The 58,048-nt window shown below is 55.8% G+C and overlaps 1 protein-coding gene across 8 annotated transcripts; it reads right to left on the bottom strand.

Annotated features, from left to right (window-relative positions):
* Positions 1-7,167: 7,167 nt before the first annotated feature.
* Positions 7,168-56,105, bottom strand: FOXP4 (forkhead box P4). Of its 8 annotated transcripts, none has more exons than XM_064476477.1 (18): positions 55,653-56,105; positions 38,265-38,511; positions 37,107-37,205; positions 27,029-27,124; positions 21,019-21,141; positions 20,411-20,497; positions 18,718-18,865; positions 18,373-18,586; positions 18,012-18,116; positions 17,148-17,235; positions 16,034-16,117; positions 15,734-15,941; positions 15,577-15,653; positions 15,010-15,111; positions 11,506-11,627; positions 10,016-10,082; positions 9,464-9,633; positions 7,168-9,028 (listed from the first exon to the last, which is right to left on the bottom strand). In XM_064476477.1, the coding sequence occupies exons 2-18, from the start codon at positions 38,493-38,495 to the stop codon at positions 8,881-8,883; spliced, it is 2,169 nt and encodes a 722-aa protein (XP_064332547.1). In that variant the 5' UTR covers positions 38,496-38,511; positions 55,653-56,105; the 3' UTR covers positions 7,168-8,880. The 8 variants fall into 8 exon arrangements, with proteins under 8 accessions (XP_064332547.1, XP_064332550.1, XP_064332549.1 ...); XM_064476480.1 differs by having other exon boundaries at positions 15,734-15,905; XM_064476479.1 differs by having other exon boundaries at positions 18,373-18,583.
* Between the last annotated feature and the right edge of the window lie 1,943 nt (positions 56,106-58,048).

The raw sequence follows: 58,048 nt of genomic DNA, 5'->3' as shown, positions 1-58,048 counted from the left end.
GTGTCTCTTCTTTTCTAGGCTGCTGCCTTCATTGTCACCGTATTAATACCACTTTTATAGGAAGATGGTTTTAATAATTAAATTCCTTGCAAGTGTCATTAGAAGGACCTTCTTTGTGTCAATGATTGGTCACAGCCAAAGGGAAAAGGGTCTGTTCTTTTGCATGTTGCTTTAGCTTGAGTATCATCTTGCTCCTTTACCCATCAGTGTTCCTTCCCCCACTGTTCCGTAAGCCCCCTGAGGGCAGGGTCTGCCCCAAGCTCTTCCTTTCAGCCTCCCCCTGGTGCCCAGCACCGGCCTGGGTAGAGAGCAGGAGCTCAGGGAATGTTTGTAGAGGGACCGTGTGTGCTCTGAGGTCCAGGAAGACCATGGGCCAGTCTGGGGTGACCCTCTGGTGTGGAAGCAAAATCAGGAAGCCCAGCTGGGCCGAGGTCAGGCCTGGGGGGAGGCGGTGGTGAAGGCGTGATGGCGAGGACCAGCGCGGACTGTGGGAGAAGCCCACACAGCCAAGTATTCTCTGGGAAGCAGGAAGAAGAGGAAGATGAGGAGGGAGGTGAGTTGGGGGAGGAGAGATGTGTGTGAACAGAGTGGCGGTTGGGTGGGGGTGGCTGGTTCAACAGGGGAGGGGTTCGGGGTGGGAGGGCCTCCAGGATCAAGGCCTCAGGGCAGCATCTCCACTCCAGGGGCTGACACCCCCCCCATTCCCTCTGCCTCCTGTTCTCCTGGGTCTGCGTGCATGTCAGAGCTGCCTTCATCTCCATTGCTGCTGAGACTGCCCTCCTCCCCGCTGTGTCATCAGGTCCAGACCCAGGCCTCTGCCCCTGGATGGGGTCCCCTCCTTCCCCACTCCCCGTGTGAGTCCCATGATTGTTTCCAGCCTCCCGCTCCCAGAGGGGGGCCGCACCCCTCCTCCTGAGCTGCTGGGGCTGGAGTCCTGGGGGAGATAATGCAGAAGGAGCTGTGAGAACCGCCTAGTCTGGTGGAGGAGGGAGGACCGCTCATACACACTCGTGGGAGCATCAGCCTGAACCTCTGTTGCCCTTTCCCTACCTCCTTAAATATATATCAAAACCCACAAAATCATTATAGCCCAGAAAACTATAGAAAACCCCTTTCTTGACACTCCGTGGCAGTGTTTCCTCTCCTGCACCTCTGGGGTCCTCTTCCTTTGTGACTAAACTCAATGAGAGAGAGATGACACACCTGCCTCTGCTTCTACTCCACACACTGACTCCTTCGTGCGTCTCTCTTCTGCTCTTACTCTCCTCGGAAACCGCTCTGTCCGAGGGTGCAGAGACCACCTATGGCCAAGCCCGTGGTGGTGATGGCGGTGGTGGGGGTCTCCCAGACCTTGTCTTCTGCGAGCCCGGTCCCTGCAGAGCCTCCCCCGCCCCCGCCTTGGCCTGAGGACTGTGCTCTCTCCCTGTTCTCCTCCTCCTTGCCCCTCAACCATCTCTGCCTTCCTTCACAGCCACGCCTCTTGCCTCATGATCAGATGTGGGCCCAGCTGGGCTTCACCAAGGTCCACCTCCCCAGCCCCCGTGCAGGGGGCCAGCTTGCTGGGCTGCTGCTCCCTGCAAGCCCAGTCTAACACCCCACCTCTTCCCTGGCCCTCTCTTAGGCCCAGATGGGCTGAAAGGATGAGATTTCCTCCTCTGGCCCAAGATACACACCTTGGAATCATTCTTCTTTTGTTTTTAAATGAAATATTCCAGCCACACCATGGTACAAGGAATCATGGAATGAACCCCTGTGTTCCCACCACCCAGCTCAAGAATTAACCCTGACTGACATACTGAAGCCCCTCAAGAACCTCCCTTCCCCAAAGAGACAGCCACCATCCTGAATGTGTTATTTATCATTCCTGCAAATTCTTTAAATGTTTGCTACATAAATGACAGCAGTCTGTGTATCTTTCTTCCATTTTTCCCCCCCTCAGAGGTACCCTGCTGACACAAGTAGCTCATGCCGATTCTCTTCTGTGCAGTCGAATGCTCCATGGTGAAAATGGACCACACTGGACGTCCCCCCTCCTGGGAAGAGACATTTCAGATACACCGGCTGAGGTCACTTGGGACCTCTTTTCTCTCATGCAGCTGCCTGTCCCATCTTCCACTCTGCTAGTCAAAAAGTCTCCCCATATCACCCGCCAGAGCAGCCTTCCTGTTTAGGACTCACATGTCACCGCAGTAGCCACCTGACCGGCCCATGTGGGCCTAACCCACTCGCCCACAGCTACTTCCTGCCCATATCTGATGTCCGTCTGTTTCTCCCTGCTCTGCACCATCTTCTGGTGCTGCCCCCAGCCCCCAACTTGGACCCGCAGCTTGCCTTCAGACCCCCCACAGTCTGGTTCCCGCCTTTCCGGGATCACCTCCCAGCACTGCAGCCTCTATGGTCTGGCTGTCCCTAGATGTCCTAACCTGTCTCACCCCTGCCTTCTCTCAGTTGTTGCCTCCCCCCAACCCCCCACCCCCACCCCCGCCTTGCCAAGATCTGCTGCTGAGTTTTATCTTTCCCCTCAAGGCTCCTCCTGTCACTCATCTGCTCCAAGAAGCCTGCTCTCAGAACACCTCTGAAGGCCACAGCCTGTGGTCATGGAACTGCTGATTTCACCCCTGCCAAGCTACTTCTGTGTTTATTTAAGTGCAAGACCGCCCCCCTCTGATGTAAACTCCTCAGGGATGTAGGGCGAGTCTGAATCTTCAGCGGCAGCACTAGCAGCGCCTACACTTCCCAGGTATCAGCAGGTGTAGGCCCGGGCACATGTTTCATAGCCACTACTCCACTTAATTCTTCCCTCAGTCTTCCAAGGAGTCAGGGATTCTCATCACCACTTTGGAGATCAGGAAACCACCCTGCAATTCACTTGCCCGAGGCCCAGCCCTGCCCAGAGGATGCAAATGTGGGTTGGCAATGACAGTGGTGGCCTGGCTGCTGTCAGGCCACTGGCCCCCTTGCCCTGGCCTCTCCCTCCTCACTCAGCTCTTTGTTTTCTGCCACATTAACCTTCCCAAAGCTCCATCTAGGCTCCTCTACAAGCCTAGAACATCTCTCCTCTTCCCTCTTCCTACTCGAGTTTCCCCTTCCCAGCTGCAGCCTCCCTTCCAGGGAGTCCTCCAGGACCACATGAGTCCCCCTGACCCCTCTGGTAATTGGCATCCAAGACTGCATTTTATTAAGAGCTATAATGTACTGTGGGCCTAGTATGCACTAGACACATTTTTATATGCTGTATTAATAATCTTTTCCACAAGCCAGTGATGATCACCCCACCCCAAGTCTATAGATGAGGAAACTGAAGCCCAGAGAGGCCAAGAAGTTTTCCCAAGGCCACAGAGCTAGCAAGTAGCAGAGGCAGGATCTGAATCCCTGCAGGGCCCAAGTATTCTCCCTTGTGGGACTCGGCATTCAGCTGGACTCCATCAGTTTTCCAGCCAGGGACGCAGCTCTCCGAGAGCAGAGTCCTGTGCTATCTGGTGTCCATCCACCCCCGTCCCTGGGCTTGACTCCCTCCTGAGCCTAGGCAGCACCTGATGTAGGCAGCCTGGTTCCAGGTCTGAGAGCAAGTGTGGCCCTGACCCGTAGCAGGGGTAGAAGCCTTCGACTCAGGGCCAGAAGCTCCAGAATGCTCGCCCCTTCTGTCCCACCCCTGTTCATTTGGCCCATCTTCCAAAGGTGGCCAGTGCCCCCTCCCCACACCCTGTCCCTGGCCCCTCCTGGGTAGCACAGAGGCCCTTTCAGCCTTGGCTGCCACCGTGACCGCCCTCTTGGGAGGGGCTATTTTTCTAAACTTTTGAACCTGAGGTGGAAGCAGACCGCAGGTGTGGAGGGGACCTGGGCCTGTGTGATGGGATGTCACAGTGACTACCGCATGGCATGTGTCCCTGCTCTGGGTGGCCACAGGGTCATTGAAGGCTTTCAAGATGGAAGGGACCTCTTGGTGTAAACATATCTGATCAGCAGCACGTGTGTGTTCCCGTGTGTCCACGCACGCACTCAGGTGTATGCGTGTGTATGTGTCTGCGTGGTCCTTGTGAATCCACCCCACCCCACCCAGGGGCCTCCTTACCTTCACTGCTCTGACTCCTTATTCCAATAGAAGCCCCTGCTTCCAGTTATTATTTTTATGGGGCATTTCAGCCTTCTTTCTCTGGTTCCCTCTGTCTTCAGTGCTTATTCCAAGGCCCTCATTCTGCCTAGACAAGAATGGCAGCTGGAAAACTCTGAAGCCAGGCCTGATTCCTGGCTCTGAGGCACTCTGTACCTCAGTTTCCCCTTTGGGAGACTCCAAGAAGGGGTGAGGGGAAAGCCAAAGTGAATAGTGTCGCTAGAAAGCTGAGACTAAGCCACCAAGCTGCCCCTTCCCTTCCCCCACTGCAAACCACTGATTCCTGATTCTTAACACTTCATCCATTAGCCTCTGACCCCTGAGTTTCTGTTTCCTCATCTGTAAAATGGGGATCATTACAGTAGCTAATGCAGAGCTGTTGTGAGAATTACATGAAGTATAAAGCTTCTAGAATAGCTTGTGTTACGTGGTAAGGGCGCACTCCACGTTAGTAATTACTATTACCATTAACAATCTTTACTGGGCCCTTTGCGGTGCCAGGGTACTAGATCCAGAGACGCCTTCTCTCTAGCTCTCTCTAATCTCTCTTGCCTTCTCCTGACTGTTCAGGGTGCCCCATAGGTCGGTCACAAGTTGGAGGGGGCTGGAAGTCCTCAAACAGCAGAAGGAACCCTTTTCCTGCCCTTGGCTAGAGACTGCTCTCTGGGACATGCGGTTGTAGAGCTGCTGTTGTCCCAGGAACCTGAGTGCCCTCTCCCCACAGTCCCACCTCCCCTCTTCCCCTGGAGGGCAAGTTTGCCCAAAGAGGAGCAAGTCCACTTTGTCTAGAGCGCCCTCTGCTGGCCATTGGCAAAGGCCTTGGGCAAGGGGGACAAGTTAAAGGTTAGGGGAAAGACCTGACCAAGAGGGGAAGGGGTCTTCTACCCAATGCAGAGCCCAGAGTGCTACCTTCTTGCCCTCAAAATGTCCAGCTTGGGGTATCCTTTTCTTTCTTTTTTCTTACTGGCTTGAGAACAGTTTCCAAAAATAGCTTCTCTTCCCCGTAAGTGCAGAAATACTCAGACCAGGACAAGTGGACAACCTGCTCCCAATAGCTGCACGTAACAGTAGGAAAGAGAAGCTAGACAACATGTAGAACTTCCTGACAGCAAAACATGATTGGGGTGGGTTGGGGGAGTTGGTTCTTATTTAGAAGAAAGGAATGATGTAATGATGGGTGTGTGTGGGGTGCTGTCCTATGTGGGATCTGTCAGATCAGTAAGGAAAGTAATTATTGCATCTATAAGCCCAATGCACTCAGAAGATGGAGCTCCGCAGCATCCTTTTGTTTCTTAAATTGTAAGACCTTCTCCTTTACCAATACCTAGGACAGATCTTTATGCCATAACCAAATGCACTGACCAGACATTTGTCACATCCCTGTGGGGAGGAATAAAAGAACTCCAGTAGAAGCAAGATAAACTGAAGTTAGACCACTGGAAGGACTGTCCTGAGTGAGGCTGGGTGTAGTCTTGTTCCTTTAGAGTCTCTAGCATGGGAAGGCTGCTCCTAGGGCCAGATGTAGAACAACTTGCATGGGTAGGGTAGGGAGCTGGGAATTTGGCAGACAACACCTCTGGATTCTCTAGAAGGTTGCTGGGTCCTGAGGGGCAGATGGGGAGGGGAAGTGGCTGCAGTGAAACTAAGGGTAATTGCTTTATTGCATTGTAGAGAATGTTGTTGTCCACACAGATGACTTGAAGCTATTTCTACTGTACAGAACCACTGCAGCCTCTCCAGAGGGTGAGGAGGAGCAGACTACAATATTAGCAGTGCTTCCTCTTTATAATAAAGTCTGGTGGGTGAGCAGGCGTGCGGAGGGCATGGACTCTGAGACCGCATGCTGAGCTCCCCTGGCCTGACCTGGCTGGGCCCCTCCTGAGATGTGCTAAGGAGGGACAGGGGCTTCACCTCAGGCTCCACACCAATGCCCAGAGGATTAGGGCGGGGAGGGGGTGGACACAGAGAGAAAGTGGAAAGGGAGAGAGAGACAGGACACAGATGACAGTTGAAAGGAGTCTGTAGGGCTCACAGGCCTGAGACCCGGAAGTCAGCGGAGGTGCCATATGAAATGCGCACTCCTGCTGCTGCTTCCCGCTCTACCTCCCCGACCCAAGCTTGGCTTTCCAAAAGTTCCAGCAGTTTGGGGGGAGGGCGACTGATTCCAGTTCTGCCACTTTCTCAACACCTTCCGCTCTTCCTCTGTACTCCCCCTAAGTACACACACTTCTATCTGGGCCCTGTCCTGGAGAAGGGTGTCTACAAGCTGACCATGGTGTTGGGAAGAGGGGACTGGTGGATACTCCGTGACAGGCACCGGCAGCAGGTATGGAGTCAAAATTTGATGAGCTGGTGTGGCAGGATGAGGGGGGGCCTTACCTTTAATAACCTGGGCCTCTTCCTCCCTCCCTTCTCTCCTCCAGCTATCTGGGGTCCCCTAGACATGGGCTAGAATAACCCCTTCTCCGACCCAAGCCCACCAGTGCTGACACTGCTCCCAGGGGTAGCCATGCATCCAACAGCCCTGCCACAACCATCTCAATGCCACTTCCACATGTGCACGCACGCGTGTGTACACACACACTCACACCTATCCAGGTAGCCCCCATGAAGACATGGGTGATGGGCCCAGAGGGCACCTGGGCAGGTGGGCAGATGTCTCCAGGGGTGGTGGCCCTGCAGCAGGAATCCTTTCCAGGCCTGGAGGAAATCTACCCCCGCTGAAATTGCCCAGCCAGGAACTTGCATTTCAAATCCATGAAGGAACTGGGGCAAGGAGTTGCGACTTTGGGAGAAAACAGAATGTTGGAGAGAACTGGTTTGAAAGAAAATACCAGAGAACGCCAAGAGTGGAAGAGGGGGGGACCAGGAGTTGCAGAGGAACCGGAAGGCTGTGGAAGGCTGTGAATGTGGAGGTGGCCAGGGCACAAGACCACTCACCACTTGCAGGACGCCCCCTATAGGGCGCCTCCTGCCAACTCCCTCCGCAGCCCAGGACAATCTTTGCGCTGTCACGCCCCTGCCCTCCCTCACCTCAGCGACACACGCAGGGCCCGGTGAGTAGAGGACGTTTAATATTTCTGTGCTGGTCAAACAGAACACAGGTGGGGAGTACATAGGGAAGGGGGCAGAGGGCCCCCTGCCTCTCGAGAGGGGTGGCTTGTGAAGGGGTGTATGCAGGGATTTCTTGGGAAATAGTCCAAGGAATCTTCTCAGCAAAGGGGCCTGGCCTGGGGTGTCATCAGCATCTAACACACCCAGTCCTTGGCCCTAAGTTGGGGTCCCCCATAGGGGGTCTGTGGAGAGTCTCACTTTTTTTCCAGCTCTTTGGCTGGAATCCACATTCCCAGTGTGATGGGGACTTGGTCCTGGAGAGGGGTCTGGAGAGTCCCCAGGGAGCAGCCCAGGGTTGGGAAGAGGGCTCCCACACCCACTGCCCAAGGGGATGAGGGCTGCCCACCTCCTCCCCTCTGCCCTCTTTCCTTCCCCCAGGCCCAGCAAGACCAGAGGGGAGGTGAGCAGAGTCCTCAGGGTGGGGTGGAGGGAGGGTGGAGAGAGAGGGTCTTGGCCACCAACAGACACTGTAAACTTTGGTTTAAAACAATAACTTAAGTGGAGGGAGGGCTTCCAGCCTGGGGCCAGGGTGGGGAGGAGCGGGAGGAGCTGGGGGTGTGGGAGGCGACAAAGGAAAAAGCCAAAGAAAAGTTTTGGTTTTTGCTTCCGGCGTAAGAAAGGTCTTTGGTCATCCGTGTAACTGGGGGACAGGGAAGGGGTGCCGAGGGTGGGGTGGGGGGAAGACGCCACGGGGGACCTGAGGGCTGGGATGGGAGAGACCTGCTGGGTCCCAGCCGCCACTGTATTCACCCCGCCAGCCCCTCAAGCCTGGTTTTAGTCCCCACTTTCTATGACGGAGGCAGGGTCCTGGCACCATCTCTGGCCCCAACTCCAGCCTCCAGGGTCACTCGGCTGCCTTCAGCAGCTCCACCTCCGTAAGTCCACCTGGCACGGGCCTCTCTTGGGAGAGGTGGGCACCGGGGCCCCTCCTACGGTTCCTGCCGTGGGGGACAGCATCCAGCAAATGGGGGTGGAGGCCCAGTTCAGCCTGGGGGGAGGGGCTGGAGCTGGACGCCTAGGTCCACGGCCTCCCCGGGGCACACGACTTGTCCCATGCCAGCTGTGGCTTTCGAATGGGCCCAGCTTCAGGGGCAGGTTTCTTTTGGAGCTGCTCTAAGACCCAGGCCAGGGCAGGGGTAGGAGTGGAGCTGGAGTTATTTTTTCACAGTATGGGCAAGAAGATGGAAGGGAGCACAAATTAGGGAAGTGGGGGTCTCTGGCCAGAAAACACTGCCAAAGCCAGGTGCAGGAGGGGGCCCTGGGTTTGAGAGGTGGCTTAGCCCCGCCTGCGGGTCTCCATGGCGCTGAGGGGCCCTGTGGGGAGAGCTGGTGGGGGAGGAGGGCCCTGCGGCTGCTGGTGGTTGCGGGAGGCAGGCGGGATTCGGATGTAGGGGAAGGTCTGAGGAGGGGTCTGGGCCCTCCGTGTCCTCTGCCGGTCCCAGACCAGGGGTTCTGTGTCCCCTCGCAGGCGGGCCCTTCTCTGCCCCCCTGAGGGTCGTAGGTCAGTCAGGTCACCTTGGGAGTTGCTGGCCCAGCACCCCCATCTGAGTCCCGGAAGTGCCTTGAGGTTCGGGCGGGGCGTGGAGTGGGGGTAGGTGGGGCCTGGGTTGGGGAGGGAGGGGTCTCACCCCTGCCCTGCCTGCCCCTAGAGGCCCTTAGGACAGTTCCTCTCCCGGCAGCTCCTCCTCCAGGTCCCTGTCTTCTGGAGGCCCTGTGGTGCTGGGGTTGGGGGGCCCCAAGAGAGGGCCTGGCCGCCTGTCTTCCTCCGCCTCGGCCGGCTCCTCTTTCACCTGCACCTGGTGGCTGTGACAGAAGGGAGGATGTGGGCACCCTGGGGCCTTCCCCTGACGCCCCCACCCCATCCAGAACCTGGGAACACGAAGCGGGGTGTCCAGAGCTTGCCTCTAAAGGGCCCCATTATCTCTGAGCCACTGGGGCCTGGCATCTCAGGTCTGGTCTCCCCAAAGGCTTTCTTCTAAGGAAGGGAGATGTGGGGATGGACAGAGAGAGGAAGGGAGACAGAGGATGGAGGAGGGAGAGGAAGGAGGGAAATAAAAAGAAGGGGGAGGAGGAGGATATGGGAGAAGGGAGAGAGGGGACCAAGGAGGAGAGAGGCCACTTGTCCTGGGAAGAGAGCTGTCCAGGAGGTGATGAGACAGGGATCCCAGCTGTGGGGGGAGAAGATTCTTCCTGATGTCTGGGGGCTCTGGGGTGGGGTGGGGCCCTGCCGCGGCTCACCTGTACTGGGGTGGGGAGAGACGAGGAGGGCTGCTGCTGCCGTTGCTGGGCAGGGGCTCCACGGGCGCGCCCACGTCGTCGTGGCTGAGGGGCAGGAGGCTGCTGGTGGAGCCGGGGTTCAGCATGCCGGGGCTGTTGAGGAGGGGGAAGCTGCTCTCGGCCAGGGCAGCCTGCAGGGCACGAAGTTGGGGCCTCAGCGGGCTCCACCCAGTCAAGTCCTGTCCCTTCCCCACCCACCGAGAGCCTCCTGCAAGCATGGGTGCTGGCGGGTCTAGAGCGTCCCTCCTAAGGCCAGAGTGTTGACCCTGACCTGCCTCCCAGCTTTCCTGGAAACCTGGCCCGACTTATTTCCTCCCCAGGAGACAGAGGACCCACAGATGGACAAGCCAGGGAAGGGGGTGTCATTGGTTACTCCAGCCTCCCTGCTCTCTGTCCCGCCTCTGCCAGGGAGGGTTGGGGAAGGTCCCTCCTCCAGGCCAGAGTGCTGAATAGAAAGTGAGGGGCGGGGGGCCGAGGGCAGCGAGTGGGCACTGGGCGGGCCAAGTCCACTACCTGATAGCTGGCGTTAAGTGCTCCATAACTGAGTCCCGAGATCATGTTCTTCACCAGCGTGGGGCTCCTGAACAGGAGAAAGGCAGTGTTTCGTTCATTCATTCGCTTACTCCTCACTCAGGCCTTGACCCTGAAGGCTGGCTCCATGCCAGGGACTGCGTGTTCATTATCTTGGGAGGCTAGAATCGGCTGTGCCCCGTCTTATCCAGTCCTCCCGCTGACCGACAGCCCCCTTCCCAGGTGAGCTGCTGAGGCTCCCAGGGGCTCAGAGCTAATGAGTGGGAACCAGATCCCTCCAGGAGTCTGTCCTCACATCAGGCTGCCAGCAATTTTTCTCTCCACTCTAGATTTCCCAATGTTTGGCAAGATCCAAGTGACAGCCTCCATAGTCCCACATCTCACCATCCACTTTCTCACCATCCTGAACTTGGGGACAGCTAATAAGCCCAGTGCTCAGCCTGTCCTCACATGCTCCAAACCAAAGGCTATTCTGCACACAAAAGCGATCAGGAGTTGGGGCAGGAAAAGCAATGTTTCAAGGCTGTCCTTCCACAGTGACTAACCCCAGTTAAGAGAGCATCTCAGAGAGGTTAAGGAACTGGCCTCAGGTCACACAGCTTGTGAGAAGTAGAGATGTCATTTGAACCCAGGTACTCTGAGTTGACAATGGGACATGAAGACACCAAGCATGTAACTGGCATGTGAGGGCATTGGGAGGGAGATGGCTTTCCTTCCCTTTCTAGGTCCTAACCCTACCCCAGCCCCCACAGCTACTGAGGGTAAGAGACACTCTTGTCTGGGGAGAAGAAACCTGTGAGGGGAGCAGGCACCCACAGATACCCATCTAACTTGCCTCAGACCTCTCTCTCCCTCCTCACAGGCCTCTGGCCCAAGATGCATAGGCAATCGAATGGCCCGTGTTGGGTGTCAGGGTGGGGAGGTGGCCAGTGCTGGAAAGGAAGTCGAAAGAGGAGGCTCCTGTTTCCACTGAAAATGACGGTAGAGGTCAGAGACCCAGCTCTGCCCGGAATCTGCTGTGTGACCACTCTCCAGCCCCTTGCCCTCTCTGGGCCTCCTCTCCCTGTAAAATGAAGAGGTGGGGCCTGGGGATTTCACAGGTTGGCTCACCCTGTGACAAGATAGGAGAGAGTGGCTCTGGGGACAACAGCCCACTCACCAGCAGCCACACTGGTGGCCATCTGTTTACACCCCATCTCTGGCCATGGCTACTCTGGGCCTCTCTTTCTGATGCCAGGTCCCCCCCAGCTCCTTCCCTCAGTCAGTGGCAAGTGCAGAACAAGACAGAAATGTCCTCTTCCTAATCATCTGTCACGTATAGATTCCATGCTCTCCTGGGCTCCTCTGCCCACTTTCTCCCTGCTCCACCCCTACAATGGGAAGGGTCTGGGGTGCAAAGGTGCCCAGGAGATGCATGGGGGGTGACCTCACCCATGCGGTCATGGGAGTGCGCCTGGTCTGGGCCCACATACCCCGTCATCTTTGGCGGCCTCCGCTTCTGGTACTCCCGCTCGTCCACTGTCCACACAGCGCCCTTGACGTTCTCCACGCGCACGAAGCACTTGTGCAGGCTGAGGTTGTGTCGCACCGCGTTCTGGGGGCGCAGTGACAAGGAGCAGGTGCTCAGAGGCAACCCCTCCCCCGTTCAGGTGAGTACAGATAGGAGGGTCCTCGTGTGCCACCTTGTCCCACCTTCCCCAGCCCGGCAACAAGCGGGGGGAGGGGACCGGCAAGAGGAGACACATGAGGGGCAGAGGGAAGGCCCCTCTCCGCCCTTGGAGCCAGAGGCTCCCAGCATCGTCACCACTCGTTATATTATGTGCTCCCTTCTCCCTGCCACATTTTGGAAAACTCTGTCTACACACTGAAAGATACCGAGTTAGCAACAGTCTGTTCTCCCATCACGGTTAATTGGACGTGTGGGGCTGTTACTCAGGGCTTCTGACTGGCACGATTGCACACTCAGGCCCTGGCACCTCAGGGAGACTGGGACACTTTATCTTGGGGGCATGCAGAGTTTCCATCAAGCCTTTAAAAGTTCTGGGAATAACTCAGGAAGCCTCACCGCAACCTTCCTTGACCCCCCTGGAGTGTGGGAGCCTTGATTCTGGGCTGTGGCTGGGAAGAGACAGCTTATTGAGAGCATGAGGTATACAGTAGAAGCCTAATACATACTTGTTAAGGTAAGTAAGCTGGGAGAAAGGAGAGCATGGGTTTAGTGGCTGTACAGCAGGAGGAGGAAGGAAAAGAGGGAAAGTCACCTTGTCAGTCCCACCTCCTCCCGGCAGGATAACTTCAGGAATTGAGGTCATCTGGTTTGTAGGACACTTGGGTGAGGGTGGGGGTGCTCGGCCCAGTTCCCCCTGGGAGCCTGGGCTGGGGCCCTAATGCACCCCCCCCCACCCGCTCCTGTCCCTGCGTTCTCCTCTCTCAGCTTCACCACGCCTCCCCACAGCTGTCCCTGTGTCCCTGTTACCTGTCCCCCCTTAGCCGCCCCCAACTCGTCTCCATCCTTGTCTCCTCTTTACATTTCTAAACGGGGAAGAAAGCAGGCTGGGCAGGCAGCCCGTGCCCCTGGAGATCCCCTCTCTCTCTCTCCCTTCCAACTCTTGCCACTTGCAACTGGCCCGATTTCATTACCAATTTTAATTTGCCTCTAATTAAATCCTGTGTATTTTTCCGACTCGCTTGCTAATCCACGAGGGAGGCGGGCGGCTGGAGTGGAATCTCTTGGAGCGATAATTACAAAGGGCCTAATCACGCCGGGGCTCCTGCCTCGGAATAAATTTGCCCGCATTACGGGGCTCCGATCCTCCGCTTTGCAAATGAGAATGACCCCAATTTCCGAGGATGGCCTCACTGGGGCTTTTTTCCCTCATTTCGAAGCCTGATTCGTGATGAGAGACTAATTCGTTACGCTGAAACATTAATGGCAATTTAAGGGGTCTGGCGGGGGCTGCGTAAACAAAAGGACGGGCCCACAACATGGGCCCTGGGAAGGGACGAACACAGGGGGAGGGCTGGCGAGGACCATCAGCTTGGCAGATGGCAGCTCTGTCCCCGGATGAACGGCAGCTGGCCTGGCCCACGCCAGCTCACGATCCTTCTGCCCTGGTCTGAAGTGGACAGCATCCCAGGGTAGGGGCCAGAGAAAGTCAAGGAGGAAGGAGGGAAGGAAGTGGAAATAGTTGAGGAGAAAGGGCAGATAAATGGGTCAGAAGTGGGAGTGGAAAGGAAACTGAGTTGGGCATAGACCGGGTGCGTTTCCCAAGTGACATGAATGGAAGCTTGGAGGCAAAAATCCTGAAGGTCAGAGTGGACCACAAGCTGAGATGGATTCTGCTGTGCCACACGGAGGGCACAGGAAGTGCCCTAAGTGGCAGAAGTAGCGGCAAAGCACAGCAAATGGGAAGGTCGTTCACTCAGCTGGCTTCTTGCTGGGACATAGACTAGGTGAGGGGAGATGGAGGTGAAGACCTGGGAGGGAGACACAGCACTCAGATGACCAAGGCTGGGCCACCAGTCAAAGGTGGTATGAAGGCCAAGGAGGCTGGGCAATGGGAGGGGTGGCTTTATGATGGTCATCAAGGGGTTTAAGAAAGTCACCTACACCAGCTCTTCCTGATCTCATGAAAGGAGAGAAGTAGAAACTGCAGAGAGTGATGCAGTTAAAAGAGAAAAGGAAAAGAGGGTAGGTGGGTAAGAAGCACTCTGTCCCTAAGGAGGAGACTGCCTTATGGAAGTGGGGCTCTATATCAACTCCCCTAAGGGCAGAGAATTAATATACAGGGTTAAAGCAAACGTTACGTGACAATCACAATGATCCTTAATGTTTGTAGAGGGCCCTAACATTTACAAAACCTGGTATCCAAACTGGCCTGCAGGTTGGAGACTGGACGAGGTGGCTCCTACTGGCTAAGAGAGAGGGCCAGACTGTAGCTGGCAGGAAATGACATCACTCATAGCCAATCAGAGCAGCTGTCACAGCCTCCCAGCCTCTTTCCCAAGCTTTGGGAATTGGGCCTGGGGATATGGAAGGTCATGGAGCACTCTTCCTGTTGTACTCAGCACACTCTGGAGGCAGAAAAGTCTGGACCCTGTGCAGACCCCCACCTTGTCCCAGGCACTGGTGGGGAGGGGGGCCCAGTGACACTGGTTGAAACCTGGTGGGACAGGGGAGGAAGGCTGCTTAACTGCAGCTTCTGTGCTGGCCAGCAGGGGGACTCAAGAGCCAGGGATCCAATTCAGGCTCTGGGATGGGGAGGCTAACCCTGGTGTCCATCTTTTCCCACAGGGTGCTGACGCTCCCTTCTCCTTCCCCTTGCCCCTTCCCAACTTAGAAATCGCCTTCCCACCCTCCTGCACAGACCCTAATATTCTCACCCATCAAACAGACGGACATATGTTGGCCATAAAAAAATAAATGGCTTAGCATCCCAGCCCACATCTCTGTGTCTCATTTTTCTAGGGTCCCTCCCTTGCCTGCTTCTGGTCCCCCAGGAAAACTTATGGCTGAAGGTGTTGAAATGACTAATTGGATGGAGACAGCTATCTTCCTGTCACTGATGGCAGGGCTGGGAAGAGTGTTTCTGTGTTCCCGGCCCCACTGTCTAGTCCAGGGTCTCGGTCCATCCATGTGTCTAGGCCTGCACACCACGCACCCACCCAGGGCTTCAGAGTGAGCACCTTTAGCCAAGGAATCCAAATCCTTGGGGTCTCCTGTGAATGTAACCCAGGCCTCCCTACCGTAGGCTCAGGCTCTACCGACTCCTAGAGGCCCTACTTCAGGGGGCTGTGGTCTTTGGGGCCCACGGGGTTATATTCCAGAGAAGTGGAGGTGGAGATAGAAACGCCATTTCTGCAGAAATGGAGATCTCTCCAAGGGGACTAACTGTCAGGCAGCCTTGGTCTCAAAGGGATGTGGAGGTGTCCAATGCTGCCTGGGGCCCTGGCGAGGAGGAAGGGGCGCATCTCACCTTCCAGGTGGCCGTGTTTCTCCGGAAATAGGCGAACATCCTGGTGAACCAGTTGTAGATCTCATTCAGGGTCAGCTGCCTGTCGGGGGTTTCCAGGATGGCCTGTGGGCAAGGAGGAAGCGTGGGGACCCTCAGTCTGGGCCTCCAAGGGTCACAGGCCTAAGGGACAAGACTGTGTGTGTGTGTGTGTGTGTGTGTGTGTGTGTGTAAGACAGAAACAGAGACAGACTACAAGTAACCATAAGTCTATCAGAAAAGAGCCTTATGGGAGTGTGTGTACATGGAAATGAGAGAATAGACGACACAGGGGGTGTAAGTAGCAAAAAATAGTGTGTGTGTGCCTCCAGAGACATGTCCCCATGACCAGCAGGCTGGCTCAGGCGAGGCCTGTCTGAGGGGCCGTCTGGCTGAGAAGGAAGGAAAGTGCAGGTGTGAGCGGGAGAGGTCAAACGTGACATGGAAAGCTATGCCCTCTGGCCCCAGGATCCTCCCCGAGGCGGGGCCCCTGAGGGAGGGGTGCAGCTGGTGTGCCACCCCCAGCCCACTCCGTCTACCTTCCACACTCACCTGGCGGATAAGGGAGGCGTAGGTGAAGGGGGGCCGGACATCAGCGTTCTTGTAGAACTCGTGATTCTGGGCCAGCTCTGCGGGAGACAGGCAGAGGATGAGGTAGCCAGAAGGGGGTACCCAGCCTAGGGAAGGGTGCCCCTCCCTGCGCCCTTACCTGAGGAGATGGGGGAGCAGAACTTGTCACTGCTCCTCCGGCGGGCAGGGCCCCCGCTGTGCAGGGAGGCAGAGCCCAGGCCAGGGGGCCGTAGGGGAGTGACAGGGGCGGCGGCCGAGGTTGGGGGGTGCACAAGACCATCTGGGAATGAGTCGGCTGCGGAGACGGTCACCTTGGAGAATGAGGAGGAGCCGGGGACTGGGTTCAGCTGTGAGCAATGGGGAGGATGCTGAGACCAGCGCCGAAGGGTGGGGGTCTGGGGGGTTGTCTGGGAAGGCCGCAGGGAGGGGAGTCACTCACTGGCTGGCTGAAGGGCTTGGGCTCGGAGGGCCGCATGTGCAGGTGGGCCATCATGGCCTGCAGCCGCTCGCTCTCCTTGGCGAGCTGTGAGGAGGCAGGAGGTGAGCAGGGGCTGTGTCTGGGGGGCATCTGGGTCCTTTTCCTTCTCCACATCTTGAGCCCTTATCCCCACCACCACTCGCCCCCGCCCCTGGGATCCTGGCTCCCTCTGTACCCTGCTCCTGGAAGGCCTCCGCTCTTGCCTGACCCTCTGGCCCTCACACCTGCAGGCCTCACTGAGGGCTGCCTGCTCCATGACACCCTCCCCACTTCTCCAGACTGGGTGTCCCCAGCCACAAGTCCAGCACACTGTCAGGGGGCCCTCTTCCCAGCAGCACACTCCTTTCCTCCCCATCAAGGGCAAAGGCTGTGGCTGAACAACACCCAAGTTCAGTGGCACTTGTGTGTGAGTGTCCTCACGCACTGAATGGAGACGCAGGAAGGGATGAACGAATCATTCACCCCTATTCATAAATTCAATAGATCTTTCACAGCTACCTTCTCATGCAGGGCGCTCTGCGAGGTACCAGAGGGAAGGGGGTAAATACTGTCTGACTGCCTGATGGACGGACTGTCCTGAGCGGCCTCCTGAGTACCGTGTGCGGTAGAGCGCAGACTCTGGAGCCAGACTGCCTAGGTTCTAATCCCAGCTCTGCTACCCACTGGCTGAGTGACCAGAGGCGAGTTACTTCACCTCTCTGTGCCTCTGTTTACTGTATCTGCAAAGTGGGCGTAATAATAGTGCCCCCAAGATCAGGTTTAGAGGATTCCTTGAGTTACAGAGGGAAAGTATGTAGTATAGCACGAAGTAAGTGCTCAATATGTCAGTTATTCATATTAGTTTTGTTGTTTTTATCAGTATGAGTCTCTTCGAGACCTCCCAGCAGAGATGCCCCCAGTCCTGGTTTCCCCCTCAGAATCCAGCTGCCCGCACCTCACAACCATGGTAATTAGGACCTAGGAAGCATAAGATGAGCCTTCCATGAGGCCCCCAAACCCCTCCTGGAAAGCCAGTGCCATGGGCGGGGCAGGGGCAGGAGCCCCCCAGGTCCCTCCCCCGCAGCTGGGGCCACACCTGGATCTCCAGCTGCTGCACCACCTGCATCTGCACGCGGCACTGGGCCGTGCTCCGGTCGTCCAGGGCGTGCTCTGTGTTGAGGTGTCTTCCAGGAGAGGAGGGGTGGAGAAGAGAAAGTTGGTTCTCCCGCTGTCACCACCCTCCCACCCCATCCTCTAATCCCGCCCACGGCCTGGAAGGCAGACAGACCAAGAGATACAAAGAAGGGAAAGGGAAGGAAAAAAAAAACACACACACACAACACGGGACAAGGGAGGAAGCTGCCTTCTCGTCAGCCTCCTTTGATGTCTTTGCTAAAATCCCAGCTACAGAGAGATCTAATTGCAGATGAACTAATTAAGTAAACCTCTGACGAAGCGTGAAAACAATTTGTTTGACCCTGATGCTGCAAGGGTCTGGGAGACAGCGGAGTTAATCAGTCAGTGACAGAGCCTGGCACGGCTGTGGCAGCTGGCCGCCTGCTGCCAGCCGCCTGTCCGCCAGGCCCGAAGGCCGTCACTAGGCCATCACTCTCCAGGCTGAATCTGGGGGAAGCTGGGGAGGGCGGTGGGGGGAGTCCTCTCCTTCTCCCCGCCCTCCCAACCTGGCTCTGGCAGCCTGGGGATGGGATGAGGAGGCTGCTGGCCCAGACACAGACTGGGGAGTGGGGAGGAATGATTAAGGAGTTGATGGGGAATGAATGGAACTAGGGGAAGAAATGGAACTAGGCCCCCCATGGGGTGAGGACAGCAGGGCAGCTGGTGGCTGATGGCCCAAGAAGGGGCAAGCTAGGTGCTAGGCTCAGGGCTGAGGGGCCCTGCAGAAAGGCTGCTGTCAGGGGAGGTGGGCTGGGAGGCAAAAAAGGGTGGGGGTGACACCTACTTGATAAACTGGCCCAGGTCTTCACACAGGGTCTCACAGCCTGGCCACTTGCACTCTCCGTGTCCGTAGAGGGGGTGGGAGCCTGGCGTCTCCTCGTGGGAGGAGCTGGGAGGGCAGGAGGGAGATGGCGGTCAGGGACCCTGAAGACCCCAGCAGCCCTGGGGCCAGGCCAGCCCCAGCTCTCCTGCTGGTGATGTTTTTGTCCCTGATACGGGTTCCCCAGAGGCTGAGCACAGTTTTGTGTGTCTTGGGAGAGGTAAACTTCCAGGTCCCTGAGCTCTGCTCCTCCCTCCCAGCCTTCAGGGTCAAGGCCAGGCCCTGGGCAGGTCTGTAGCACCTCCTCCTGGCCGGAGCCCCATACCTGTCTCTCCGAGGTGTGAGCACAGTGGGCTGTCCATTGGGCAGGGTGTGGTGGGAGAGGGGGGGTGAGACTTTGGGGGGGGCGGCAAACGAGGTAGCAGTGGTGGCCGCGCCAGTGAGGTCCAGCCCCTCCTGCTTGACGCTGTCCTCGGCGGGCTGCCCAGGGGCACCCTCGCCCTTCCACAGCTGGGGCAGGTCCGTCGGGCACACAGCTGCTGCCGGAGGGAGAGAGAGGGGAGGCTGGCCGGGCCCCAGGAACGCGTGGGGGCCCCCCACCTCACTCCTGGGAGCAGGGGCTTCCAGTGAAGGCTGTGGGACTGGGGCTGGGTGGGGGGCGGGCACTCACCTTGCGGGAGGGTCTGGAGGGGCCCGGAGGCTTGGTTGGGCTGCAGGCTGACCAGCCCCTGTCTTTGCAGGTTGAGCAGGTGCTGCTGCTGCAACTGTTGCATCTGTAGGAGCTGCTGCTGGAAGGCCAGCTGCTTGTTCCCCAGTGCCTGGTGGGGAGCCCGAGGGGGCGGGCAGAGAGGGGTGCCATCAGCCTCAGGCGTGCCATCTGGCCCCCACCCTGCGGCCACCCCCTCCCAGGGCCTGTCGGCCCCCGGAGCTGTCGTTGTGGCGTCCGCAGCTGCAGCCTCTCTGCTCCCAGCCCAGCTTCCATAGGGCTGCATGCCTCCTCGCAGTAAACACGCATGCACGCACACACGCACACACGCACGCGCGCAAACACACACAGCCAGACCCAGACACGCAGCACGACGCCCTCCCTGCTCCCGCCTCCCTCCTTCTGCTGCTTCAGCTCCCGCACCGCAGCTGTGCTCGCCTTGGGGGGGGGGGGCGGGAGGAGGCTCTCATCACAATGATGGATGAGCCTGTCAGACTCCGGGGGCCACTCTCGCCTGGCGGGCACCCTTCCCACATGCCTGGGGTGCCCCCCTTCCGCTCTGAGGAGGGGGCCTTCTCCCCTCCAGCTCCTCTCCTCTCCTGCTTCTTAGATACAGAGAATCAAGGAGTCTGATGGGACTTTAACAGATCAGCACCAGCAGGTCATCAGGACCCAGGCTAGGGAACAGTTGCCGCCCTCCACACTTCTCACTCTGCTCTAGATGGCTGTCTCCTGCTCTGGCCCCGGGTCCCCCCACCCACCCCTGCGAGTACTTCACACAGGCACTGACTGACAAGTCAGCCTGTCAGCAAGTCTTTTCTGAGCCCCAGGAGCCAAGCATGTCCTGGGGGCTTGGGAGGCAGGGATGGCTCTCCCCTGCCCTGGAGGTGGGGTCGGGGGCCTGGCTATTCAGTAAACCTGGCCTAGATGCAGAGAATACAGCAAATACAAGACCTTTGAAGGGGAGGCTGAGGGACAGAGGGAATGACTGGGCGTCAGCAGGGCAGCCTTCCGGAAAGAGGCAACTCAGAACTTGGCTGTGGTTTGGCCAGCAGGAGGGAAACGCGTGTCTGGGACCTGGGGTCGGCGGCACTGCAGGGCCTGGTATGGAAGCTCAGCAGGCACTGTGGCCCAGGTGGGGCAGTGGGTGTAGGCTGGGGAGTTCCCTGGAGAAGCAGGGCAGGATATTCTAGGGAGTGGCAGAAGTTAGGGCAGGGCTGAAGCGGGGCAGGGGGTTGCTGAGGGACTGAGGTTCTCAGGACCAGACTGGAGGGCTGAGGTGCTGGGTCACTAAGAGGCAGGAAGAGGGCAGGACAACATGGCAGCAGTCATGAGCGAGGGCCATCTGACACGCACACACACCTACACAGCCCTGCTCAGACAACACAGGGCTCAGCCCTTCTCTCCTAATGCAGTAACACAAGGCATGAAGAGAGGACTGAACACGGCCGAGGGGAGATGGAGAAATATGGGCCTCTATCTCCTCACCCCCCTGATCCCCTCCCCCAGCCTTTCCTGATTTTTCCAATATCCCGACAAGGCCATTCTCTCCTGATCACTTTGGGACTCCCAGCCTTCGACCAGGAGAGGACTGGGGCTGCAGGTGAGGGACTGGGGTCCTTTGAGGGGCACATCTGGCCCTGCCTGAGCCCCTTACCTCTTTGGGTTGCTGCTTCCCAGCCTGCTGTTGGGTGAGGAGTTGTAAGTGGAGTTGCTCTTGTTGCTTCTTGTAATATTCCTGCAGCTGGGGGTAGACAGCAGGGTGGGAGTGAGTTAGCAGAGGCCCCCAAAGCCAGGCCAGCCCTCTCATGACTGGGCTGCCACGAAACAGATGGGCCAGCAGGGAGACGTCTGCTTGCCCCAGTCTGCTCTGAGAGGGTCCCTGAGCAGAGCCTGGACGGAGAGGGAATGGAGAAGGGAGAAGGGAGCTTCATCCACAGCTCCAAGCCCTCCCTCTCCCTTGGTGGGTCAGGACAATGCCAGGATGTTCCAGTAGCCTGCTCTTCCCTATGGGTGGGGCCAGCACACTGTGAGGGAGTATGGGGGGTCAGGGGGGTCTGCTGTGGAGAGGCTGGACCTCTGACCTCTCCCCAGCTGTCCTGGAGGAACGCAGATCAGTTCGGCCTAAGCAGTCTCTCTGGTTTCTGCCGCGGCTTTGGCCCTTCGTGATGTTGGTGGTAACCAGGGTGGGAGTGGGGAGGCCAGTGCCTGGAACACCCCGCCCTCCTCTCCCTGCCTTTCCAGCTGCCCTGGGGCCAGACTCACCTGCTGGAGCATGAGCGCTTGCTGCTGCTGGAGCAAGGCCTGCAGCTGTGGGGGCGACAGGATCTGCTGCATCTGTTGAGGGGTGAGCATCTGCGGCGACATCATGGCCACCGACACGGGCACCTGTGGGATCCGGCCCCGTTAGCCCGCTCACCTCTACCCAACCCGGGGAGGGCCAGCACCCGAGGCCCCGCCCATAGCATGGTGGAGCAGCTCCGGAGTGAGCCTGCCTGTGTTCACATTCTGGCTCTGCCACCTGCCAGCTGCGTGTCTCTGGGCAAGAGACTCACCTCCCCTATTCTTGGTTTTCTTGTCTCTGAGATGGACATAGGGATAGTGCCTGCCTCTTAGGGTCATCATGATGGCTAATGAGTTAATATTTAGAACAGAGCCTGCAGACAGCAAGTGCTCCTAAGGGTTGGCTACTATAGGGTACGCTATCTTCTGTGCAGGAAAACTGACACTGGTCGGTAGAATCCATGCTTTGGAGGGTTTCTCCCTCAGTGATGGGGAAGGGCAGCACCTAGCCATTCTCGACTCCTGCTCAGTCTGTTCTAAGAAGCTGGGCCTGGCCGAGAGGGCAGTCTGCAGCCCTGGGAAGGTGTCAACATTGGGCCCACATGGAGCGAGGACCTGGACTTTGGCCCAGCTCACACACATGTCACATACTCCAGCACATCTGTCTAGGTGGCACACACAGTGGCCCAGAGTTGACATCCAGAAGCATTGTCAGTGTCATCCCATGTGGTACGAAGGTGTGATCTGGTCCAGGTGGGGCAGAAAGAACACCGTGTGGGGATGCAGAGACAGGTCGCTACTCCTAGCCCTGCACTGAACTTGCTGTGTGACCTCCAGCAAGTCACCTGCTGTCTCTGGGGTGTCAGTTTTCTCAACCATAAAACAGGGATTGGACTACAAGAGACAACTCCTTCCGGCCAGAACATGCAGGCTTCTCAAAGTAGGGCAGCTTTCTGCCCCTTGTCCTGGGTTAGGCCTCTACAAGAGGCCCAGAGAATCGAGCTACAGGCAAAAGGTTCAGAGAAAAACAGTATCATTCTTTTCCCAGTTCCCATCTCCCCTGAAACCCCCAGGCTTGTGCAGTCACAGCCAGGGAAGGCCAAGCTTCAACGCTGTCTTTTTGCCCTGTTTTAGAAGGACGGGTGTCCTGACGGGGGCAATCTTCAAGTCACACTTGCACAAGACTCTACTCTACGCTCCCGTGTCACTCCCAAGCCCAAGCCAGGTGCCCACACGGCAGGCGCTCACTAGGTGTGTGCTCCCCTGAGCTGAGTTACTTTCTCCAACAGTTCAGCCTTAGGGTGGGGAGAGAGGGGTCCTGGTAGCCCAGTCAGGGAGTGGGTATCCTGCAGACTTGTCCTGGTCAGGACGGGACAGGCCCCTTTCGCTCCTGGCCCCTTTCATCTTCCCTAGCCCCACAGTAGGGCAGGAGGGGAGGAGCTGGTTCAGTTCAGGATCCCTGGCGGGGGCAGGACTCGGCCTTAAGCCACCAGTGAGGGAAGGCCCATGCAGACAGGCAATGGGGGAAGTACAGTGGATCCAGTGACATCAGGGAAATCTCACTGCCCCCACTCCTTCTTGCCCCAGCCCTGGGCTCCCCTCCTTTTTCCGAGCCATCTCTGTGCAAACATCCCTGGAAGGGGCAACTGGCTTTTTAGCCACGGCCACACCATGTGAATAAAGGCTCTGAGGGGCCTCTAACGAGGAGCCTTAAGGGGCAGGGTTGGGATTCACACCCAGGTCTGTGTGCTTCGTGGTTCCCGGTGTTCCCATGTCCCATACGGTCTGCCCCACCCCAGAGAAGGTCCTGAGAAGGGTTAGGAGAGTGTGTGGAGATGGAACCATCCTGCGAACTGAACGGGTCAGTGAGGCTGGAGATCCCAAAAGCCAGCCCCTCTTCTTACAACTGTCTCCCAGGGAGACTCGGGGAAGCCAGGCTGCAGGGCTGTTCCGGTCCCCTCTCAGAGGGGCTTGGGGTGGGGGGCAGACAAGGGCCCAGATCCACCCTCTTTGCAGAACCAGCCCATGTCCTTTGCTGGGTGTCCCCGAGGCAGCTGGGTAGCTGCTTACCTGTCCATTTTTCCCCCCTACCCTGGGGGCAACCAACATGGTGGTGCTGAACTCAGTTCTTGCCCAATATCGACTGTTCTTTGAAATCACCAAGCCTCACTTTCTGCATCTGCTAACTGGGGGGTCTGGAACGCCTGCCCTCCCTACCTCACAGGGCTACTCAAGAGGACGTTGCTGGCGGCTGATTATGTGCCAGGCACTAGGCTAAGCCCTTTGTGCATATACTCTCCCTGAATCTTCACAGCAACCCTGGGAGGAAGGGACCATCATCGCCACCATTTTACAGATGAGAAAACTGAGGCCTGGAGGGACAGTGGGAGAAAGGGTACGTGAAAGTGGCTTGTACGCCATGAAATTCTACACAAATATAAAGAAAATTACTTTTTAAAACCTGGGTTTTCCTTTTCCCTTCTTTCCCTCCCTTCCTCCACGAGTGCACGTTCGGCATGCCAGAGCCCCAGGGGCATTACGAGGCAAGGACCACTTCAGACACAAGCTCTGGGCCTCCCATCTTCATTGCTGTGATAACAGAACTAGAGGAGACAGATCTGCCCCCAGCAGGGAAGACTGAGTCCAGACACCCCGGAGATCTTTCCAGGCACCAGGGGTGTGAGTCACTGCAAGTGGCCTGCAGGAAAGGATGTGGCATTTCCTTCCTTGGGGCTTTCCTACTTGGAGGCAGGGGAATGGAAGAGATGACCTTGGAAGGCTTCCCTGGCCCCTGCCATTCCTGCCAACTGGCCGAGCAGCTGGATGGAGAGGCGGCTGCAGAAATCTGGACACATTACCTTGTGTGTACTTGTCTTGAAGATGGCCCAGGCGGGTTGAGAAAGGTCACTGAGATGGCCGCTGCCTGCTGATCTCCCGAGCTGGCTGAGCCTGTCTCCTCCCCTCACGCCCCTTGAGTGTTCTGGGAACTGATCTGGAGCTCCCCTGGTGTCCCCACTGACCCTTCACCAGACTAGGATGTGTCAGGATGGGCACCGTCAGCTAGTCAGCTCAGCAAGGCCCGTGAGTCACCATCGGGAGGGCAGCCAGGGCAGCAAAATGCTTACAAAAGCCTGGCAGTGTGAGCCCTGGGCGGAGTGCCGACAGCAGCCTCCAGCCTCTCCCTCAGGGGCCCTGCTCAGGCCTGGAGCCCTCCACCATGAACATAGTATGCTGGACTGGGAGGAACAGGGATGGTACCTGAACTGGAGGAAGCTTATTTGGAAGCTGAGTGTTGGGATGGATGCAATTTGGTGAGAGAATCAAGGCCCTAACCTCAACCTCTTAAGTATGGGGTCTAGGGTCTTTGGGAGAGTGGGGAGAGTAGGCCAGACCTTAGTTTAGGTTAAAACTTCCTTGCAAATGACCAGAAGGTAGTCCTCGGACCTGGCTGGAGCTATAGCAAAAAAGATCGTGGTGAGACACCAAGAAGAACTTCTAGAAACAGCAAGGAAGTTGAGAAGATGAGACAAAAGCCGGGCACAGCTAAGGGGCCTGCTCTAGCCACCCTTCTGCCCAAACTCCCAGCTACCTGTGCTTCCTTCTGTGAGTGGCCTCTCCCTGCCTGGGGCCCAGGCCCTGGCACAAACCAGGCAATCTCTAGGCTGGAGCTGGAGACCTAATCTGGTTTTGGAAACTCTTCTGAAGCTGGCTGTAAGAAGAGAGGCTAGTGAACATGGCTGGGAGGTGAGTGGGCAGGAATCTTGCCTTGAGTTGGGGAGTACAGCAGTGTCCTGTGGGGACCGCTGGGAAAGGTGCTGCCATTGATCTGTACTCATTTCATTTGAGCTCCAAATCAACAAAATGCACGCTTCCTTATCCCCCACCCTCACCCCTGCCAGTCTTGAGCTCACAGGAGAGGTATTTCTAAGCCCTATACCCTACTGGGAGACAGAAACCCCACTTCTAGGAGACTGTGAACTTGAGGGTGGGGATGAGACGCAAGTAAGGTATCCAGGGTTGGAGGAGGAAAAGGATCACCAGTTGGGGTTCCAGGTTCCTGGAGGAGTTCAGACACGACCCCAAGAAGCCCCAGCTCCCTGAGCCCAGAGAACCATCAGGCTAGGTCTCTGTACTGGGGACTGCTGTTCGCTACTACGGCCGCGTCATGGCACAGGCACGAAAGTGTGAATTCTGGAGCTAGTTGTTTGGGTTTAAATCCTGGCTCTGCCCCTTGTTAGCTGTGTGACTTTGGACAAGTTTCTTAACCTCTCTGGGCCTGAGTTGCCTCATTGGCAAAATGCGGCTAATAACAGCATCTATTCCCGAGGATGGTGAGGATAAAATGAGACATTTGTAAAGTACCTAGTGCCTGCCCCATGGTAAGCACTCTGCAAACGTCAGTTGTCAGTTTCAGAAGGACTGTTTGTCGACTGATCTCTCTCATTTTGTGGGGTGGCCTCCTAAGGCAGATTCCACAGCCTCCCTCCTTCCTCAGTTATTTCAGATCCTACCCTCATATCCAGCTGCAAAGCCCCTGATGCCTGATCTCAGTCCCTCTACCACCAAGCTCCTTCCCCCATACTTGGGTCAGCAGACCCGCTCTGGGTTGGGGAACATGCCTACTGTTCCCTAGACTAGCCCTCTCTGTTCTTGGAAGTGGGTACCACCCTGGGCCAAGGGTGGGAAAAACTCCCAACAGTAGCTCAAGGATCACTTCAGACCCAGGAAGTATTTGGGGACGGGGTGGGGGTTCCTAATTCAGAGACCCAGTCCTGACACCACGTGGGTGTGAGACCCTTCTATACTCTTCCAATTCAAGAACTTTCTCTTCTTCCCATTGGTGGCTTTCTGGATTCTGCCCTCCCCTCCTCCACCCAGGCCACTCCTCCCCTTTGCCCGACTCCTCCCCTTTGAGGCCTGCCTCATTAGGCTGGAGACTTTTAAAGAAGGCCACTGCTTCTTCAACTTCTTCAAAGCACTTTCTTGCAGAACGTAGGCTTGTTTTGCATAAAACCCAGAGATGCCCTCTGAGCCTCAGAGCACTGGACTCTGTCCTAGGACAAAACTCAGACCCGGGTCCTTCTCCGGGCGCCCTGCGCCCCACCCCCGCCCCGCTCCTTACTTCCCCCAGTCCCTCAGCACCCCATCCCCCAGGCTCCAGAGCTTCGCGCCCGGATCGCGCTCACTCTTCCTCCCTTAGATAAACTTCCTTTCAAAGCCTCGCTTAATCCTCTCCCCAATTCCAAGCCTCCCTCTCCTGCTGCGGGGAGGGTGGGGGAGAGCGAGGAAGCTCGGCTGCGGGCCGAGGGGGAGGGGAGGGGCTGCCCGTGGAGTTGTGACCCACCCCGACTCAGACTGCAATTCTCCCAAGTTCTTTGTGACACAAAAGGTAAACAGAAGGCCTGGCTCGCCCCCGTCCCCCACCCTCTCCTCCCCTCCCCCAGCCAGCCAGATGGGCCTGAGCGCTGGGGGGAAGGGAGTGGGGGAAAAAAGGGCAGATTGTGCAAAGGAAAACAAAAGAGACAGAGAGACATCAAGAGACAGGAAACGCGGGGAGACATACTTGGTGGGTGAGAGACGAAGAGGCGGGGATGTGGTGGCCTCAGCAAGGGAGAGAGCCTGGGAGGGGAGCAGAGAGGGACGGGCCTAGTGACCCACAGGGACTGAGAAACTGACAACTCAGAAGTGCCCGGGAGAGACCCTGAGGGCAGAGCCAGAGAAGAGGAAGCCGGCAGAGAAATGAGGGACTAAGGGCTGAGTCAGACTCAAACTCTGAGCAACAGACGCTGAGGCTCAGCGGAGAAAGGCCCAGCGGTCAGGTGCAGGCAGAGGCGGTGTTTCCCCACCACGTCCCACTGGAAAGCTGCTCCCTCCCTGGCACTGGGGATGGGCCAGAGCAATTCTCCAGCCTGTCCTTCCCCTCCCTCAGTGCCAAGCCCACCCTCCCGCCCCGGCCCCAGCCCCAGCCCAGCCCCAGGGGCGTCCTCCTCACCTGCACAGCAGAGGCCGACTGCTTGCTCTCATTATTCCCTGGGGAGCTCAGGCCCGAGGCTTGCTGCAGCAGGAACTGCCGGGCCACCTGGAGAGCCTGCAAGACAGGGGGAGTCAGTGCACCCAAAAAGGGGAGGTCAGGGTCGAAGGAAGGTCTTGGGGGTGAGTGAGAGGGTCACAGGGTCCACCTGCACTACGGGATAAGGATAAAGGTAGGAGTCACGGGAACAGTCAGGCTTCAGGGATCAGAGCCTACAGAGAGTCACTCTGGGACCTGGTGAAGTTTTGTTGGGACTCAATGGGGCAGCAAACGGAAGGGTCAGTGGTCAAGCAAGGACCACTGGTGAAAGGACAGCAGCGGACTCAGGGTATTAACAGGTACTATTTCTTGAGCATCTACTGTGTGTCAGGCACTTTATAGGCAAGATCTCATCTAATCCTCTCCCAGAGTGTGTGAGGCAGGGATTATCAGTTCCATTTTGCAGATGAGGAAACTGAGTCTCCAAGAAGTAACATGCCTAAACTCACACAGCTAGGAGGTGTTATGGCCAGTAAGCCTGGCTCCAAGGCCATCTGCCTCACTAGGTGGTCTGTCTGGGGGCTAAGAGAGTGCACTCACTTGGAGTCAGAGCACACGGGGGGGGGGGTAGTTGATGAGGGTGGAGTCTAAGGGTCTGAGCACTACATGGCTTTCTGAGCCTGGGGGAGTCTGGGCATGTGGCCTTATGGCACTGGTGGAGTTTGATTAAGTCCTGAAGGGTGTGTCACACCGCCCATAGTGGTCAGGGCTTGAAGGCCATGGTGGCTTAGACTGCACTCTGAGCTGGTATGGTCATGGGAATGGGAAGTGTATGGAGTTTGCAGAAGTACCTCCGGCCAGTTAGTGGGCATGGGAGGTGGGCAGATGGGCAGTGAGAGGTTGAGTAGGTCAAGTGGGAGGAGGCCTAGAAAGTTCTCTGTTAAGTTAGCCAAGCCCTCCATCCTCCCCACTCCAGGCCAGGGAGGGGGCTCAGAGGCAGGGGATGTGGGGACCTGTCCCGAATTTACAACCCAGGAGCACAAAACCTGTCTGCCTCCAGGTTCCTCAAGGACCCCGTTGGGGGCCAGAGCAGCTGTGTCCAGGCCTCTGACAGGGGGCTCTGGCATCAGGGGGACCGAGTTTGAGTCCCAGCTGTGCCACAGCGAACAGCAGTGTGGCCTTGGGCAAAGTTATTCCCCCTCTCTGTGCTTCAGGCTTCTGATCTGCAAAACTGGGCCACTCCCCACCTCCAGAATGCTAGCGGGGTTAAAGGACCAATGCTTGGCATTTAGTTGGCATTCGAAAAGTGTCTGCTCCCTTCCCTTCTCGTGAATCCTTCACCTCCTCTGGCCTCTCCCCAGCGCACCTATTAAATGAAACGTGCTACCTGCAACTCCCACTATCCCACCTCGAGCACCGGCAAGGTGGACCTGTGAGGTGGGACACGGATGCACTCCCACACCCCGCCACTCAGCAAACACTGCCGGGCCTGCTGTGTACCAAGCATATATACACATCCCCTTCACAGCTCTTTCATTGAATAGCTGAGCTTCCCTGAGGCTTAAGTCTAGTTTACCTTAGGATGGTAGTACCTAAATACACTCGCTGTGTCTATGGGACCGCGTCCCAGGCAGACCTGGGGTCCAGACCAGCATACTCCTCACCAGCCCCCGATCCTAGGCCTCCCTCACCCACCTCTTCCCAGGGACCTCACACCCTGCCTGTGTTTCTTCAAGATTCACATCAGAAAGTAGAAATCTGACCTTCTGAGTCAAAGGCCCTAAGAGGCTGTGGGAGGGGGTGCAGGGTGAGGAGAGGGAGGTGGCCAGGTGGTCATTTGGAACGGGCCTCTGCCTCTATGGGCCTCACTTTTAGGGAAACCCCTCTGGGTCTAATGACACAGGTTGGACAGATGCTCTTTGTCCTCTGAAGGTAGAGGTAAGGGACAGGGGTCAGAGGGCGAGGTGGGGGAAGAGGATGGCTTACAGGGGCTGGCCAGCCCAGGCAATCCACAGGGGACACTGGTTAGGGTAGGGAGAGGAAGCACCCTGGATCCCTAGCAGGGAGAAGGGAGACACCGGGGAGGGTTTTCCAGGGGACAGTGGGGGAGCCCCATGCAGTCTCCTGGTGAGGGGAGTGGCCTGGGGGAACTGTTACTTTGTGGTCCCCTGGAGCATGAAATGTACAAGATTTATAGGAAAAAATGACAGGGCCTTGCAGTCTCACTCCTGTGAGACCTCCCAGTGACAGGCCCTTGCCGCCCCGCCTCTCACTTTCCTGCCCATTAGACCAGATGACAGGGCACCAGGTGAGACCCTAGGCCTGGTCAGGCGGTCCCCTCCTCTGACCTCCCGCCTTCCTGCTTCCTATGTGCCAGGGACCCTGCTAGGTGCTGGAGATGCAGAGAAACAACGTGGCCCTGCCCCAGGGGCTCAGGGCCTGGTGCCGTGGGGATGTCTGTCAGAGACTGAGGCAGAGGTGAACACTGGCACCAGAGCCCAGATGAGGGACGACACTGACTGGAGGCCAGAAGGTCGGGCTCACCGGGTGGACGAGAACGGCGAAGGGTGTTTCAGGCACAATGACCCCCACACCACAGACGACAGAAATGGCTGGGGAGTCTGGGGAACTTGAAACCATTTCCAAGGGCAGAAAATCAAGTTGGGTTTAGGGCAAGTACCTGGAGAGGCTGGAGGAGCCCTAAGTCAAATCCTCCAGGCACTGCATTCATTCCTTCTTCACTCACTTGGATCACTCACATTCACAGCAGCCAGCCACGTACTGGCACTGTGCTTGGAGAAGACGGGGAGGTGACAGTGGGCAATGCACACTCTTTTCATATAATTTTCTTGCAGCCCAGCCTTGACCCAATTTGGGACTCGGTGCTACCTAGAGATCACCCTGTAGGTGCCCAGGGGTGGGGGTGATAGGCAGACTCTGGGTTTGGGGTCCAGATACCTCTGAGTCCCGGCCCCATTCCACCCCACTGAGGGGCCATTGCAATCTCATGCACAGCCTGGTGAGGCCTAGGAATGCGCCTTCCCCTAACTGGACTCTTGGGTGTTTTCAGCTGTCTGGATGTGAAAAGGAGGTGCAGTTGGTTGAAAAGTGGGGAGAAGATCAGAAAAAGAATCTCCAAAAGAAAAGTGGGCTCAGTTTCCCTTCCCTGAGGGCTAGAGATACCCAGATACAGCCTTGAGTGGTACGAGGCGTTTAGAGTCCCACCTGGGAGACGGCATCATGGGAAACCTGGGGGTAGGGAGGGGGCTCAGGGCAGAATGGGAAATGGGGAGCCATTTGGCCTTTTAAACCTCATTTTCCTCCTCCCTCCATCCATCAAACTGAAAACCAGCTCTGTGGGATCGGGAGTAAGGTCTAGCTTTTCTCTCAACAAGGCAGTACTGGTCCATTCAGTGCCTGGACCCTGGTCAAAGGGATCTGGATCCAAATCCTGGCTCCACCAAATACTGAGTGACCTTGTGTAAGTCACTTCACAGCTCTGAGCCTCAGTTTCTTCCTCTGTAAAATGGGAATAACCCTGCAGTCAGCTCACAGATTTGCTGTGAAGAATACACGGGACAATGTACGTGTACTCAGCACAGTGCTGGCTGAGTACAGGGGGTCAGGCACAGGGGGTCCTGGATAGACATTAGCTACTGTGATTGTGATTATTAATCTCTCACCTTCCCAGGCAGCTCCCAGTCATTTGTCCAGTGCCACCCAGTAGGACTTGTTAACCAATCTCTCTTCCATCTACACCCACCCCCATTCTCCCTCAAGCCTAAGAACTCAGTCTCACTAATGAAGCCTCACTCTCCTCCCCCCACCGCCCATTCAGAAGTCATTAGCAGGATCTCCACAATTAGGAACAAATGGCTTATAACGGATGGCATCCAGGGAGGGCAGCTGGGATGGAGGGGAGTGAAGCTAGCGCTTTGAGGGCAACAGGGAGCCGCTGTGAAAAGAAAAACAAGTCTTGGGGCAGAAGGATCTCTCATCTTCGGGGTGAGACCACACTCTCATTTCTGTCTTGGAGAATTCTGGGGAGGAGGCACCCTCTCCGTGGCGGCCAGGTGCGGGGCGTTTACTGGAGGATTCCCAGTCTATGCTGGGGCCCCAGCCTTACTCCGTGAGTGTTTGGGAAGGTGGGAATGTGATGTTCAGGGAGACAAGCTTGAAGGGCTGAACTTTTGAGAACAGAGGAGCAGAATCACACAGATCGCAGACGTGGTGAACTGGGGTACTGGAGGGCAACTAGTTTAGTGTTTTCCAAATTGCTGGTCATGATCCAATGGTGGGTCAAAATATCAACTTAGAAGGTAAAAAAAAAAAAAGGAAAAATACACACAGGCACACACATACGTGAAAAATATCAGAATTATTAAGTAAGCATAAGCATTGTTTCATGCAAATCTGTGTGCTGGGGCCCCAAGTAAAAGGGATTTCTTACTGTAGACTCAAGCAAAAAGGTTTGTGAAACACTGATCTAGCTCACTTTACAGATCAAGAAACAGAGATACGGAGAGGGGCAGGGACGTGCCCAAAGTCACACAGTGGCAGAAGCAGAACCTGAATCCCCGGGCCTGACCCAGGGCTCTGCACAGGGAAGAGGAGCGGCTGGGAGCTGGGTAAGCAGGATGGAGGACCCCCAGCAAATTCCAGCTTAATTCAGACTGTGGTGAAGGGCAGCCAACATAAATCAAACCCAAACTTCTTTTGTGTGAATCTAGCTAATTTTGGCAAAACTGGGATCGCAACTGTCTTGATAATTAATTTCAGCTGGGGGCTGGCTAGACTTAGAGGAAGGGACACTAGGAGGGTGTTTTGGGGGCTGGCCCATCCCAAACCCGAAAAGCACTCCCAGGAAGGCCCATCACCTGCCCCCCAGAAGATGACTTTTGATTCATTTATCTAGAATTCAGTCGGTATCCATGGAGCTCCACAGGGCACTTGCACTGTCCTAGACACTGGGGACACGCTGTATTGGCTTTAACGGGGCTCACATTGTAGGGGGATGAGACAGATGCTAAGACAGAGAGAGAAGCAAGCTGGGAGCCGGTGGTAAGCGTTCTATAGCTGATGGCTGGCTGGGTACTTAGGCTGTGTGGCCAGGGAAGTCCTCTCCTAGGACACATTTAGGATGCGGGGCCACTCTTTCAGGAGAAGGTATTCATGATGGAGGAAGGAGCTGGTGCCAGAGCCCGGAGGTGGGTATAAGCTTGGTGCATTATGAACCAAAAAGGCCAGTGTGGCCAAGCTGAGTGGCCTGAGAGGAAGTCCTAGAGGTGACCAGCGGCCAGACTACAGGGACAGTCGCTTTTTATTGCATTCTACATTTGGGGAAGAAAGGCTGGAGGCTTTTAAGCAGGAAGTGATACAATCTCTGAGGGTAGATACCTAACCCACTGCTAGTAAATAGTAGGTGCTTAATAAGTACTCATTGACTTGAATTAAACAGGAAACATCGCTCCATCTACCCCTTGAAATACAGGTCCTCTGGGACCAGAGGGAAGGGGTGCAGGGAGAAGGGTCAGAGGTCAGTGGCCCCAACCACTGAGGGTACTGACCTGGGGGGATCCAGGTTCTCCACCAGCAAGGCTTTGTCCTCCAGCAAAGAGACATAAAAATGAAATTACACAGAGAAGGTGGGGCAAGGAGGATGGGGGAGAGACCATAAAACCCCCGAAGTGATTCTACACCTTTTTCCCTTGGAAAAAAAAAAAAAAGCTTTTTGGAAAAGGCTGTAAATTTTTTTTACACCAACCTCGTAAAAATGACATCGGCGCATTCTCAAATTAGAACCATTAAAATGAAAACCAGCAACACACAGATACAGACGGGCCCACGTGGGTGGGAGGCGCACAGCCTGGCTGCAGAGCCCGGTTTCAGGACCCCTTCCCCGCCAAGCATCTTGAAAATGCGTCCTGTCCACAAAAGAGAATTAACAAATGAACCCAACAGTGCTGAAAAGGGCAAGGCCCTCCTGAAAGGCTCCTTCCTCCCTCCCTGCACGCCTCCAGTGGTGCTGATGTAGCCTCAGGTTCTCCAGCCCCTTTGGGGCCAAAACCAGCTCCACCAGTAGGCATAGCAGTGGCATCTGGGAAGGAGCTGAAATAGTGCGGGGAGGGGGGCCTGTACTTCCCCGTGGGTCCCCTTCCTCGCTGCTTACCACACTGCTTGGAAACACTCCTCCCTGATGCATCCTGGTAACTGGAGTTCTCGGGGAAGGGGGTCTATTCCCAGGTCTGGGTTCAGAGCCACCATCAACCCAGCCACTGCCCTCACAGTAGTCTCTTCCGCAAGGGGTTGTAAATGTGGGATTTAGAGTGGGGGCTGGGTGGGGCATGCAGTTCCCTCCCCACAGGCTCCCACTGGGGCTCCTAAGAATGAAGGCACTCTCAGGAGAAAACCTAGCTCCCCCACTAAGGGGTGGTCTTGGGGTGTGACCCACCCCACTTCAATCCTTACCCCTCAGAAGAGGAAACATTCACCCTCACTTCCCCAAATTCTCCCTTCTGTCCCCAAACTCCTATCAGTAAGGACAAGAACTCTGGTATAAAAAGAGAGTGAGAGAGGGGATGTCAGAATTCCCCATCAAAAGGGAAGCCCAGGGGTAGAATGGGCTGACTCCCTCCAGAGACCCTGGGCCCCTCCTCTACCTTTCTCTCCTCTCTTAGGGAAACTTCCTTTTTTGTTAGACTAGGAGGCAGACACACAAAACAAGATGTCTTTGGCTTAGTAACCCAGGAGGGGTACAAGAAGGGGGATAGGTGCCCTCCCCTGACAAATCCACTCACAACCCTGCCCTGGTCCCTGTCCTACCCAGCCCCGCCTCTCACCCACCCTCTAGTCCCAGACAGAGGAGGGAGCGGGGAGTTTCTAACGCTACCCCACAGCTGTTGGAGAGTCAGGGACTTAACGGAGGTGAAGTTTCTAAGTCTGCCCTCTGAGGAGTTCGGGGCCCCATCTCTCCCTCCAGGCCAACACCTCCTGGGGAGGGGCTCATTCGACAAAAACAAAAGGAGAGTCTGGAAGGTGTGGGACCAGAGATGAAAGAGCAGAATGTGGGGCAGGAGGGTGGGAGTCTCAGAGACTGAAGAAATGCGCTCCAGACATGAAGACGAAAGACAACTGTTGACAGCGTGTGTGCAGTGGAGGGGGTGTCTGTGCTAATTCCCCTCTGAAGACCTCCCCCATCTCCTTGGCTGGGGCCGAGGAGAGCCAGATGGGGGAGGAAAACAAAAATCTCTTCCATTCTTCCTTTCCCCCATCGCCCAACTCCCCGACACTCCCCGACACCCCCCCATCTCTATGGAGCAGGGTGATTAAAAGCCCATCAATTGCAGAGCCCCCCAACCACTTTGAACCTCCTCACAGGATGTGAACAGGGCGGGATTTGGCCCTGGTTGCCATGGCAACTGTGGTGGGAGTTCCCAGACGCTAGGCAACCCTCCCGTGACCCTCGCTGACCTGTCACCCCCGCAACCTGAGGACAATAGGAGTGCAGGCTCTGGAGGCCCAGGACGCCTTTCAGCCCAGCCGCCAGCAGCTCTGCCCGCCCCCACCCCGCCTGGCCCAGTCCTCCTGGCCCCAAGTCCAGCGAGCATTCAGCTTGGTCCCCAAGACCTCCCTAGGCCCTCCGCCTCACCTCCCCAAAGCCGGCACACGCCTCTCCCAGCCCTGGCTGCCCCCGGCCAGGGAGCGCAAAGGGTACTTGTGGAGTCCCTGGGGAAGGCCCTTCACACTAGGAACATTTTCATACGGTGAAATCAGATCAGGTTAAAATGCAAGGACAACCTTCCAAGAAAAGAGTGATCATAAAGGAGAAATACGGGGAGGTGCTGAGGAAGGGGACTTTTTTTTGGTGAAAGAAGGGAGGGGATTGACGGGCGGCTGGCAGTCCTGCTGGGTCTGGAGCATTCTTTAACAGCAGCTAGAGATCACCAACTCCAGCTGGCCAGCAGGGTGTATGTTTGCCTTGTGAATGTTACGTTCCAGGGCCCTCAGCAGCCCCCATACTTCTTCTCAGGATAGATTCTCCATGAGGCGGGAGACCAGGTGAGGTGGTACTGCATTGTCACTACCAAAAGCGGGGCTGGAAGGAGGGAGCGGGAAGCTGGGACCTTGACTGCTAAAACAGGGCAGCCAGACAGGGACCCTCCTCTAGTCAGACTGGGCCTGGCAGCTGGCCGTCCACCCACCCCTGCCTCTGTTTAAACAAGCTCCCGGACTGCTGTTGCGTGGAAACAGGCGCCTGCTCTTGTTCCAAAGTGACGTGGCTGCCCTCTTCAGCACTGTTTGTTTCAGCCTAAAGTCCTGTCACCAGCCTGACTTCTGACTCGCCCCGTTCCTCTCTCTCTCTCCTCTGTCAACTCATTACTCCCAAAGGCCAAGACTGCATTTCCAGGGCTTGTTTATCCAGAGCAGAGGGGCAGGGACCAACAGACCGACAGATGGACAGAGGAAGAGGGGCTTCAAGAGCCATGTGGACACAAGGAGGTGGGACCAGGGCAGCGCCCCGCAGACCCACTCCCTCTCTCTGCCTCTGTAGTGGCCTCTAGGGCTGCAGGCAGTGCGGCTTCCGGTGGTTTGTTTTAAGAGCACTTTGGGGTTGGGAGGCAGTGCTCTCAGTCACTCCCAGCAGTCATTTATTTAGCACCTACTAGGTGCCAGGCCTTGCTCCCTCCGGTTCCCTTGGGGACTGTGAGTGTGGTGGGAGCTGAGCCCTGGACTAGGAGTCTGGACACCTATGGTCTAGCTGTAGCCTTTCCTGGGTCAACTGGACAAGTCAGTGCCACCTCTGGCTGCCCCTCATCTGCAACATGGGACTACTGATACCCATCTCCCAGGGACAGTGAGGTGATTAAGTGACACAGCCTACGTGGATGACCCAAAGCACCTAACAGAGGTGAGGTATTTATTTGTCCTCGAAGGACTTCCTGGTTGGGGCTGAGAGGGAGGAGGCGCCCCTTGGGCCAGGCTCTCTTTCCTCTAGTCTCTCTACCCCACAGAGTCAGAGACATTTTTTTCTTGGGGTGGGGGGTGGGGTGGTTCCAGAAAGTGTTACCCTGAAGCTTCCCTTAAAGCCTCACTCATATACTGGAGATTGAAGGATGGCCCACAGACTGTTTCCTTTTAATTGAACATTTTGTAATTTTAATTTTGCAGGGTTCTTTTCATAGTATGGAGCCAAGAAGACCTTTTTAAAGTCTCAAATATTTTCCTTGGCCCCGGGTACTACGCCCATCGTGAGCCCAAATGGATAAAACAGCCCTCCCTCTGCCTGCCTCCAAGTCTCCACCCCAGTTTATTTGTGAAACAGATACAGGATTTTCCAGGACTTTGGGATATTCACCAAAACAAACAGGGATAACTGAAACGTGGAATAGAGATGGTAAAACACAGCTTGAGTGCAATTCAGAACAGAGATACCTGATCGGTACAGACGGTTCTGTCTCTCCCCACCCATCTCCCCACTTACCTGATATCTGTGTCCACTTTTCCCTTTAAATAATTTTTTAAAAGAAACTTTCCAGTTTCAGGATTCCTCCCCAGCCCTCCCCCCACATTCAAAATTTTTCATAGCTGTCTACCTAGAGGTGCAGGAAGGGAAGAGTTTTCACCCATAAAAAAATGGGAGCCCTTGGAGATTTCTGGTGAGGTGTGTTTTGTTGTTATTTTGATAAAGGGTAGGGGTTCTGCCCGTTGAGCTTCTGTCCACAGTATATGGCACATACTCTGTGGGTCTCTTCCCCCTGAGAACCTGCTTAGGAGGGTTTGGAAGATGCCAGCAAACTCCTAAGGACCATCTCCCTGGGGAAAGGAGACAGACCCTTTCTGCTCAAGCTTCCAGTGTTTGCAAGAGGAAGTGATTTTTTAAAGTTCTCAGTTCTGTTCACATCCATACTGACCCGTCATTGTGTATAGGGATTTCATACCCAAACTGTATCTGACCCTAACAACCCCTGTACTTCAGGTGCCAAGAGACCAAGGATTGGCCTCAGGGAAGCCCAGTCCTGGCCAAGGTTGACTGCTGATAAGAGGCAGGCTGGGGCTTCACCTGGGTTTGTTCAGTTCCTGAGTTAGTGTTGGCTGACCAGCTCAGTGCAGAGTGCAGGTGCCGGGCTTCTGATGGTGCTGCTTTCAGTCTGACCTGTAGCTGTGAGAGTGGTGGGAAAGCGTCCCTTAGCAGCTATGGAGTGAGGGGAGGAGCCCCAGGGTAAACCTGGGAGAGAGCATGAGGGCAGCATGAGCACACACATAGGTGCACACGAGGCAGGGGTGGGGCACGGGCGGGGAGGTACATGCAGGACCCAACTTTTCTGCATTCTCAGCAGAGCCCCCAAGGGGCAGTACCACCAGCAGTGATTCGAGGAGCAGAGTCAAATAAGACAAGGAGCATCACAAGGCCAGGGCAGGCTGGGCCGGTTCTCCTGAACTTGTCAAGCATGATTCTGTCTTTTTCCCAGGTGGGGCGGGGACCTGGGGCCCCTGCTCTGTCATAACCCAACTAGGCTCCCCACCCTAAGGCCTCTAGATCCTCAGAAAGGCTCATCTTAAGCTCCTGAACTCTGCAGTTTAGGGTGGGAATGATGGAGGGGAGAGAGGGAGTGGGGCACAGACAGGGGTTCCCAATCTGAGCCCTAAAAATGGAGGCCTGCCTCTGCCTACTGCTCTTGGCCTTTCCCCAGCTGCATTGACTCCGGTGCCTGGAAGTTTAATCTCTTCACAGCTTGGATCAGGGGCCCAGGCAGAGGTGGAGGTGGGGAATGTTTTACAATACAAATAAAGTGAAGAAACCACTGTGTGCACAGTCCCCCTCCCCCAAAGAGCACACACCTAGAGCAGGGTCTCCCTCCCCCAGCCCTGTTTGTTAACTTCGCCAGTGTGCAGACGGGAGAGCCCAGGTGCCCAGCCACCCAAGACACACACCCTCAAGCCTGCTGCCTGGGCGTCCGTCTGCCCTTGTGGGCATTTCTGAGACTCTTCTAAGCTCCGCAATCTCAGGGCCCCCCAGCCCCATTTCTCTTTCTGGGGGTGCTGCTCTCCGCACTGCCTTAAGGCGACCATTAGAATGGGAGGGCACAGAGGGGCTCCCATGTTAAAGTGAAGCGCTCGGCAGGGAGCAGTGGCCCCCAGGTGGCCAGGATGTAGTGGGAAGAGGCCTGGCGCCCCCTCTCCCCATCCTGGGGGGCTGGGGAGGGGCGCCAGCTCCTACCTGTTGCTGCTGAAAGTGCAGCAGCTCCGCAGGGCTCATCTCGCCGTTGCTGTCTGCGCTGGCCGCCGCGTCCCTGCCGTCCCTGCCCGCACCGCCTCCGGCAGTGCCCGCAGCCCCAGCCCCGCCACCGCCGCTGCTGCCGCCGCCATCGGCCTGCCCAGAGAGGCTGCCCACACCGTTCTGACCAGACGGAGCCGACCTGATTGTCTCCGAGGCGGATTCCACCATCATGTCGCTCTATCGGGACCTGGAGGGGGAGGAGAGACACGGGGGAGGGGCTGAGACTCGAGGCTGGACGGGCAGGGCAGGTTCCAACCCAGGCAGCAAGCCCCCAAACAACACAAGCACTACCACCTAACACCCCTCCTCAAGTCCTGGGGTGTCTTCTCCTCCCTCTCAACTTCCTGGAGACAGATCCTGAGACCCCTGTTGGGGTGCAGCCCCTCCTAATGTCACTCTCCCCACAGGCCCGGGCAAGGGGCAGCTCCAGAAAGAGGCTGAGGCCACCCCATGGCCCTCCTCCCCAACATTTCCTCGATTTCCAGACTTCCAGATCTCAGCAGGAAAGGGGAGGAAGCAAGCCACATCCACCGACACCCCACACACTAGGGTCCTAAACCTGTCCGGGCCTCTCGGCATAGGGGAGAGGAGAGAAGGACCAGGTGAGGGTCTTGTAAGGACTTAAAAGCGGATGAGCTACTCACTGGGGACCATCATATTGCCATTCCCCCCAACACCTGTAATGGTCTTTGTATTTATTCCCTTGTAGACGGAGAGTTCCCTCAGGGCAGGGCCTCCTTCCTGGCGACACAGCAAAAACAGCTGCCATGTGCCCGCCATGTGCCCAGCACCTAGTTGGAGCCAGACCCTCAGCTGGGCCTAGAGCCATGCTAGGAAGGCAGCCAATGGTCCCACTTCTCTGACCTTCCATTTTAAAGCCCTTAGCCTAGCACCTGGCCCAAAGCAGACACTCAGTAACATTTATTGTCTCTGTAGGCACCAAGATCCCTTCATACGAGAATTGTGGGACATAGTTATCGTCCTGATTTTACAGACGGGAGACTGAGGGTCAGAGAGTTAGAGGGTTTACCCAGGTCAGAGTCAAGACCTGAATCCTGTATCTTCCTCCACCTCCCCCAATGGCTTCCCAAGGAGTGGCTGAGACATCCTCAGGAAGAAAGAGGCTATGCCTGGGATGGCTGTGGTTTGTAAGAAGAAGGCGGCCTGAACTTCCTTCTCCAACTGACAGAGGTTGCACTATCTCAGGGGCCTGTGCACACAGACTGTGATGCAGATGGGGGACTTCAGTATGCTGAGCTGTTCTCACAGTCTGGGGTCTCTACTTATCCCCAAAGCCACAACTCCTTGAGAGGAACATAGATTTCAGCCAAACAGGACATGGTTGGTATCCGCCACTGATCTTTGACATGAGTCTTAAACTCCCTAAACCTCAGTATCTTTGTTTGTAGAAATAATTAATTGCAGCCTCTCAGAGTCTTGTGAGGAGTAAATAAAATAGCACACACAAAGCACCTAGCAGAGTAAGTGCCAATAATGACCATTCCCTTCTCCATCTGCCCTGTATGTAAGGGTGAAGACCCTAGGCTCAGAGAGGTCAGACCTGGTCTGGGTCACACAGCGATCAGAAGGTGGAAGCCAGCCAGGGTTCTTTCCTCCTTTGATTCCCTTTTGGCCTCGGCAGACCCCACAACCACATGGTGTCTCTGACTCAATAAATAGGTGGAGGAGGGCCTTAATAGGTAGTAGATTAGAAGAACTGCTGGAAGAGATTGGATTATTTCTTTAGTTCCTTTTCCAAGGTAGCAGCTCCCAATTTCTCTTTCATTCTGGAAGAGCTCTTTCTCCTTGCTCTACTGGGCCACTTGCTCTGATTTTGTCCCTGCTATTAGCAGAACAGGGAGGACAGTGAGGGTATCAAGGCAGGGAAGGGGGTTGGGGGACAGAGCACGGCTAAGGGCCCCTGGGGAGCCCATCAGTTTACACGGGTGCCACACTACACTGCTCTTATGACTCTAGGTGTCTCCGTCCTAGTGGTTCTGTGTGGCCTCCTGCTGGCGCGTCCCATGTTTGTGCATTTCTCTGTGTGTTCCTAAGGGCTTGTCCCTCCCCTGCCCCCAGCTGCTGCTCCCAATCCTGGGTTCTGAAAGGAGCTGGGCCAGGGGCAAAGGCAAGGTTGGAGGTGACGGTTCGGAAGAGATTGAGTACTTGGGTCTCAGGCCTTAATGGCCATATCAGCCCGAGGGCCAGTGGCTGCCAAATGATGGATGGGGTGGGCACCATCCTCCACCAGCCAGAGCACAGGGCTCCAGCCCCCTCCCCACAACCACCCACCCCAATCCCTCCCAGCAGCCTACAGAGCATCTTCCCTCATTCTGGCCTGGGCTCCAGCTACATGAGGTGGGTGGGGAGACAGCAGAGACGGCTCTGCTCTCCCTCTGCCCGACACTGGCCCTGCTGGGGGTGGAGAGCAGCTGCCTCCCTGATTCCAAGGGGAGCTTCCCAGAGATCTGAGAACTCCTGGGCCTCAGGGGACAAAGACCAGAGCCTCAGGGGTGTGTGCGCACAGGAGAAAGGAGAAAGAATCAAGCAGTTTCTTCCCTGGAGTAAGGAGAATGCTCCCTCCACCCCTTTCAAACACACACACCATAAAGTTGATCAGACAGCAAGTTTGAAAAAAGGGAGAAAAAAAGGAAGAAGGATGCAAACAGAGGTATCCTTTTCTTTTCTTTTTATTGGGGGGGTGTGTTGTACAGAGCGACACCCAGTGAACAACATAATTGCCACAACGTGGCAGTAATAATAGCTATTCAAGGGCCGATCATTCATATTAAACAGGGTGAAGCAAGCCTCTCATTTGCATGCTTGAGATTACATGCATTTGAAAAGTCATTTCCGAAGGGTGTATGAATGGCATTAATTCCCATGTGGCTCGCTGCTCTGCCCCCTCCCGGGGCCTTCACCTCCTCCCCTGTTCCTGCCCGCCCACCAACACCCATCCAAACCTGCCAGGCATCTCCACACCCTCACCTCTGCCCTGAGACACCTGCCTTCCCTAGGATGAGCACACTGGCAGCCTCACACCTCCTGCTCAGCTCTCCACCAGGTGTTGCAATAGCACTGGGGTGTTCCCTGCACCGTGCTGAGCAGACTATGGGTGCCTAGGGCCCAGCCAGCTAGGGATGGGGCGGGGTAGGGTGCTGGAGGCAGGCTTTGATATCAGTGCCCTGCACCCACAAGGGTGTGGGGTCTCAGGGAGAAAGCCAGTGTCTGTGGGAACCTGGACTCTGGCTAGGGAAGGCAGGGGCCTGGGTGTTGGGGCCTAGGCTCAGCCACAACCAGCTGTGGATGCTTTGCCTTCCTGCTTCTCTGGGCTTCAATTTCCCCATCTGTACATAGAGAGGTGGTCTTGAAGATCTCTTCTGACTTGGAAGCTCCAGGAGCAAAACTCCCTTGTCACATGAAGCCAGTGTTCTAGTGGCTGGTGGGAGCCACTGAGGGTCCATTTGAGTCACAGCTGTCATCCCTTTCCCAAAGGGATATGCAGACCTCAAATTTCCCAATGCAGACCAGGGCGGCCTGCTCTGGTACTAGGGGGAATCCTCCAAGAGCCCCCTCCCCATTCACTCCTGCCCTTCCGCCTCTCTCCGGATACTCTTGCCTTCCCAATCTCCACTCGTCCCTTAGTCACCCATCTCCTCAGCAAAGAGCTGCTGAAGGCCTGCAGAAGAGGAAAGACGCTCTGGGAATTAGACCATCTGTTTCCCAGGGCCAGCTGTGTGGCCCTGGGCAAGTCACTGGATTGCTTTCTTCCTTCATTCGGACCGGTAAGGAGAGGAAATCAGGTCTTTCTAGGATTCACTAAAATTCTCATTCCCATCCCAGCCTTCCCTGAATCCTCTCCTATCACGAGTTGGGGGCAGGAGAGAGCGACGGATTTCTGTCTGAGGCGCTGGTCCTGCCCTGAGGCAGGTCCTGGGCTTCCCTCTCTCTGGGTTCCCTTGGGAAGCCAGGGCATCTCCGAGCCTTCGGCCAGGCCCCGACGCTCCCGCAGACGCCGCCGCCGTCGGAAGGAAGGAAGGAAGCAAGGTCAAAGCCACAGCCGCGTCTTCCGCTCTGGGGGAGTCTGCGGGCCGCCAGGGACTCCCACTTCCCCTGAGGATCCTGGCCCTTCGAAGATCGCGGGTGCGCAACGAGTGCCGCCTCGGAACGCGCCGGGTCCGCCTCTGAACCCTCCCTGGCCGGAAGTGACGAGTTCCACCTACCCTGGGGCCAAAGGGAGGACCCAAGGGCTAGGGTGCTTTCGGGGAGGGAAAAAGGGACGGGAAGCCCCACACGCGGAGAAACCTTTTGTGCCTTTTCCGAAGGCCCATATGGTATACGCAGTATTAATTACCATAGTTTTTTAATTAACAACCGCTTAATCTGAGCCCTAACATTTGCCACGACACCCCGCGCTTCGCCGCGAACCCGCGCCGTCCGCCCTGCCAACTCATCAATTAATTTTTATTGACGTTTTCTTCCCCAAACAGGCACAATACCAGGGTTTTCCAATTAACACCTCCGCGATCTCTAATTAGTGCAATTAACAGACTGATGGATGCCCGGAGTTTACCCGCGAGGGAGGGAAGGAAGGAAGGAAGGGGCGGGGCAGCCCCCAGCGCGCTCTCGCTCCGGGCGCGCGCCCTCCAGGGCGCACACGTGCCTGCGCGCAGCTGGAGAGGGGGCGCACCTCCAGCTCTTAGGAGAGCTCGGCGAGTGGGGGCGTGATCACAGGTAACCTGTACCCAGAGCTATGGTGGTGGTTTGAGCTGAAATAGGAGACACCGTTTTCAGCCCTTTGGAAACCTAGAATCTAGTCAAGGCACTAGCTGAAAGCCTAAGACAAGAAGTTGGGAAACTGGCCTCCAGCCCCAGCTCTATCACCAACTTGCTGTGTCCCTTGGGCCAAGTTGTTCTCCCCTTTCTCTTCTGTATAATGGGAGAAACTGGGCTAGATGTAGCCATATGTATACCCCTATTAACTTCCAAGAAAGACTGGGAAGCAGACTGCAATAAAAGACCGATAAAGCTACTTAAAACATAACATCATGGGGTAGTAGGAAGGGAGAAAAAATGGGCCAGAGGATCTCAAACTTGAGTGTATCAAAATCATTTTGGAGGAATTGTTAAAACACAGATTGCTGGGCCCCAAGCCCACAGTTTCTGATTTAATAGGTCTGGAGTAGGCGTGAGAATTCATTTCTAAAAAGTTCAGAGGTGATGCTGATGCTAGCTGTCCAAGGCAACAGGTCTCCAATGATGAGCACTAGCTTCAGTTATAAGCTTCCCAGTCGCCAAAACGAGATGATCCATCTCCAAGACCCTTCATTCAATCAATGTGGATTTAGTGCCTGATCGAGCCAAGCACTGAGAACCCATCTGCAGGAAACTGAAATTCAATCCTGGCCCTCTACATGCTTATAAGACTCAAACCAGTGCAGGTGTCTTGGATGCTCTGAGGGCAACTGGTTAATAATGGAGGTCCTATTCCCCCTCCCTTTTTTTTCTCTTGGTTAAATCTGGTATCTCTTTTTGAAAGTTCAGCCACTAGTGGAAGTCATTCTTCTCTCTCCTCTGATGCTGGTCAGGAGAATATTTTACCAGCAACGATCCTTCATTCACTGGTTCAACAAATATTTAAGAACCTACCCATGTGCCAGGCTGTGTGTGTGCAGATCTGAACAGAACAGAGCACAGGCCCTGCTCTCTGAGCTAATGTTCCCAGGATTTGAGGCAGATGATAAGTAAGGACACAAATACATAAGATCTAACAAAATAAATTCTATCAAATGTGAGTACAGGGAAAAAACGGGGATCTAATTTACATAGGGTGGGGCAGGGAAGGCTTCTTTTTAAGGAAATGGCATTTATACTTAGAAATGAAGAATGGGTGGGTGTCAGTCAGGCAAAGTTTACAGTGAATACAGAGGGAACAGCATATGCAAAGACCCTTATTTTTCAAGAGAAGTTGCTGGTTTCAGACTTTTCTGGAGCAAAAAGTCTTTGAAAGGGACACATTTCTAGACACTATAAGAATACACACCAGTGGGTACCACACAGAACAGAGCATGAGGATGTCTTCTATCTCCCTCTTTCTGTTCCTTTCTTTCTAGCTGTCCTGCTATCAGATCTTACTTGTGTCAAGGGACAGAAAGCAGAGGGCTTTTCAGAGCAATAAGCTCTGGCATTACAGGTAACTGAACAAAACTTCTCAATCTGCCATCCCAAGGCCCAGGAACACCCTTTCCTATTCAGCTCAGGCCCCAAAGGCCCCCTGTTTTCAGGCCACCAGGTTAGGGGAGGGCTCAGACAGCAGCCACTTTTGGCCTCAGCTTTTCCTAACCAACTGCTCTTTTGCCATCCTGACTACTGACCCTTCTCTGGTCACTTGGGTACCTCTACAATTAGAGCATGAGCAGTGAGGTCACCAGCCTGAGCCTTAGTTTCCTTATTTGTCATATGAAGCTCATACTAATAAACCTTCCTTTCAGTATGGCTGTGGTATCAAATAAAATACATTCATGAAGGAAGGCACTCAGGGAAGAGTATTTACTACAATTACTAGAACCCAGCAGGTCCAGAGCCCACCCCTTTATCCCAGCCCTATGGTTTGGCACTTGAGGAAAGTGAAGCAGAACCCAAGGGTTAGGATGTCTCTATATCTCCAAACTGATTCCCAAACCAGAACAGGCTTACATGAGTCCCATGACTACTTGGCTCTCTGATCAGCGATCAGCCCAGCAGTCTCTCCTCCAGCAGATGGGGCTCTCCGAGGCCCAGAAAAAGCTCAATTCCTCTCCAAGCCCTTGCCCTCCCTGTACCTTGGGGCTCTCCCTTGTGGGGGTCAGAGGCTGGCACCGTCAGTTTTCCTCCCTGTTCCCACTTCAGCCCGAGAGTCTCCCTAAATGACACACTAGGAACTATCTGGTCCACCTTTAGAAACCATTCAAAGTCTCTTCTTAGCATAGACCGTCCAGGCCCAGGAGCTGGTGGAAGTGGCAGGGTGAGGACACGCCTCTCTAAGAGGGGGCAACAGCCTCTGATTTGGAAGGTGAGGCAAACACCATCGTGGCTTGTCTGCTCCAGGTCCTCTCCCAAGCTTCAAATTACTTTACTTTCTAATCATAAAAGTAAGACATCTTGGTAGAAACCTGAAGAAAATAAACAAATAGTAACTGTAAGTCTACTACCCAGGTTATTCCCTTTTGGAACCCACTCCTCGCCTCATCCACGTTCACTCTCTTTGGGCATATTAACATTTAAAACGTGAAACTGGGTTCATAATCTGTACATGGTTTGAATTTTCCTGTTTTCCCACTCACCATTTACTATCATAACCATTTCCACATGACATCAAATATTTTAAAGAGCAGTTTTTAGTGACCACAGAGTTGCTTGAATGGGTTGTATGTCCCAGAATTTACTTAGCAAACCCACTAGAGTTGGACACCCAGATTGTTACCTATTTTTCCACTATGACACTGCAATAAACACCCTTATGCGAACAGAATACTCTCCAATTCTATTTGATCAGGATACATGTTTTAAGTGGAATTGCATATTTTTAAGGCTCTTGATACATTTATTCTCTAGCGGACATCCATAAACTCTGTACCAATTTTGCTCTGCCTTCAGCAATGCACCCCTGTCCCAGAGGTCTCACAAGCCCCTTTTTTTAGTGATCATCCTCCATTCTCCACAGCTCCTTCTCCAGAAGATTCTCAGATCCTGCAGAAGGCATTCAGAACCCAACAATACTGACTCCGTCAAACCTGGGAGCGTAGCTGGGTGATGGGCCTCTGCTGTGCACAGCTGGTCCTGGCATCTGGGCACACACAGGGGAATAAAACACAGCCCTTGCTTTTGGGGGTGAGGGGAGGCTTACTGTTTGGTGGAGAAAGAGAGACACATTGGCAAACACAAGCATTAAAAAATGCCCATACCTAGGCTCTACCCTGGTTCAATTCATTTAAACTCTCTGGGGAGTGGACACAGGCATAGATAATTTTAAAAGCTTTCCCAAGTATTCTAAACTTCAAGAACAGCCAGGATTGAGAACCTCTGCCCTACACAACACACACAACTTTAGAAATATTATGTTAAGTAGATACTGGGGGAGGACTACAGGTTCCTGGGGGCTAAGGGGTAGGGGTCTGGGAAGGCTTCCTATAGGAGGTGACTTCTGAGCTCATGTCTTAAGGAAGTGAAGCCTGGGCACACAATCTATGAATATATTTTAACAACAACCATTCCACTCACAGAGCCCTTGAAAGTCTTTTCCCATACACTGTCACACACATCTCACTCTGACAGATGAAGGAACCACACTTCGAAGATGCTCAGTGATGTGACTAGGTCACCTGGCTGCTGGGAGTTTGACCCAGACGGAACCCCTACAGCATTTCTGACTCCCAAACCAGTGCTCTCCATGCCCCTCCCCCAATTTCACCTCAGAGATGGCAAAGCTGGGGGGCAGTGGAGGTCATTCTGGAATCTCCCTGGAATCCAAACCTTTCCTCACCACCACCCTTTACACTGGCTCTGGCCCCCAAATGCTCCCACCAGGCCCTAGCAAGGTGGGCCTCCCTCAAGACTCCTTCTAAGTACCATGACCAAAAGGAAGAATTAACAATAAGAAAAAGAAAAAAGAAATAGAACCAAAGATCCCACTCCATCTCATTAAGAAAGTAAACATAAGAGCCATCTAAGTGTCTAATTAAGCTTCTAATTAGTCCCTGCTTGTTACTAATGCAAATTAGATTACTCCGCTTAACTACAGCATGTCCACAACACCCTTGTTAATTGCGGCCTTTTGAAATTAAATTACTCCCTAATTAGCATATCAAAGCCATTGATTCGGAGCTGGGAAAGATGAGGGCAAGAGGAGCCGAATGCCAAGTTTGGTTAATCAGAGATAGCTAATTAAATAGTGCCGTCTTTCGTGGGGGGCCTGCTGGTTAAGGGGTGAGGTACTCACCCAGGGCCTGAGTGGCCATCTGGAGCCTGGTTCTGGTAGTGCCCTTAGCACCAGGGGCTCCCATGGGCACAGGAGGGGCTCTGGCCAGCCTGGGACAGACCAGTGTCTGGCCCTCTCTGGGCCCCTCAATGCTCTGCCTAGCCGGCCTCTGACATGCCCTGGCCCCTCTCTTTGTCTCCCCTGATGATATCTAGGGGTGGCACTCACAGGGATCTTGGGTACCAACTCACGGGCATCCAAAAAACACATCCATATTCAAATGTGCAAGATTCAACATCCTCCCACAGCTCTCCCTGTTCCAGGATGACTTTCAGAAAGGTGACTTCTGCCCAGTGCTTCTCTAGTGCCCACCTGTGGTTCTACTCTTGGAAGAAAGTCTCCCCTCCCCCAACAAAAAGTATGTAAGTTTGGGGGGGCAGGTAAGAGGGTGATGACTTCCATACAGGGGCTCACCTGGGCAGAGGTGGGCTGGTTTCAGCTTAGAACAAACCCCTCAAGACACAAGAGCCTGTAATTCCCTCCGTGATAGAAAGAAGGGGGAAAAAAATCCACTGCCATCAGTTCTTAAACAGCTGTGTGAGAATTAGATATGTGCCAGAGTGCCCTTACAGAGACTGAGCTCTCCTACAGACCCTGCAGAGTCTGCAGACACCTGCCTCTCTGAGCTCCTCCTAGAATACCGAGGACAGGCAACATCTCTATGACAAAATTGCTAATCAAAATGCCCTCAGGGGCTAGATGGGTCCCCAAGGAGGCCAAGTGAGAAGTGGAGGATGCTCAATCCCAGTCTATCTTTACCACACAGAAATGTAGGCTCAGAGTTTGCACAGGGTTTGGGTTTATCTAAAGAAGCCAAGTGGGGATATTTATGTGAAATTCACCACTGTAATAAACTTTGTGTGGGCCGACAAAACACATAAGAGGTGAGGTTAGTCCATTTGTGACTTCAGCCCTTATGGCTAGCATTCCAGAGAAGCAGGTACCAGTCAGCTGTGTGACTCTGGACAAGTTACATCACCTCTCTGGGCCTCTCAAACAAGAACAAGGAGGTATGTGAAATGGCAAAGCACAGTTCCTCCAGGGTCTGGTCCCATCTAGTTATACTCTGTGTCTGCCATAATCCTTCCCAGACTGGGATGTCTTCTAGAACCTTCTTCCATCTTCCATGCAGAAAGCAGAGTCTGGGCTTTCAGGTGTCCTTGGAAATTCTGAGGGCTCATTCCTACAAATGCCTGACCTGGCTGTTGGGCAGTTAGAAGGTGCACACCTGTGCCCTCTGCCCCTACATTTAAACAGATTACCCTGTAGGGGAGCAGCAGATCCTAAATGCCTCTTCTAAAAAAGACAGAACTTTCACAAGAACAAAATCCTAATGACTGATAGGTCCCTAGCCTGGCCCTTCAGTGTCCCCCTCCCCCATCTAGGGTGTGGGGGGAAGCAGGGGGTGGGGGGGATACTCTGTCCCCAGCCTTCCCCTAGTCCCCAGTACTCCTCTCCAAGTTTCTCACCAGCAGCCCCTGCAGCACACATGCACACAACATCAGGGTCAGGGCCAAACTCCTGAAGGGTGAGGTTTTACAGATTTAAGGAGAGATCAAACAGGGCCTGGGGAGAGGAAACCCTCCCCATCCACCTCAGGCTCAGAAGGGTGAATCCCAGGTAGTGCCCAATCCATGGGTATCCATACAAGCCAAACTGGGCTAAAGGGTCCATAGCTGTGGTTTTATTTTAGAAAATAAGTGGAATTTAAAGCAAGGTAGAAAAAGAGAAATGGGGAGAGGTGAGGCTGTCCTGGTATGAGGGGGAGGGCGGAACGGTGCTGCACAAGGGCCAGACTGCAGCCTGCCTCGCTGAGCTCTCTCTCCCAACGAGATTCAATTAATTGATAACAAGAGGCATCAAATTAATTTCTGGAGGATGTGAGATTCTGATGAAGGGAAATCTCGTCGATGGGGATCGGGTGGGAAGGGGCGGGCAGCGCCCCCTTTAATCAGGCTCCGTGACCTAACTGGGGAGGAGGAGACTTGCCTGGGCCGCAGGGTCGCCTGCCCTGCGCTCCACAGCGCCCCACAGCGCCCCTTTCGGGCAGGACCCGCGGAAGCAGTGGGCTTCGGAGGGGTGGAACAAAGGGGGCCAGTCTCTTCTCATCCAACGCCCAATCCTCCAACCCCACAACCAGCAGTTGTGGGAAGGCGGGGAGTGGGGAGTGGGGGTACGGCGGTGGAGGGGAGTGTGGGTCTCCCTCACCGACTGTACAGTTAGGAAAACCGAGGCCCAGAGAGAAGACCGTCAGGCCTAAGATCTGAGAGAGAATAAGTAAGCTGGTAGCAGTGCGCTTACACGTGCCCCTCGTGCCCCTCATGCCCCTCACAGGTGAGTCCCAGACTAGCAAAGTCATCCCCAAGCTCAAGGAGGTCAGCAAACAGCGTGGGAGACCCTCCCTGTGGCTAAAAGACAGGGGCCACCCGCCCCCTCTTCCAGAGTTCCTTGAACCCCCAGCTCCCCCAGCATCTTCTCAGCACTCCTGGCGGTGGTGGTGAGGGCCGCACACATCTGGTGCGTGCGTCCTGGAGCTCTGGTCTCAGAGATCAAGGAGCTTCCTGCACCTCGCAGCACTGATGCGCTCGAGGAGGCTCAGGGAAACACTGGCTGGGCTGGCAACCCAGAGCGAGTGCGCTCAGCAGGGGCGGGAGGGGCGGGAGACCCGGGAGCCACGGCTCTCCTGGAAACCCGGGAGCCTTCCTAAAGGAAGGATTCTCCCAAATGGACCAACTGTACACCCTCAACACACCCACTCTGGCGAGCGCCCTGGCTCCCACAGAGATGCGGAACCCTCAAGAAGCTTTGCAGCCCAAGCCGCCACTTCCTCAGCCTCCTGCAAACCCTGACCTTCCCATCTCTCCCCCAAATTCTCCCCATCCGGGTGCCCTTTTCATCTAGGATGGAATACACATCTGCCCAAAGAACCCCCTGAAGGAGAGAAAGGAGGAAGTATATGCTACCCTCTTTTGGACTAGCTTCTTTCAGCCTGGGTCTCCTGAAGTGTGGGCTCCAGAGCCAGGGACCCAAATCAGAGGGAGCCCACCAGGCAGGAGAAACAAGAACAGAAGCCCCTTCACTGACCTACTGGCCAGTGTCCCTTCACACAGCTCAGCCCTCCTGAAGGCTCTCCCAGGCCAGCACCAGCATCCTGTACCGGCTGGGGAGTATTAGGACCAGAGCCTGCCTCCAGTCACCAGCACCTATGGGAATGATCGGCACTGGCGTACTTGCTCCATTTCTGATTTTCCAAGTTGCAAGAGAGCCACCTCTTATTAAACCTCTACCTAGACTCAGGCAGGCCACTCGACAATGCTGTGGAATGGAGAGGAGTCGCGCCTCCATTCCCTGACCCACTCTGCCCTCCAGTCACCATGATCTGTCCCTCCTTTACTGGTGGTGGGAATTCTGGGTAACTTCCACCCACTGACCCTGCCTACCTTGAACGTGAAATGCAGAGGGTCACTATTCCACACAATCCACTTTGTTACTGTCTGAGGAAAACCCACCATCTGCATGGGAGCCCAGGTCAGGTGCCATCAGAAACTCCTAGTGAAAGAGAAAACACCATTTCCCCCTGTCCTACACCACCAACGACCCCACGCACCCTCAGATCACAGCTCCAGAGGCTCCAGCTGGGCAGAGTCTGGGGCCCAGAGGGAGGTAGGCAGAGCTGCTGGGATTTGAGGAACAAGTTGTATGGCTGTGGCCAGGGCTCAGGGGAAGAAAGACGCAGGGCTGCACTGGAGCAAGGGACAGCCAGGCAGACCCTGAGAGGGGGAGTCCTGGGACAAGGATCAAGAGAAGGAAGGGCACTGGCCTGGCCCAGGCGTGGATGGCTCCTTCGAGGCACCAGAAGCTTCGACTCTATGGCCTGCACCCTGTGGCCTTGTCCAAGAGGCACCTTTTGTGCTGGGAGCTCTTAATTTCCAGCCAGGCAGGCATGCCCCAAGGCACAGGGCCTGCCAGGCAGCATCCCACAAGGCCACTGCATCAGCAAGCCTCGGGATTTGGAGTAAAGAGGGTTCCCGCAGTGATCCTGGCATGGTGGATCTGGCCGTGGGCAAAGGTGTGCATTTCTACGGAGAATCCGGGAAGATGATGCTGAAAGAGGCCGCAACTTCACACTCAAAGTAAGTTTCTTTTTGCTTCTTCAAGATGATCTATCCAAGGGTAGGTCCCAAATTGATCTGAGACTAGCTGCCAAACTTGTCTTCCACAGGCTGTGTCAGCCAGGGTTCTAAACCATAGACATTTCCCTTTTAGGAGAGAGGTGGTGCCAAACACTTTTCCTCCCATTTTTGTCTCCATGAGCACTTTATGATGCTCCTGGATGGAGGATGACTGGACCTTTTAGGGGCATATGCAGGTGGGAAATGCCAAATTTTCACCCCAGACCCTCTTTAAAAGGAAAGACAGGAAGAGGAACCACAGCTTTCTCATTGGAGGGCTGAGGGGAGACCTTGGCCTGAGCTTCTGAAGGAGGGAGGAAGAAAGGCAGGCCCTCCCATCCCCTCCTTTCTTGCTTCCCCAGAGCAGAGGCTCAAGCCCTACTGGTTATGCTGGGAGTTCTAGGAGTCCCATACTTTAGCCTCAGCTCTACCACTAACTGTATAACCTCAAACAAGTTGCTTCTTTTCCTAACCCCTAAAACAGAGGTTAATACTCAAGCATTTCCAGTATTCAGTCCAGCATGTGGCCTGGCAGTGTTAGGAATCTTGTAATAAAAGTCACCCCTCGGTCAGTACTACCGTGTGCCAGGCCCTGTGCTAGGGTACTTACATCTGCTCTTGCATCCCACTCCCCCAAACAGGCTCTAACAGCTACTATTGACCTACTTTACACATAAGAAAATTGAGGTTCAAAGAGCTTAACTAAGGTCCCCAGAGTCCCATCACTACTGACAAGTTCTAAAGCCTTTTCCCCTGTGACCCAAGTTCTGCCCTGGAAGGCCTGACTTCCTTGCCTTGGGTTCCAGAGTACTGGAACCAAGGTGGAGGAAGCCATTTCAGCCATTGGAGCCTCAGAATCTTATCAAAAACAGTGCCTGCCCTGCCTTGGTCTGGGAAGCTGGAAGAATTGTAAGATCTGAAGGGAAACTGTGTGGAGCTCCCTGGATGGAAGAAATTACTACTTTGCAGTTTGGGTTATTAGAAAAGTAAAGATATTGTGCCTGCCTGGGATGGGCATGGAGGGGCTTGCATTTCAGCTGGAGAGATGGGAAAACCACCAAGGCAGTGGGGCAGTGGAAGGGTTAGGACGCAGGGAAGGAGGGTGCAGCTACACCAGGTGTGGCAGATCAGGGAAGCCGTCTAGGGGAGATGACCCTTCTCTCCCCTTGCACCTCACACCCCTCCTCTGAAACAGACACCCTGCTCCCACCCTCCTCTCTCTGATGTGGTATGTTATCTGTCTCTCCTACCTTGACAATGTGCAGACCCCCAGCCTTCACTGCTTGGGCACTCCAGTGCCCAGCCTGGGACCTGCCCAGACAGAGCAGGGGCTCAGCAAACATTTGGGGAATTAGTGGATTAAACGATCCCCCCCCACCCTCCCTGCTTTCCTGCCCCTAAGGAAGAGATGTGTTTGGAGTAGGGGCCCAGCAGGATATGCACATTCCTGGCAAGAAGGGACCTACCTGCCAGCAGCCAAAAATAAAGTTTCTGGCCAAAGGCAGAGGAAAGGGGGTGGGGGTGGGGTGTCTAGGTGTGACAAAGGCAGCTACACAGAAAGGGACAGGGGAGCAGGTCCTTTTGGAAGTTGGGCTCAACCTGCCCCCTCCCCACATTCCCCAGCACTGGTGTCAGGCCTTTCTCTCCCCAGGGCACAGGGGCTCCCCAACTCCAACAACTCTGAAACGTGCCAGGAAGTGAGAGGACAGAAAACCCCACCCAGGGCCCAGCCCTCAGTGCCAGGAGAGAAGGTTCCCATGGTCTCCCCCAGTTTAGTGCCACGACTGGGATCAGGGTAAGGTAGTAGGCAGGGATCCAGGAGGAGATTCAGATCTTACAGGGGTCCTGAGGGGGTAGGGGAGGGAGAACTCCCTCAGTGCCACTTCCTCCAATGCCACTTTGCCCCACTGATGAGAGTGAGAGTGACACCAGATGGGAAGCCCCATGAGACACAGCCCTGCTTTTGAGAGGCTGAGATCTAAGGGTGGCAGAGAGAGCAAGCTGTCCAGGTGCCCTCAGCACAGTCCCAGGGCCCTCCCTCCAGCCTTCTAGGTGACAAAGAGCCCCAGAACCCAGGCAAGACATAGTTTCTCAAGTTAAAATAAAAACAAAAAACAAGCCTGCAGATTTCCTCTCCCCTGCGGAGGTTTTCTGCCAGGTTGGGCAGAGATTGTCTGGGGCAGGAGCTGTCTGAGGTGGATGGTTCCCCTTTGGGCAGCTGGGGCCCACCCAAGTACTCATCCCTGCACCCACCCACTGGCTCACCAGCAGGGTCAGGGGCTTGAAATGCTCAGCGCTGGCAGCGTTCAGTTCTGGTTCTCAGAAAGAGAGATTCTGGGTTAAAATTCTCCGTGTTGAGATCTCCATAACCCACTGTGTTCTGAAGTGGGGCTGGTCAGACCCTCCTGCGGCTAGAGGCCATACAGACAATCCTCCTGCTCCTTTCTGGGTGGGGAAGGGGGGGCACCCAGGCGAGCCTCCAGCTCCAACCCTAGCTGCCTCTCAAACTGCACCCTGTTGGCCCTCAATCCCATAGCTAACACAGTTCTCTCTGGGACAATCCAAATACGTGCTTTAAAACAGGGGACGAAGATGCTGAAGTTCAAGTGAAAACCCGCATTGGCCAAAATGCTCCTGGGCTTCCTCAGCAACCACCAGGATGACAGTTTCAGACTCAGGTTTCCTCCTTAAGGCAACCTGTCTCCAACCCCTGCTCCAGGCTCCGAGGTCAACCAGCAGGGAGACCTTGGCTGGAATGGGAGAACTGCGGTGATCTCCAGACGCCTTAAACACAGGGGAGGAGTGAGTGAAGAAATCAGACAGGTGGGCAGGAGAGGCCGGTGGTCTAAAGGGATGAGCCGGGTGTTCTATGGGCTCAGGGTTTCCATGTTCCCATATTCTCTACTCCCAAACTAAAGAGTCGGTTAGGATGTGATGCGTTCATGAGGTCGTCCCAGTTGGAGAAAAGGAATTCGCAGACGTTAGGGCCTTTGATTCAGAATCCGCGTCCCGCGAAATCACACGGTCTTTTGCCGGGGAGGCCGGGACCCCTGGTCGCTCCAGACACCCCGCATTCTAGCGCCACGGCTCTAGATGGGCTCAGCCCAAGTTAGTTAGTTTGGCGTTGATGGGGAACGCGAGGCTGGAGTGGCGCCGGGGTGACCACCGCTCAAAGAGAGGTGTCTGCGGGGGGCTGTCCAGGGGAAACGCCACAGTTCTCAGTCTGGGGGAGGGGAACCTGCTTGGTCACTCCGGGACACCCTTCCCAGGCGGCCTCTGAACCTTGCTGCCGCTCTCTCTTCTCCCCTACATGGTGAGGCGGGGGATCTCCCCAAATGGGGTGAATAAAGATATCGGCTGGGTCAGCCCTCCACCCTCCAGCAGCCGCGCACAAAACCACAAGGGGCCATTTCCAGACGCTCTCAAGTCCCCAAGAAGTTTTTCGCTGTATCTCCGAGCTGACCGATGGAAGGGGGAAAGGGGTTTACTGGCCCCGGAACCTCCGAGGTGCTACCTCGGCAAAAGGAATCCCCTTCTCACCCGAGGCGACGCGGTGGGTAGAACCGCGGTCCACTCCCCAATCTGCCTCCGACGCGTCTTAGGGAGTCTTCGACCGACTGGGTTTGGGGGAGCCCACTTCACCACTTCCCTCCCTGGCTCAAGAAAGTCCGGGCTGGGAAGTACTCTTTGTCTGACTCGGGGCGGGGGAGGGGGTCGCGCCCCCAGACACCCCATTCCTCGCGGCCAGGCCGGGAGGGGGCGGGGCCCAGATTCTTGGGGGGGGAGGGTGGGCCTCCAGGAGCCTTTCCAGCACCCCCACTCCGGCGGACCTCCGCTGCTCCCCCGGCAGCCGCCGCGCCGTAGCCCCCACCTGTTCCCCCGGCAGCTCCGGGTCGCGGGGGCCCGGGCCGGGGGCAGGGTGTCGCGGCTGCGCAGGGTCAGGGCGCCGCAGCCGGCCCCGGCTGGAACAAAGTGCGCCGGCCTGGGCCCGGCTCCTCCCGGCGCCCGGCGCGTCTCCGGCGGGCAGTTTGCAAACACAAAGTGAGCCAGTGAGCGGGCGAGAGAGTGCGCGAGCGAGGGAGTTGGTCTGGTCGCCGGCCCAGCCCCCACCCGCGTCCCCGGGCTCGGCCCGCCACCTACCTGTCCCGCCCGGCCGCTCCGTGCGGGCTCCGGCCCGTCAGCCCGCGCGGGGCATGGGGCTCGCTCGGGTCGCCTCCCGGGCCCGCCGCCGCCCGCTGGGGCTGCCCCTCCGCGCCGCCCGGCGCCGCGCAGCTCCCGGGCGTCCTCCCTCCGCGCCGCGCCGGCCGGCCGCCGCGCGCCCTAGCCCCGCTGGGGCATCGCACTTTGGGGGCAGCTCGGCTCGCTCTGGCTGTGCTCCTCCTTCCCGATCCTCCCGCGACGCTTGTTCACTCGCTCCGGCGCCGGGGCTCCGGGACCCCGGCGTCCCCGCCCCCGGCCCAGCCCTGGTTCCGGCCCGGGCTCCTCCCCGCCGCGCCGCCGCCGTCTGCGCCGCACCCTCCTCGCGGGCTGGGGGCTCCGTCCCGGCCGCCGGCCGCACTGTCCGATCGGCAGGGGCGGCCGGCTCCGGACTCCGAGGGGCTGCGACTGAGCCCCGGCAGCGAGTGGCTGCGAGCGGGCGGCACGCGGGCGGGGCGGGAGGGGGCGGGGGAGGAGGGGAGGAGGGGGAAGGAGGGAGCGCGCGGAGAGCGAGGGAGGAGGGAGCGAGCGAGCGGCGGAGGGAGGGGAGACCAACTTCTAGTGCTACCATAATTCGCCTAAAGCAGGTGCAGCAAGTTTCACCCTGCCGGGCAGCCAGCCTTAGGCGAGAGGAGACCACGTGGACCAAACTTAAGGGGAAGAAAAGTGGGGATCTAGGGAGAAGGCGTAGGGCTGCGGACCTGTAAGAAGAGGGGAGATGGTGAGAACCCAGGAATTCACCCTGGCCTCGCGAATCCCAAGGCGCCCTTTGCAAACCCCAGTCTTTCTCTGAAGCCTGGAGGTACAGCCAAACCCTGCTCCCACACGGTTCATTGGTTCCCGGCGGGCTGCGCCCGGGGCGGGGAGTGGCCGAGGGGCCCAGAGTCCAGAGCCGGTGCCCTTTCTCGCCTCCCTCCTGTGCCCTGCTGCATGGGGCTGGAGGTGGGCTTTTGAATCGGGGGTTGGGGAGGTGGGGAGGCTCCTTCTGGGCTTTGTGAACTGTCACCCTTGGCGCGCGCCGCCTCCCTCTCCGGAAGGGGACTTTCCCCTAAAGTGCTCTGCGAACCAGTGAAGAAGGGGCCCAAAGCCGGATCCACGCGGGTAAAGCGAAGTGCAAAGTAGAGGCAATTATCAAGACAAATTAGATTGTAAACAAAACTCAACGTCTTTTGTCTGAGGGCTGGGGAGGGTAGGGGGAGGGACCGGAGGGATTGTGGTGGTGGCAGTGGTGTGTATTTGGATTGGGACCGGGAAGTCCGGATGAGGAAAGGCTCCGGATCCAAGTGGGAGGGCTGTACTGGTAGCAGACGCCCCACATAGAGACCCGTGGAAACCTGAATAAATCTTCCCTCCCTTTTCCACCCCGCAAACATCTCTAGTCTGGCTCTTGGTGTTGCGGTGGGAAGAGGTGAGGGGCACCTCAGGAATTATCAAGGAGTGTCCATGACCAAGGAACGACCCTGCTCTGGTTGAGGGCAGGAAGGCAATGGCTCTAGAAGTCTCTCCTGGCCCAAATCACCCGAGGCAGGTGGAGACTGGCAGTCGCAGGATGCTCCTGAGGAAACGTGAGCTGGGGGTGCTTCAGGGATCAGAGCTTAGGGTATGCCAAGAATATCTCCTAGGATGTCTTAGAAGAGAAGGCCTTTCCAATGGGATTTGGAAGAAAAGGAGAGGAGGCCGCCTCTTGGGTTCTCCATCACTTATTCCATCCCTTCTCTCTGGGTGCAAATAGCCAGAAGCAGCTGTAATGTCAGTGCTACCTGTCCAGGTCCAGATCCTGTGTATTTCCCCTATAGAAGGCAGGTGTGACAGGCATGCTTAGGTTCTGCTGGAGCCTTTCAGTTGTCTAGATGTGAAATTGTTGGGGGGAGGACTCTCAGTGCCATTTATGTGGATACCACAATGTTCTTTCCAGTGTAGCAATAGCAGAAGCAATGAGAATAAAATAACCACAGTACTGCCACAGGCCAGGCATAGGACTTATTTCATCTTCACCACAACCCTATCAGGTAGATAGTACTATAATCTCCATTTTACAGAGGAGGAAACTGAGGCACAGAAAAGTTAAGTTACCTGCCCTGGCTTACATGGCTGGTAAATATGAAGGAGGCTCTAACCAGAGCCACTTCAGTCAGGACAGGGCAGAAGTTCATGGAGGCCTTTAAAGCAGCACTGCCTGCTTATGAGTTACCTGAGGAGTACAGTTTGGGAGAGAGCAAGCCTTCGGTGGTGTGATCCGATTTCTCTTCTATGAAGAGTCAGCTCTGATGGGAGTCAGAGTGTGTGGTCAGGCCTGGAGCTGGCAGGTCCTTGTGTGTAAGCCCACTGGGCCATGCCCA

The sequence above is a fragment of the Camelus dromedarius genome, chromosome 19 (assembly GCF_036321535.1).
Source record: "Camelus dromedarius isolate mCamDro1 chromosome 19, mCamDro1.pat, whole genome shotgun sequence".
Classification (NCBI taxonomy): Eukaryota; Metazoa; Chordata; class Mammalia; order Artiodactyla; family Camelidae; genus Camelus; species Camelus dromedarius.
This window is presented reverse-complemented; position numbering and strand designations above follow the sequence as displayed.

What these genes read in the sequence shown, in the direction of transcription:
- FOXP4 (XM_064476477.1), bottom strand. Translation starts at nt 38,495, where the DNA reads ATGATGGTGGAATCCGCCTCGGAGACAATCAGGTCGGCTCCGTCTGGT. An exon ending in TGCACTTTCAGCAGCAACAG is followed by an intron (nt 37,206 to 38,264) that starts GTAGGAGCTGGC and finishes CCACTCTCACAG; the next exon opens with CTACAGGTCAGACTGAAAGC. An exon ending in CCTCCAGACCCTCCCGCAAG is followed by an intron (nt 18,587 to 18,717) that starts GTGAGTGCCCGC and finishes TCCCTCCGGCAG; the next exon opens with CAGCTGTGTGCCCGACGGAC.